Raw genomic sequence first — 72,089 nt, forward strand, 5'->3', positions numbered from 1 at the left:
TGGTTTTGAAGTTGGACTCTGGCTCAGTCCCTCTCCAATTTCAAGCCTGTTAGTAAGAGAAAAACCCAGAGTTTCTGGAGTTTCTGTCTCATGTCAAGGGCCATGATATGGGACAGAAAGAAATATGAGTTTAGAAAACATCTTTGCTTTTCTTCATATCTATCATACTTTTCATTGAATATATCTATCATGTCTTTCATTGAATATATATATATATGTCTATATATGTCTATATATGTCTATATGATTAATGTTTAAGTTTTTCACAATGAACAATGAGTTTTTCCTGAAGTGACATTTGAAGTTTCCAGGAAGAAGACGGGGCCCCATAACAACAACTCCACCTGGTTGATATGACGTCATGATACTGATAGCGCTACTACAAGACCTGCTTCGGGTACCAGCTGCACAAGACAGTTCCAACTTGGTTAGCTGAAATGGTGCACATCTTATACAACATTTTGGCCAGACCTGCACAAAATACTCAGAGACTATTGGCAATTTTAAAAGACATTGATCTTGAAATTTAACCATCATTTTACTTTCACAGGATCCCCCAGAAAGAACGTCGCCCCCATGACAGCTGGAAGTAATTCTAGAGGACGACATCCCCTCTCCCAGTAAAGTTTGCCCTTGGCTTTAGGGACATCATTTAGGGGTTGATTATAATTAGTATACGATTGAGGGTTGGGGGAGGAATTTTATAAGCTCAGGGATCATTTTGAAAAAAAAAAAAGAGGGATGATGGGATAATAGATTTGTAATTGTGAGTTACTGTCTTTAGACAAATACATTGGTATAGATTTTGTATATTGATACAAAGTTAAATTATATTGACTATTGTACGCATGCATGTTTCTACCTCTGTTTAAAACATTTTTTATGTATTGACATATATTGTATTGATATATATATATATATATATTGTATATATTTACCATATTGCAGTGTACATTTCTACCTCTGATTAAGATACTTATATAATGATTGTGTATTGATATATATTTACCTACTGCAATGTATATTTGTACATTGTTTATATTTGGAGGTCATTGTCCTCATTTGTTTCACAGTCGTTTATTGTCTTAGTCTTTAAGTTAGATAGATATTGAGAATTATATAGACTAATAGTCATCTAAGTTTGTCATTTATAATTAGACTAATCAGGTTCTTTAGATATATAGAGATTATACTCAGTATAGATAGATAATCTTCAACTTCTTCAAAGAGCTGTAGAAAATGGCCTTTAATCTAACTCAGAGTTTTGTGGTAGTGAGACACAATTGCTCCTGGCAACACCACTCTATTCCCGAGAGAATGTTGAGCACCAAAGACACTCCACCTGGAGCCTTCTTTTTGGCAGAACTGGCCTTGGGGCAAAGAAATGCCCATACCTCAACGACTGACAAAGATACAGAGCGTGCATCAATGGATAAAACAGGGCTGTCATATCCTGCCAAGACAGGGTAAGATAGTTTTGAAAAGTTGCTTGCCTTTGAAAATGGTATGTCAGTTATGTTCGGCCTTAGCCAAAGTTGGTTGCTTCAACGCTGCTAACGTGATTTTGGGTGATTGCCCAGGTAGCCAGTTGTCTCTGTGATTTGTTGCATGTTTTGGAAGTCGTTTTACTGAACTTCCTAATTACCCAGGTAACATTATTTCCCTTCTCAGATCTTTGATGGGGTTGAAGACTATATAAATGTAGTTACTTTCTCTCATGACTTGGCCAAGTTATTTATTATACAAGACCTAAGCTAGTTAGAATAGGATATTTGTACTTATTGTATATAATTTCATAGTAGGTTTAGAACTCTCTTATTTAAACAAAAGGGGGAGGTGTTGCGGGAGGTCCTTCCACTCCTCCAGCCTATCACCGCTGAGATACCAGCCCATTGGGGCGTGGTCTCTCTCCCTTTAAAAAAGTGGCCACTTCCCTCTCCTCTCTCTCTTCACTTCCTGCTCCGCAGGTGACTAGACTCCTTTCCTGGTTGCGTAGAGGGCTGTTGCCTGGAACAGTGATCTGTAAGTTTTTTCCCCTTTAAATAAATACCACCCTAATAATCATAACTCCGAATTGGTGTGGCATTGTTTGTGACTTACGCCTTCAAGGGGGGAGAGAGAGAAGAGGACCAAGAGAGCAACTGGAAACTGCCATGCCCAGGTCACAGAGTCCCCCCAAACCAACTAGGACACTGAGTCCTGTAAGTAAAAGCAAAGAGCCTTTATTCTTACGCAACTTTGCAAACTCGGATTCTCCCTGTGTCCAGCGTACTGGAGCGATTGGAGAGCCCCCAGGTAGGGTTGGTTTTTATAGTAGCAAAGGTGGGGGTGAGGGACTTCTAAGGGTAAGGACCCAACTGGCTGACATTTGTCTCGGGGTGTCCTGGTGAAAAGCGATGGGTGTGTGCTGGCAGGTGACCCTACCTACAATGGTTGGGACGTTAGGAATTTCTTTTGGATGGTCTGTTCCTGGTGGTGACAGCTTATGGCTTTTCCTGGAACCCAGTGCTGCCTGCTATGGCAGCTGTGTGACCTGAGTCCCATGTGTGGGCAGCCTGCCCTGGACCCCACATGTGTGGCCAGGCTGCCCTGGGTCCTACAGAAACCAAGAGACAAACCAAGAACCAAAGAGCAAGTAACGAAAATTGCTGAGTTATATAGAGACCAGAAGCTGAGGGGAAGAGAATCGAAGCCCAGCCCAGGAAGCTCACAGGGTCACCAAGTTGGACTTGGGTGTAATTGATATTGTTTGTCTCCACCTTCCTGAAAGAAATCTACATCTGACACTCACCCCGATCCTCTGTGTGTGAGTTTTATAACCAAGCTATAGCTTCCCCCGGAAATGCACATAGTATTTCTATAACATTTAGATATTGCTCCACAGTCAGCCTGTGCTCCTAATAACATGAACATTTTATCAAATGAAAATGATTTGTAGCCTGTACAAGGACTAGCTGGAAAAAAAATGGTCAGAGGATGAAATCTCATGTTTCAGAGCCAGGAGAACAGATGGCCAGTGTGGCCAGTGTGCTAAAGAAAGCTTAATCTATAAGAAGCCAGATTTGGGTCATTGCTGGGGTGAAAGGGAAGAGCAGAGGAGACAAAAGAAATATTGAAGAGGTATTTGTTAGGAATGTTTCCTAACATGAGCTCTCTGCCAATGCAAAATCCCAATAAAGCCAAATCAAAACAAGCCAAATTAAAAAATATCCAGTATTAATGGGAATTCTATGCTCTCAGGTGGCCCCGAGGGGGAACTGGGAAGCCACACTAAGGCAACCACCAGGGGAAAGGAAAGAGGCCATGTGTTCCTCTTTTGGGAGTTCATTTAAATACTCTTGGGAGTGGTCCTGACCCCTCCCTGGCCTGCTAGGATTTGAAGTCCAGGTCTGGAGGCTGGGATAAATGCAAGGGGCTGGGATCTATGCCCCCACCGTAACAGTACTGGCATAAGAACAGACAAGGAGGACCAATGGAACCGAATAGAAGACCTGGATATCAATCCACACATCTTTCAACACCTGATCTTTGATAAAGAAGCAAAAAATATCAAATGGAAAAAAGAAAGAATATTCAACAAGTGGTGCTGGCATAATTGGATATCAACATGTAGAAAAATGAAAATAGACCCATATCTATCACCATGCACAAAACTCAAGTACAAATGGATCAAAGACCTCAACATAAAGCCAGCCATACTGAACCTTATAGAAGAGAAAGTGGGAAGTACACTTGAATGCATTGACACAGGGAACCACTTCCTAAATAGAACCCCAGTAGCACAGACACTGAGAGAAACAATTAATAAATGGGACCTCCTGAAATTGAAAAGCTTCTATAAAGCAAAGGACATGGTCAACAAGACAGCCTACAGAATGGGAAAAGATCTTCACTTGTAAGACTTTGAGACAATCCTAAAGCCATTTTTGACAATTCTGAATCCTCTCAGCCTCTGTGCCATAGTACTTCCCTTCCCCTCCTCCCCTGGGAACCAAGGACCTAAGAGCTACACTCACAGGTACTCAGTTCCTAAACAATTATCCACATATGTATGTTTTGGTCCGGTCCCCTGGGAAACAGGGTCAAAATGACCTCTTACCTCATCTGATCTGGCAACAGCTCTCCAGTCAATTATTGGTAATAGCTCTTTCAAATAAGCCAATCAGAATAGTCAAAGAACAACCCCCCTTGCTTCTGTGGCCCCTTTATTTTTATTTTTAAATATTTATTTATTTATTACATATACAATATTCTGTCTGTGTGTATGCCTGCAGGCCAGAAGAGGGCATCAGACCTCATTACAGATGGTTGTGAGCCACCATGTGGTTGCTGGGAATTAAACTCAGGACCTTTGGAAGAGTAGGCAATTCTCTTAACCACTGAGCCATCTCTCCAGCCCTTATTTTTATTTTTTTTAAATATTTATTTTTATATAAATATTTAAAAATATTTTAATATTTATTATATATAATATTTATTTATATAATATTTATATATAATATTATATAATATATTATTATATGTATTATATATTATATTATATATTACATATATAATATAATATTTATATATAATATAATATTTATTTATATATATTTTTAAATATTTATTTTTTCAAATATTTATTTTTATCTTTTGTGGGTTTTTTTAATATTTATTTATTATGTATACAATATTCTGTCTGTGTGTATGCCTGCAGGCCAGAAGACCGCACCAGACCCCATTACAGATGATTGTGAGCCACCATGTGGTTGCTGGGAATTGAACTCAGGACCTTTAGGAAGAGCAGGCAATGCTCTTAACCTCTGAGCCATCTCTCCAGCCCGTCTGTGGCCCCTTTAAAAGTAGACTGTGTTATGGTTTTGGTCCCTTTAAGAGACAAGCCACACCCATTCCCCTCCCCATCCGCTGAGGCAGGCTGATCTTCAGCTTCCAGCCTGAGCTCACTCTCTTTTCCATCTTCCTCTCGGAGAGGCAGCTTTGCTTCTGCCTCTCTCCCCACTTCTCTGCTTCCCCCCTTCTCTGTCTCTTTCTCCTCTTCTCTCTCTCTCTCTCCCTCTCTCTCTGTCCCCCCCTTTACCCTTCCTCCTCCATAACCCCCTGAATAAACATTCAACCTCACCCTGCATGTCATGTCTATCCATGTTTCTGTCTTCTGCCCGCCCGCCATGTGTCCCCCTGCCTGGAACCAGCCATTGCTCGGGGACCAGCAGCCTACTCTGCCTGGGGCCCACTGCCTGCTGCCACATGGCCCGCCACCACTGCTCTGGGACCAGCAGCTGTCTCTGCCTGGGACTGGCTGCTCCCAGGGCCCGCTGCCTGCCACCACATGGCCCGCTACCACCATTTGGGACCTACAGCATTTCTGCTGCCTACTGCCACGGGGATCTTGGAGCATTTTTAAAAAAGAACAACATTTTGGTGCTGTGTGACTCGGATGATTCGCCCGCCCCAGACTTCCACCTGGGGCCGGAATTCCGGCTGTAGGCGCCATCCGGGACTCTGAGCTCCCTCCTGGGGCAGAATCAGGACTTGAGGAACTTCTCTACAATGACCCACGTGTTCCATCTGCCTGGACGCAGCTCCTCCAAACAACAAATCAACTGATCGTGAGTGTCCCCATCTCAGCCAGCTTAACCATCTCTTTTAACCCAAGGGATTGACCGTTGAGCTCCCGGCAACCCTTCACGGTTTTTAGAGATGGAGGGACCTCCAACCACGGGCTTTCAGGGCCTTGGTTGTTCCCTTCGCTGGCATTCAGTTCGGCTTGTCTCCTGTGCTAAGCCTGTGCCTGAGACGGCTGGCCTTAGCCAGCCCCTCAGCTCACCCGCGCCTGGAGGCCTGGGGTCTCCAGTTCTCACTCTTTTTCTTTTTTTCATTCCTTTTCTTCCTTTTTTTCGTTGTAACTGCTGCTACGGTGCAGCACGCCACTATGCCACTATGGTGTGGCCTGACCTTGGCTGAATCCCTCCTGCCTGGGAATCCCTCTCCCGTAGGAGGCTCGAGTCGATTCAGCCAGGTTATAGCCCCCCCCCCCCCCCCCCCCCCCCCCCCCCCCCCCCCCCCCCCCCCCCCCGTGAGCTCGGACACCTGTTCACAGGGCCTGGGTGTTCGTCCGCTACGGTGCGGTGCGGTCTGACCTTGGCTGAATCTCTCCTGCCCGGGAATCCCTCTCCCGTTGGAGGCTCGAGTCGATTCAGCCAGGTTATAGCACCCCCCCTGTGAGCTCGGACGCCTGTTCACAGGGCCTGGGTGTTCGTGCCATCTGCATCTTGCCTTAACGGGGAGCCGTTCTCGTTGTAGGCTTGAGGTGCCACGGTTTTTGCGGGTGTTTTCACGGCCTTGACCATGGGAGCCAAGCCTATCACTCTGGCCTCATGCTTTAAATGCCTCACACTTATCAGTCTCTGTCCAAAATGGCCCCAACTACCTTAAAAAAATTTAAATGGCCAGTTTTTTCGGTTCCAGCCTTTTGCCCCTCCCCTCTGTTATGGCATGGCAGGCTCTCCAACAGAGCAGTCTACATGTGGTGGTCGCCATCTTGGCTGAAGTCCAGATGGGTCAGGTGACTTTTTTCTGCCATCTTGGCTGAGGGCCAGACCACATGACCACACTCTCCTGGTTTTACCCTGCCTCTTCACTCGGTTTTCACTAAACTCCTCATGCTAACTCTGTTAAATGTGTTTTGAGCAATGGCTAAATGCCTTTGATAGGGCCCGTCAGAGGCGTCCACGTTGCCCAATTCTTGTTCACTCTTTCTACGTATAATAATTATTTATTACATCTCATTTCAGACTACAAAACGTGAGTCTTATATTTTAAACTGGTATGTACCTTTAAGTCTCTTAAGCTGTTCTCTACCATTGTCAGTTCTGCCACTAATCTTATATTACAAGCAGTTTTTTCCCTCTCTCTGTCATTTTACAAATGTAAATCTTACCTGTTGAGAGCCAGTGTGGTCAAGCTCAGACCCAACTTTCCAAACAAATTCTACACTATAGTCATACCTCATAAACAGCCCTCAACTGCTCAGAGATCTGGGGAATGTGATATTTAAGTATTTAATTATTAAAAACTTTTCACAACAACAAAAAAGAGACAGGTTGGCTCCTAGCAGCAGCTCTCTGCTCCCTCCAAAGAAGACAGGAGACAGACATGCACAGAACAACGTCCTTCTGCATTTTGCTTCGACTGCAGAGTGCTGACCATTGGGCAAACCTACCTTTCGTCTAAAGTAAAGACCTCTAGACGTGGACAGAATCACTGGAATCAACAGCCTAGCTGCTCAGGTCAAGGTAGGCCTGTCTTCCTACAGATTTCCTAGCCCACAGGATCTTCTGGAGCCTGGCAGGCCCTGCGCTAAACAGCAAAGCTCAAGTGCAACCTTCCGCGACCATGGAGGACCCAAAAAAGAGTAGCTCTGGGTGCCAACCAAGTATGTTCTCTGTCATTTTTTAATCAGTAACTCAAGTAAAATCTTAGACTTCTCAAAGATCTCTGACAGTCTGACAGCTGAGAGGTTTTGCCAGGTTGAGGTTTTGCAAGGTGACCTTACCAAATTTCAAATCAAATTTATCTCTTATGCTACAGTCATTATATGTCTAAAACTTCTGTTTTTACAAACCCAAGGAGTTCTCGTGAGTTCCAGGGAGCCGAATTAAAGAATCCACCTTAAACAGGTCAGATACATCACCCTCAATTCCCTGGTCCTAAAATTTTTTTTCTTTCCTTAATTTAACTTTGTTCTTTGTTCTGCCAATACCTTAAACAGGATAAGAGATACCAGACATTTCCATGCCACAGACATCGGTCAGAAACAAAGAGACCAGCTATGCCAGGATGTTCCCAGCACACAGCCTTCCTCAGGTCCTCCCCCTAAAGACGACGCCCACAAATCAGCTGGAAGCAGTCTTGAGAGTTTGCCGCCCCAGTTCCTTTGGGCTGTGGTGCCTGGTCTCCTGCTTTTTATTATAAGGAAGATCTGGGAATGTTGTGCTTTCCTGTTGCTTTAAGGGACAAGCCGTGCCCACTCCCATTACCTCTGACCTGCCTGCTGCCATCTTGGGCCCTTCCTTTTCTGCTTCCTTGATGTGCGTGCTTTTTATTATAAGGAAGACCTGGGAATGTTATGGTTTTGGTCCCTTTAAGAGACAAACCACACCTATTCCCCTCCCCATCCGCTGAGGCAGGCTGATTTTCAGCTTCCAGCCTGAGCTCACTCTCTTTTCCATCTTCCTCTCGGAGGGGCAACTTTGCTTCTGCCTCTCTCCCCACTTCTCTGCTTCCCCCCTTCTCTGTCTCTTTCTCCTCCCCCCCCCTCTCTCTCTGCCCCGCCTTCACCCTTCCTCCTCCATAACCCCCTGAATAAACATTCAACCTCACCCTGCATGTCGTGTCTATCCATGTTTCTGTCTTCTGCCCGCCCGCCATGTGTCTCCCTGCCTGGAACCAGCCATTGCTCGGGGACCAGCAGCCTACTCTGCCTGGGGCCCACTGCCTGCTGCCACATGGCCCGCCACCACTGCTCTGGGACCAGCAGCTGTCTCTGCCTGGGATTGGCTGCTCCCAGGGCTCGCTGCCTGCCACCACATGGCCCGCCACCACCATTTGGGACCTACAGCATTTCTGCTGCCTACTGCCACGGGGATCTTGTAGCATTTTTTAAAAAAGAATAACAGACTGTACCAGCTATTCGGGGTCCCTCGGCTTCCTGAATGCTGGGGGACCCTGTCATGACAGAATTAATAAAATCCTCATGCTTTTACATCGGCTGTGGTGTGTGAGATGGTCTCTGGGGGTGACTCCTTGATGTTTGGACGCTAGAGTCCAACACACTAACCCCACTTCAGAGAGAGGTCTGATCTCCAAAATATACAAAGAACTCAAGAAATCGGACACCAAAAGATCACATAATCAAAAAAAAAAATGGAGTACCTACCTAAACAGAGAACTCTCAACAGAGGAATCTAAAATGGCTGAAAAGACACTTGAGGAAATGTTTAACATCCTTAGTCATCAGAGAAATGCAAATCAAAACAACTCTGAGATTCTATCTTACACCTATAAGAATGGCCAAGAGCAAAAGCACTGATGAAAACTCAGGATGGAGAAGTTGTGGGAAATAGGGAAGTAGAAAGTAGAAAAAGGCCGGGCGATGGTGGCGCAGGCCTTTAATCCCAGCACTCGGGAGGCAGAGGCAGGTGGATCTCTGTGAGTTCGAGACCAGCCTGGTCTACAAGAGCTAGTTCCAGGACAGGCTCCAAAACCACAGAGAAACCCTGTCTCGAAAAACCAAAAAAAAAAAAAAAAAAAAAAAAAAAAAAAAAGAAAAGAAAGTAGAAAAAGAGGAGTTCTCTTGAATAAATTGGGAGCATGGGGACGTTGGGGGTGAAAGACCTTGATAAATCCAAACCCCTCTAGCAGAAAAAAAGAGCCAAAATCTAAGCAGGGAAAGAAGAATCAAAAATCTAGGTTAGCAGGTTCAGTGACTCACTCAGGAACTAGCTGAAAATAAAGTTAGATTATAATCTTGAGAAAAAGGGAGTTACCCCCTTATGATTATCACTGGTAGTTTCAGAATTTTTCAATGATCACTGGTATTTTTGGAATTTTCCAATGATGCCCTCCCTACCCCCTTTGGATTACTGGGTTGTAGTTTCTTCCCTTAAATACCCCTTCTCCCAGCTACTGGGGCGGAACTCTCTACCCATGCTCGGGAAATGAGTTTCGGCCCCAGGGCACAGGCTCCTGTCCTGTCAATAAACCTCATGTGATTGCAGCAAGGATGGTCTCTCTGTCTCTCGTGAGTTCCAGGGGGGGTCGTGATATCCCAAGACTTGAGTGAGAGTCTCCCTGCTCCTGTGGTCTTTCAGGGGAGGATTGAAGGGGGAGGGAAGAGACAGGGAGAGGAGCAGAGAAAATGCAGAGCTCAATGAATATCAATAAAAAAATAAATATTGAAGAAAAACTTTTAGCGTAAAAGAAAAAAAATTAGGGCTGGAGAGATGAGTCAGAGGTTAAGAGCACTGGCTGTTCTCTGGAGGTCCCGAGTTCAATTCCCAGCAGCCACATGGTGGCTCACAGCCATCTGTAACAGGATCTGATGCCCTCTTCTGACTTGCAGATAGAGTGCTCGTATCTAAAAATAAAATAAAATAAATTAATTAATTAAAAAAAAGACTGGAGAGATGGCTCAGTTGTACAGTGCTTGATACACTAGCCTAAAGGACTGTGATTGAGCAGAATTCACATCAAAGCCTGGTATCATTATATGGACCTATAATTACAGCACTGGTGTAAAAACAAATGGCCTTTTTTAAAAAAAATCTATGATATGGTTCCTCTGTCTTGGAACTCGCTCTTTATACCAGGCTAGCTTTGAACTCACAGAGATCCACTTGCCTCTGCCTTCAGAATGCTCGGATTAAAGGTGTGCACCACCACCACCTGGCTAAAAAAAAAATTTTTTTTTTAAATGTAGCTAGCCTTAGTTGGTATGGTGACACAATCCTTTAATCCCACTACAGAAGGAAGAACAGAAGATTCTCTGAATTCAGGAGTAGCCTAGTCTATAGAGTTCCAGGAAACCCAGCCTCAAACAAACAAACAAACAAACAGATGAATAGATACATACATACAAGGACCAAGCCCATCAAGAGCCAAAATTCCATAAATTTTCCTCACTTTGTAAAAATTTTAGGCAAATCTTATAATTTCCCCCATCTGGGAGATTAAAACATTTATAACATTTTCACATTTGCTTACAGGAAGTGTATCCCTTCTCATTCTGGAATCTGATGGCCTGAAGTGATCCTGTCTCCCTTCTCCTTCCTTTCATTTTCCCCAATTCTTTTAAAAGCAGCCTGTCTCTAAAGACTGTGGTCAGGACTTAGCCATGGGTGGGTGGGGTGGGGGGGAGACACAGTCACCACCTGTGTCAGAATAAAAGCCACGGCCGGAAGTGGAAGCACCTTCATTTGACATCAGCACTCTCTGTGAGTCAGGTGCCCATGTAGTCTACAGAGGCTACCTAGAGACACCTTGCCTGAATAAACAGAATAAAAACAAAGATAACTTCCTGCTTGCTAGCCTGGATGGATTCAGATACACCCTTCCTCTGCAAAGAAAACTACTTTGTCTTTGTGTAGGTGCTCCTTTGTCTGAGATTATTGCTTATCTGTTTCTTATGCTGGGGATGTGAAAACAGGAGGATCTTGGGGTTCAATGGCCAGTAAGTATAACCAAGTCTCACTGAGCCCCCATTTCAGTGAGACCTGGCTCAAAAATACAGTGCAGAATGATTGAGGACATCTGCTGTCTGTCTCTTTCTCTGACGTCAAGTTCTGGCACTAACACACACACACCCCTTCAAACAACTTAATGACCATAAGTAGAGACTGATTTTAAAAATTATATTGCAGTAGATTTTAGTACAATGCTGCAGTTAGTACAGATTAGAATCCTGGTGGCTTGTTCTTGTAATACCCCCTCTCAGGGGTTGTTCTTGTAATACCCCCTCTCAGGGGCTGGGGGAAGGACGGTGCAGCGGGTAAAGCCTTTTTTTTTTTTTGATTTTGTGGAACCCGAGTAACAGTGAAAGGAGAGAATCAGCTCCACAAAGTTGTATCCTGGCTCTGACTCACTTCTCTCTCTCCCTTTCTCTGTCTCTCTGTGCTATCTCCCCCACACACAGACACACAGACACAATAAGAGCACTTGCTACTTTTCCAGAGAACCGAATTTCAGTTCCCAGAACCTGTATGGCAACTGACCTGAGACTCCAGTTTAAGGGGATCTGATGCCCTCTTTTGGCCATTGCAACTGAACCCAGGGATTTGTTCATTCTGAGCAAAGAACTCTGCCAAACTGAGTTACATTCCCAGGTGATTCTGAGACCGTTGCTCCCATAAATAAGTTGCTGCTTTTCCATCCTAGTCATAAATGAAATTGGGAGGACATTGGAAAGACATGTCATTCTGCTAAATCTTCTAAGCCACAACTGGTGGTGCATGCCTATAATCCCAGCACTCAGGAGGCAGAGGCAGGTGGATCTCTGTGAGTTCGAAGTCAGCGTGGTCTACAGAGTAGAGTGAGTTCCAGGACAACCAGGGCTACACAGAACAACTCTGAAGGCCAGCTTGGGTCAGAAAGTGAGATCATGTCTCAAAAAACAAAGAAACGAATTCACCTATATACATACACTCTCTAAAATGTAAAAACTAAAACCAACTAAGCAAGCAAATGCAGAGCAAAAGCATGGTAGTGCAGACTGAAACTCCAGCATTTGGGAGGCAGAAGCACAGGACTGACACACATTTAAGCCCAGGCTGGTCACACGCTGAGCTCCGAGCCAGCCACAACAGCACAAGATTCTGGCTCAAAGAAACCAGCTCAGCATATCTTTTCCACACTTACTGCTTTTGGTTTCAGATTAGTTTGTAGCAATACATGCACGTAGAAAAAAATGGAACTATTTCAAAAAGGGATAATAACAAAAATGTGCATGTTTCTCTCTCCCAAAGTAACTGCTTCCTTGCCACACTCTAGAATTCAGAACGCCTGAGATGCCTTCACATCTAGGTCAACAATAATGTCTACAAATGCAATGATATTACACAGATAGTGCCCTGTGCTTGTTTTTTGTTTTGTTTTTTAGACTGAATTTCTCTGTGTAGCCTTGGTTGTCTTGGAGCTGTAGACAAGGCTGGTCTAGAACTCAGAGATCTGCCTGCCTCTTTCTCCAATGCTGGGATTAAAGGCCTGTGCCATTCCACCGAGCTTTGTGCCTTGCTTTAATACTAATACTAATAATGATAATAACAGATTTAGAGGTGCTGCGATGGCTCACTGGGTAGAGGGGCTTTGTGGCTAAACCTGATAACCTGAGTTTATCTCTCAGGACTCAGGAGTGCAGGTCTCCAAAATAAATAAAGTAAAACAGGAGCCAGGAATGGTGATTCATGCCATTTATCCCAGCATTTGGGAGGCAGAGGCTTTGAGTTCAGGGCCAGCCAGTGCTACACTGGGAAACCTTTGGGTTTGGGTGGGGTGAGGGTGGTGGGTAAAATAGGATCTTTTCCTAACAGCAGCACAAAGAAATCTCCACTTTTTCTGTCTCTTATTTTGTGATACTTGGGTTTGGACCCAGCACCTTGTGCATGTTAGGCAAGCCTTTCATCACTGTGCCCAGAACTACACTAATCTTCTTCATTTCTTTTCTTTTCTTTGTTTTTTCGAGACAGGATTTCTCTGTAGCTTTGGATCCTGTCCTGGACCTCACTCTGTAGATCTGCCTTGCCTCTGCTTCCCGAGTGCTGGGATTAAAGGCGTGCGCCACAACCGACCAGCCAAAAAAAATGTCCTAGATCCGGTGTATGCTCTGTCAGGCACATGGGATGTTCTTACGGGAGCAGGCTAGCTGCTGATCCGGAGAGTTTTTTTTAAAGCAAACAGGACGTTCCCCCGGGAGCATGCTAGCTGCGGGTTTTGAGGAGGGGGTCTGTAGGGTCTTTCAAAAGGCGTGCGCCACAACCGACCAGCCAAAAAAATGTCCTAGATCCGGTGTATCTCTTTAGGGTAACATTTCCCTTCTAAGTGGGCTGTGTACATTTTGGTGTGGTCAGGTTTCTACAGAAAAACCTGAAATTTACTGGCAGGCCTGACTCGAGGGGATGAAGCGGCAGTCAGACTACTGCAGGAAGTGGGAAATTGAGGTGGCCGCCATCGGATTTGCAGACGTGTGATGACTGGGTCCAGGGAACCGGTTTGTAGGACAGCCGTCTAGCTAGGCGGGCTGAGGCCACTTCCTCCGGCAGTTCACCCTCGGGCGCCCCAGCGTGGCCTCCTCCCCGAGCTCAGGCAGACTCGGGCGCGCTCCCTCGGCCGAGCCCGCGGCCAGGGCGGGCCCTCCGCACTGCTCCGGACTCCACCCAGGCGCTCCCACCCCCGCGCCGCGGAAATGCGGTCCGGCCGGACCCTGGCGCGCTTCGACGCGCCGATTGGACGACGCGAGCGTCCGTCAGAAACTCGGGTACCCGGATGAGAAGCTGTGCGCGATACAAAGGCGAACATTCCACCCCGCTTTCCGTCGGGGACAGTGGCCAATGACCACGCTTCAGAGTCTGATTGACAGGAGGCCGCACCAATTACTAACCAGGTTCTGTTACGCATGTGAAAATTCTCCCAACCAGACCGACCCACTCCGGGTTGTGATTGGCTAGTGCTGTGAGGAGCAGTAGAGCCGTCTAATTAGGAGCGGGAGCGAGAAAAGTCCCAGCCAATAGGAACGCCCCCGGGAGCGGGGCGGGGCCCGGACCTTCGCCTCGGCGGCGGAGGAGCTCGGGGGCCATTTTGTGGAGAGACGGAGAGCGAACGGTCGTGCGCTGCCCGCCCGCTGGAGCCTCGGTCTCGGCACGGACCCGCAGCAGGAGCGGCCGTCTCTTCCTCCTCCTTCCTCCCGGTAAGCGCAGGGCGAGCTCAGGGCCGGCGCGGTCCGGGCCCGCGAGGGGTGGCGGAGACAGCGGCCTCGCGGTGGCAACGGAGCCCGCGTTTGGCCGCGGTGTGGGGCTCGGGCCCAAGGCGGGAGTCCAGGCCTCGGCCCTGGCGCAGGCTCAGCCCGGTGACCTCCAGGCCCCGGCGGCGCGGAGGATGCCCCGCTGCGCGCTCGCGTCTAACGGCCGCTTTGGCTTCCGTGGGCCTTGAGGACTCGAAGGTGGGAATGCATGTTAACATGACTGTGGTGTGATGTCTGCGCTGTTCCGTTATTGCCTCCTAAGTTGGACGTCGGGCGGGGGTGGGGAGCGATACCCCGATGTACTGGAAGCTTCTGAATTCCGGGCGGGCCACATGGCCTCAGAACGGCGTTTTAACAATAGGCGGAGTATTCATTTACTTTTGCTTCCATAGAAATAAATGGTCGAAGTCGGAGTGGTTTCTGCTTGTAAAAGGAAGTGCCGCAGATTGACTATAATTGCAGTAATTACAGCTGACTTTTTATCTACAGGTTACAAATCACTCGAAATACATAAGTTAGTGGAACTTTGCTTGAGGTAGGTACTACTGCCTTTCTCAGAAGAGGTAGACAAAAGTGGTTGACAGTATCATGCTAAATTAGGAGAGGAAGATATTTTTAGGGAGGTCATGTATTGTTTACTGAGTACTGGAATGCTGTGTACAAAAAAGACAGTTGAAATTTTAAGGAAGCGGATCCCGAAATTTAAGGTACCAGGAAATTTCCAAGGTTGGCTTGGGAACAATAATTAAAGACAAAATCTTTTCCGGATTCTATCCATCTTTTCTATCCATATTATCTTGTCCATTATTCTATCCATCTCAACTTGGGCAGTAAGCAGATTCCAGCTAGGTGTGGTAGTTCAAGCCTGTAATCGTTGCACTCCAGAGGCCATGAGACAGCCCAGAACTATGAAGTAAAACCGTGTTTTTTTTAAAAAAAAAAAAAAGGAAAAGGAAAAGAACAGAAAGCATTAATCGCTCGGTTGTAGGTGTTGCGTTCTTGTTAATGTAGTCCAGTGGTGCTTAGGATGGATGAACGGTGGTCTGGATTCAGTCAAAACACTAATAGTTTATGGTGTCACATTAATTTATCCAGGAGTTAATTTAACCCCCACAGGGTATCTGCTTTGGAGCCTGTACTTAGGCTGGCCTTGAGCCAGCCTGCCTGCCGTTGAAGGCCTTTGCCACCTACCCAGCCTCGGAGTTAATTTTTTAATTAAGGTTTTTTTTTTTTTTTTGGTTTTTCAAGACGTTTTTCTGTGGCTTTGGAGCCTGTCCTGGAACTAGTTCTTGTAGGCCAGGCTGGCCTCGAACTCACAGAGATCTGCCTGTCTCTGCCTCCCGAGTACTGAGATCAAAGGCATACGCCACCACCGCCAGGCTGAGTAAGTTAATTTTAAGTTGTTTTGTATAATTCATAAAAATTATGGTACTAAGCTTAGTTTAAACTACTGCTATGCAAATTTAACCTTTAAGCATACTTGAGAATGTGTGTGATGGTCTACTCCTGTAATTTAAGCATTTGATAAGGAGCTGGGACCATCTCAAGGCCAGCCTTGGTCTTGGTACACTTAGTTGAAGTCCCAACTTGAGACCCTGTCTCAAGGACAACAAAAGCAGAGGTCGAAAAAAAGTTAACCTCTGTGTGGTGTTTTTTTGGGGGGTGGGGGAGAGGTTTCAAGACAGGGTTTCCCTGTAAACAGCCCTGGCTCAGAACTTGATTTTTATACCAGTTTAACTTTGAACTCCCGCTTCTCCCTCCCAAGCGCTGGGATTAGAGTGTGCCACCACCACCCAGCCTATGGTTTAAGTTGCAAGCATACACGTCCCTAAGAGTAGAGTTTTGCTCTAGAGAAATAGGAAGTAATCCATCAAAAATAGTGTTGCAAAGGTCAGCCTGGTCTACAGAGTGAGTTTCATTCAGGACAGCTAAGGCTGTTAGAGAAACACTGGTTCAACAAACAAAAATTAAGGTCAAGTTACTATGTGAGAAGACTATTGGTAGTAGTTGAGATTAGTTGAAAAATAGCTGCCATTAAATGTTAGACATGCCGGGTGGTGATGGCGCACGCCTTTAATCCCAGTACCCCGGAGGCAGAGGCAGGCAGATCTCTGTGAGTTCGAGGCCAGCCTGGTCTACAAGAGCTAGTTCCAGGACAGGAACCAAAAACTACGGAGAAACCCTGTCTCGAAAAATCCAAAAAAAAAAAATAATAAATAAATAAATAAAAATCAATGTTAGACATGCAGGCCAGGCGTGGTGGTGCAGACTCAGTCCCAGCAGAACAGGCTGATTTATGGTTTTGAGACCAGCCTGAACTCTAAAGTCCCCAGGCCTCTATAACCCTTCAAAAGTGTTAGAAATGAAGATTCCTAAATGTGCAAGGTTTAAATTCCCGAATTAGTAGTATCTGTTAGGAATTGAGCTATAGAATATTTGAAATAGTTGTAGACGATTCTTCAACTAGGTGAGCACTGATAGCATTTCAGATTTGGTCGCATAGGAGGACATACAGATGCTTAAAATCTTCATTTGCCATTTTCAGAAATATTTGGTAGTAGTTAATTCTGTAGAGAAATAAAACATAACTTGTAATTTGAACTCCAGAAGTTTGTGGTCTAGTTATTGACTGTTAGTAACTAGTAAGGATATTTTTCCAAATTGTTGTAATCTTAAATATTGAATGGTGAGTGGATTATTAACGAGAATGAAACAGTTGAATTAATCTTGGCCTGAGTAAAAATTACGTTAAACTTCACAGTATCCAGTAAATTAGTCCCCCCCCCCCCCAAGGTTTTTCACTAGCTCTTGTAGACCACACTGGCCTCGAACTCTAGGACCTGCCTGCCTCTGCCTCCTGAGTGCTGTGATTAAAGGAGTGTGCCACCACCGCCCGGCCCAGTGAATTAGTTTTAAGTTTAATTAGTTTTCAAACTCCTGAACAGGGGAACTTAGACTACCTATTTTCATTTCTATAGAAAACTTTTGCTGCAAAAAGATGATACGCTGAGAGGTTACCACACTTCTCCCTGGTTTCCTAAATTATTAGTGCCTCGAGGTGATGTACACCTTCCTGTACTTGGTAGGTAGAGGCAGGCTGGTCTCTGAGTTGGAAGCCAGACTGGCCTAAAGACCTAAATTCCAGGCCAACTAGTCAATGCTATTAGCTTCCTTAAAAATAGTATGCCTGTACATGGTCCAGCATTATATGCTTATGAGTCATACACTCAACTTTCATTGGAAGGTTTGTGGTTTTGTATGAAGTAGATTTACTGGCTGATGATAACAGCTTTCAGATGTAGCAAAACTGCAGGTGTTTTTAATAAAGATTTAGAAAAACTACAATGGGTAGAGTTTCCTGGTTAAGTTTTCACAGATCCCAAAAGATAGAAGTTGATAGAATCAGTAAAGGACTGAGTTTCTGTTTAAACTATTCCAGCTGACAGATTGCTGTACTCTTTACTACCAGTTTCTAAATGAGTTACGGTTTTCTAGGGTTTTTTTTCTTTTTGGTTTTTGAGACAGGGTTTCTTTGTGTAGCCCTGACTGTCTTTGAACTAGCTTTGTAGACCAGACTGGCCTCAAATTTACAGAGCTCCATCTGCCTCTGCTTCCTGAGTGCTGGAATTAAAGGCATACATTACTAAGACCCAGCTTTTTTTTTTTTTTAAGATTTTTTTTTTTTGTTTCTTTTTGGATAAAGGGTTTCTCTAGCTTTGGAGCCGGTCCTGGCACTTATTCTGTAGGCCACACTGGCCTTGAACTATTAATATCTGCCTTGAGTGCTGGGATTAAAGGCGTGCACCACCACTACTCAGCAGAAAAGCCTTTTTTTTTTTTTTAAATAAGTGGCAGTATATTAGTTTGATAACTTGGGTGAGAAAACTTGATGACATGGAACATGCAATGCTTCTGGTAGTTTTGTTTTTGTTCCTTTTAAAGTAGACTCACTTTGTAACTCTGGCACTCTCACTCTCCTGGGTCTCCATGTATAGACCAGGCTTAGAGAGGTTACCTACCTCTGCCTCCCTAATTCTGGGAGTAAAGGTGTGTCCCATTCCGCCAAGATTACATTGCCGCTTTTTAAGTCTGTCTTTTGTATATGTACTAAGGATTTTATTCATTGACTATTGGCTTGACATCCTGAAGAATTTGGTACTGGGTTCAGGATAGTACCTAATGAAAAATTTTCATTATAATTGCCTTCAAAATACAAATAGCTTTCAATTGTTAATAATGTTCTACCGGGAAACAATACAGTTTTTATATTTGTGTAACCTTGTCTATTTGGAATTTACACTTAGTCTTAAAGAGTTTGTAGACTTTGGTGTATTTAAATATGGATTTATTTTGATGAATAGTTTTTTAAAGGATCAGTTTAAAATTTTAGCAGAAGTAAGATTGTTTATGGGAGAATAAGTCCTGATGTCTAAATCAAATGGGAATGTAACAAATTTTTTTCACAGTGAGTAGCTATTAACTGCATTTCTTTTTGCTGATGAAAGTTTGTCATTACATTATTTCAGTTTTACATAATGTGTCAGATTCTTCATCCCTGGGATTAGGAACACTAGATGATAAAAAATGGAACACAAATCAGTAAGGACACAATTTTTATCACCCCTTTCATAACATAAAGTGTTCATGGACCTTTCCTCCATCTGTATGGTTTTCACTGTAAGTGATGATAAATAAAAAGGGCTGGCTCCTTTTTAAGAACATCTTTCACCCTGGCTGTAGAACCTTATCAGTCTTGTAGTCTTTCACTCTTTGGCTTTGAGAATAGAAGAGGCCCTTTTAGTGTTTGTATTCATGGTAGACCTCTCACCTTCAGTCTGTTTTAATCACAGGAAAAAAGCTACATGATCTTAGGTTTGAAACCCATGAATCTGTTTGACTTTTATTCACGTCATCTCCATTTGTTGACATGGTTTTTCCGTATTTTCTTTATTGCCCAAACTGCTGATTACAAAGCTAACATTCAAATGTATACTCTTATCCGTCCCCTTGAAGGGAATACAGACTGGAATTGAGTTCACTTCAGCCACATACTGATCTGAAGAATTGTATAAACAGTCACTAATAGAAGTGATGAATCTCTAAAGACTCCATCCCAGTGAAATGTTAATGCTTTACCAAAATGTGTTAGATGCAGCAGACAGTTTTCTGTCTTGGGTTTAGGGCACATTTCTGAGAACTATGACTCAATCTGTCCCTTCTCCTTTCACAGGGCAGCAAGGCGAACCCCATCCTTACTCACTGGAGCTCAGCTTTGATTTTTAACTTCCCTTCCCCACCCTTCCAGAACACACACATCCCCATTCCAAAATTGATTTTATAAAGACATTTTAAACATAATGATGCAACTTGGTGTGCACTACAGCAAATATACAGGTGTTTTTTTAAAAATTATTTCCAAAAAAGACACAAAAAAACGGGACCTGGATTTAAGATGTAATTTTTAAAATTTCTATTTCTATTTTTTCTGCAGCAGTTGGGTTAGAGGAGGAGCCTTTTAGCCTCATAAACTGACCTCTCTACTTCCTCGTGTATTTTTAAGATTAACAGATGATGTGGAAAGGGCTTTGCTTGTCTGCTATTGAGAACATTACCCTTGCGGTTTTTGTGGAAACTGCTTTTGGAAAAGAAAAGAAATGAACTTTATTGACTTGATATTTTTACACCTCCCGTTTTTCTAATCTGGGCTATTTTTATTTTTGTTTTTTTACAGTGAGATTTTTTTGATCTTCAGCTACAGTAAGTTATTATAATTTTTTTTTTACATTTTTCCTGACTTTCGCTGGTTTCCTTTTTATTGTTGTTACTTACTAGTTATTTATTATTACTATACTTATTATAATGGTGATGATGATGATGATAATGATGATTTTTAACCGGATTAAAGTGGAGTTTTTCTGAATGTTAAGATTTCTTCAGCCTCCTGATTGACTTTGGAGTTTTCCATCTTGGGAGAGAAAGTGAAAGTGTTAGCATTTTTAAGTAGTTTGATCACATAAACCTTTTCTCTCCCAACCCCACCCTTGCCCCCAACCCCCTTCCCCACACTGGAAATAATTTTACTGGCTGTTAAGTCTTTGACCTTATTTTTCCTGATCTTTAACTTAACTGTTTTAGAGCATCTCTGGACGTCTGTATTTTTAATTTTTTTTCTTTTTATTTTTTTTCTTTTTAATCTTTCATTTGTTAAATTTTTAAACTGTGCTGCAATAAAATGTGTGTGGTACTATTTAACACCTATAGTGGCGATGGCATTTTCCCAAAAAGCCATCTTCCTACTGTTTCCCTTGAAATCCCATCCTGCTTTTCCTGTACACTACCCCTCACAAACCACAAGACGCAGCAACATGGATGCCCAGCCTGGAGCAGCATCAGCCAGGATGACCTGGAGCCAGGGGGGCCTTCGGAACAGATGTACACCCTTCCTGGGTGATGGTAAGAGGTGTGAGGTCCACTTGGTTTCGTTGCAAAAACTAGGAAATAGACTCATTTTAAGTTTAGGTGATGCATAGGTCAGCCCCTGGAAATTCCTACAACTAGTCAGTCTTTCTCAAGTCGTTGAGCTGTTTCAAGTAATCTTTGGGATCTGGGCATATTATGCTTGGTTGACAGTACCTAATGTGCATGAGACCCTGAGTTTGGTTCTTGGTACTCCATAAACTGGGCCTGGTGATAGGCACACCTGTGATCCATATGGTTAAAGGTCTTCCCTTGGGTTGCACAGTTTGAGGAATGCCTGATATATATGAAACATTGCCTCAAAACAAAATAAATGCAATTTCCATTATATTTGGAGAGGTGGCTTATTTATTAAGTTCTTTGGTAGCTCTTCCAGAGGTCCTGAGTTTAAATCACAGCAACCACATGCTATCTCACAGCCATTTATGTCCATGGATCCAATCACAAGAAATAATACTATAGTATTAAAATAATACGACAAAGAAGGGTTTTTGAGATTAAAGGAAAGGATAGGTATTATAAACTATAAAAAAGGGATAGATTACGCCAGGCGGTGGTGACGCACACCTTTAATCCCAGAGGTGGGTGGATCTCTGTGAGTTCGAGACCAGCCTGGTCTACAAGAGCTAGTTCCAGGACAGGCTCCAAAACCACAGAGAAACCCTGTCTCAAAAAAACCAAAAAAAAAAAAAAAAAAAAAAAACCAAAAAAAAAATAGATTAAGGTTCTAGACATCAGTGGATATTGTCTAGTGATGTGTGAAGCCCAGTTAGCCGTTGCTAACTTCTCGTGCATAGGTAGCTGCAGTTAGGAATATTGGAAGTATTTATATATATATATTTTTAAAGACAAGGTCTCTATATAGCCCCGGTTGCCCTGAAACTGTGGAGCAGGCTAGTCTCAGATCTGCCTTCTCTGTTCCCAGTGCTGGGTGGGATTAAGGGAAAGCACCACCACATCCAGCCACTGCTAAACATTTTAGAGTTAATGTAGGTTTTAACATGGAGAAATGAGATCTGTGTCATGGGTAATCATATGCCCTCCTGACTTGGACAGAAAGAAAAATACAGGTCAAATGGCACAAAAGTAGCATCAAAGAAAATAGTGAAACATTAAATGAGAAGCCCCTGAGGTCTGGGAAAGGAGTGGATTCTCTCTACCTTTTATTCAGTATTGTGTTACAGCTGTTCATCATAGGGTCAGTTTATTTCTTTGTTGTGTATTTAAGGTTATGCTTTTCTTGTTTCCAACCAAGGATCTTGTCAGGAGAACCTCAGCCTCACTCATGGTGATAGATGGAGTGAGAAATGATACCATATGATGAGATTTAGGCACAGATCTGTAGAACGCAAAAGTGGGTGTTTAACTGCATCAGGAGGAAGAAAACTGAATCTTAGGTTAAGGCCAGGTGATAGAAATTTGTGCTTTTGTATTCTGTATGGTGTCCCTCTACCTCCACCCCCCAGTGTCTTTCTGTGTAGCTCAGGCTGTCCTGAAACTTACTGTGTTATAGACCATGATCCATCTGCCTCTGACTCCTGAGTGCTGGGATTAAAGGCATGTGCCTGACAAAATTCTCATTTTTCGAAATTAAAAAAGTGTCTAGTTTCTGCCTGTGTGTGTGTCTGTGTTACCATGTGCATGCCTGGTGCCTGTCCTCAGGGACAAGGCAGTGCCACAGCCTAGAACTGCAGTTACAGACAATTTAAGCTGCCATGTGGGTGCAGGTCCTTTAAACTGCTGAACCAACTCTCCGGCCCAAGAATCAAGTACTTTAAAAATTAATTTTACTTGGAGAAAAAGGAAATAACGGATTGAAGTCTGTGTTACTAAATAACAGTGGTTTCTTTTTCAATCTTCATCTCACTATTATCATTTAACCACTTGAGGCCTTGTTACTTTGTTGTTCTTTAACTATTGGAATTGTGTGTGACTAGGTCCTTCTTTATTTTTTTTTAATTTTTTTTTTTTTGGTTTTTCGAGACAGGGTTTCTCTGTAGCTTTGGAGCCTGTCCTGAAACTAGCTCTGTAGACCAGGCTGGTCTTGAACTCACAGAGATCCTCCTGCCTCTGCCTCCTGAGTGCTGGGATTAAAGGCCTGCGCCACCACCTCCCAGAGCTACTTTGTTTTCAAGGTCAAGTCCAGTGACCTACAACGTGAGCCCTTGTCTCAGAAAAAGAAAACAGTTATTTCAAAGACAAATTGTATCTAGACTGTTGTTTCTTCAAATTGATTTGTTTTTGATCTCCTTGATTTATCAAACTGCAGGTCATGTAGGCCAGAGTCTGGTTTCTTTTTCTTTCCTGTCATGCCGTCAGCTTTTTATTTAAAACCATTTACTCCTGCCAGGCGGTGGTGGCGCACGCCTTTAATCCCAGCACTTGGGAGGCAGAGGCAGGCGGATCTCTGAGTTCGAGACCAGCCTGGTCTACAAGAGCTAGTTCCAGGACAGGCTCCAAAACCACAGAGAAACCCTGTCTCGAAAAACCAAAAAAAAAAAAAACAAAAAAAAAACCATTTACTCCTATTTTTTAGGTCCATGTCAGTTCATTGTCTCTAGTGTATTGCAATAGACATCCACTTTTACTTTGCCTTCTGCACTAGTCTCTTCTCAAAAAGTGTCAGCTATGTTGATTCTGCTAAAATGGAATGTTTGAATGAAAGCGGGGCTTGGTGTCAGTGTACTGATAATCCAGCATTTGGGAGGTATAGTCAGGATCAGGAAGGAGTGCAACGTACCAGGATCTTAAGCTGAGTGAGACCTGCCTCAAGAAAAAATTTTAAATTATTTCAGAGCTAAAGTTAGAGTGTAACTGATCTTTCCCCTCTTCCTTACTGTTAACTGTGAGTGATAGGATTAAAGTCTCTGTCCCCACTCCTGGCTCACTGGTCATCTTACTGTGTTTTAAGTTGTTGAAGAGAGCTGTGTGCTGCTTTCTGCCACCCAGCTCCCGGCCGCCTGGCTAGCTTATGCCCGAAATAACAACACACAAACTGCATTCTTTTAAACACTGCCTGGCCCATTATATCTAGCCTTTTCTAGGCTAATTCTCATGTATTAATTTAGCCCATTTCTAATAATCTGTGTAGCACCGCTAGGTGTGCTTACTGGTTAAGATTCAGCATGTCTGCCCGGGGAGAGAGCTGCATGGCCTCTGAGCTCACTTCCTCTTCCTCCCAGCATTCTGTTCTGTTTACTCTGCCTATCTAAATTTTAACCTATCGGGGCCAAGGCAGTTTCTTTATTTAATCAATGACCTTCCTCCATCATTAAGTAACGGGCTTGAGACTGGAGAGATGGCTCAGCAGAATACTTGTTACTCTTGCAGAATATCTGTATACAGCTACCAGCACGGACATGATGGTTCCAAGCATCCAAAACTCCAGTTCCAGGGGATTTGATGCCCTTTTGGCTTCTTAGTAGTAGTAGGCACTCAAATGGTATATATTTTTGCAGAAAAACCCATATAAAATTTAAAAAAACTGGCTAGAAATGTTCTTCTTTAGGGTCTTTTTTTTCTTCTATTCATGTTAGGGTTTTTTTTGTAGGTTTTTATTCAGTAGCAACCGTAATTCTTAATCATTTAAAACTTAAAAATTTACTTTGTGTGCGTGCACTTGATCCTGTGCCCATTTAGTCCAAAAGTGCATTGAATCTGTTGGAGCTAGAGTTATAAATTACAAGGTACTTATAATAATCTACATTATATTGGTGCCAGCATCCGAGATTGGATCTATGAGAAAGTAAGATGTTCACCAGTAATCTCATGGTGGCTAATAACTGTATTTTCAGTTCCCAGAAACTGTTCTACCCTTTTCTGGCCTCTTGGCTTCTGTGGTACTAAACATGCACAGACATGCAGACCAAACACCCAGAGGGTTTTTGGTTTTTTGAGACAGTTCTGGCTGTCTTGGAACTCAGTTGTTGACCAGGCTGGACTGGAACTCACAGCCTCTGCTTCTTAAGTACTAAATTAAAGGTGTACCCCGCCACCACCCAGCCAACTTAGGGTTTTTTTTTTATTATTTATTTTTAAATTTGCCATTTTCAGACAAGGTTTCTCTGTATTTCTAGCTAACTGAAACTCACTTTGTAGACCATATTGGCCTGTTGGCTGCCTACCTAGTGCTGGATTAAAGGTGTGTGTTGCCACTCTTGGCTGGCATTATTGCTTTTACCTGTCTGCATTTGCTTTTTTTCTTAAATTCTTTGAAGTTTCTGTTTTTATTACTTGGAAAAAATCATTGGAAAATATTTTTTTTCTTTCTTTATTTTTTTTTAAATATTTATTTATTTATTTATTATATATACAATATTCTGTCTTGTGTATGTCTGCAGGCCAGAAGAGGGCACCAGACCTCATTACAGATGGTTGTGAGCCATCATGTGGTTGCCGGGAATTGAACTCAGGACCTTTGGAAGAGCAGGCAATGCTCTTAACCACTGAGCCATCTCTCCAGCCCCCTCATTGGAAAATATTATAAAATAAAATGAATACAAATTGCTTAAGGTATACTGCATTTACTTAAGTGCTGGGATAAAAGGCAGTTGTCATTGTGCCCGGCTCTTTAAGTAAAAGTTTTTAAGAGTACAGACTTAAAATCATTTGCGCCATTTCTTTAAGGTACTCAAAACAAGAACAAAGGCACTCCTTCAGAGCTGTCTGCTTTTTAAGAATTTTGTGTGCTCTTGTACCAGGCATGCATACGTACATCGAGCACAACTTGATTCTCCACTTTCACAGTGTGGCCACTGAGCTCAGGTCATTGGATTTGGTGGGAGGTGTCTTTAACTACAGAGCTATTTTGTGGGCCCAGACACTTTGTATTTTGAGGCAGGGACAATTTCACTTTTAGCTTACCAAGTAGGATAGGCTTAATGGCCAATAAGCCCCAAAAGTCAGGAATTACTAGTGTGTGCCACCATTTTTGTCTGTTTTTTTCTTTTAATTTATTAGGGGTGTTTGTGTGTGTCTGTGTGTGCATTTAGAGGTCGGAAGAGGATGTCAGATCTCCTATATATAGGTGTTAGGGACATTGAACACTGCCTTATAAATGTTGCAGGGCATTGAACGTAGGTCCTTCAGAAAAGCACTAAGTGCTCATACTGAGCTGTTTCTAACTCTGTTTTTTTGTGTGTGCACGTGAATTCAAAGACTTCTTTTTAGTTTCGTGTGAATGGGTATTTTCTCTGCATGTGTGCTTTGTGTCTGGAAGCCAAAAGAAGGGAGTCGGATCACCTGAGACTGTGTGGTTGCTGGGAATCAAACCCAGATTTTCGGGAGAGCATTAAGTTCTCTTCAACAGTCACCTTCCCAACTTGGTTGACAGTAACTACGAATATATTTAGGGAATGTAATTTTGCAGATCCCAGTAGTTAGTAGTTGTAAAATTTTCTTCTAACCTTTTTTTGTGTCTTATGTGTGCTAGACAAGTGTTAAACTGAGATACATTTATAGTCCTATAATTATAAAACATTATAGGGTTTTTTTACTAGAATGTTAATTATGTGATTGTATATATAATGTATTTTAATTTTATTTTTTTAACTCATTACCTGTCATCTCTTGCTCTCTCCCACTTTCCTGATTCCCTTTTTAGCTAGTCTCTTCTACTTACATTTCTTTGATTCATTTATTCATAGTAGCATAGGAGTTCCTGTACCTATGAAGAAAAAAGTCTTTCCCTTCCTAGCAAACATTGTCCGTAGAGTCTTGGGAAAGGATGGGTCTTCATTAGTTCTTTGCCCCTCTCTTTTGGGCATGTTAGCTGGCCCATTAGTGTGTAGTGCTTGTGAAGGTAATCTCAAGTGTTTTGACTTTATGCCAGATTAGGTACTGCCTGAAAAAAGCCAGTTCTTTTCTGTACCACCCAAACTTCAATTTTTGGTATTTATGAGCATTCATTCATGAGTTTATTCTCACTTTCCTATAACTTTTGGGCAGGTTTACAGTACAAGATTGGGAATGACTTCACATCCCTCATAACAGTGCCACCATTGCAGCAATCGGCACATCTCCCCTGAATAATCAGTAGAGCACTGCACACTTTTCACAGGTTACTACAACTTCTATCCCTCAGCAGAGTCAGACAGATCTGACAAGGCCAGCCTGGGCTACAGAGAGAGTTTCACATAGCGAAACCCTGTCTTAAAAACAAATGTGTTACTATCTTCCCATTGGTTTAACTCAGGATTCTCAGGAATCCAAAAAAACTCAGTGGAGTAGAGACTGTGGTTAGCATGCTCAAAGTTACAGCTTTTTTTTTTTTAACATATTTATTTATTATGTATACAATATTCTGTCTGTGTGTATGTCTGCAGGCCAGAAGAGGGCACCAGACCTCTTTACAGATGGTTGTGAGCCACCATGTGGTTGCCGGGAATTGAACTCAGGACCTTTGGAAGAGCAGGCAATACTCTTAACCACTGAGCCATCTCTCCAGCCCCTCAAAGTTACAGCTTTAAGGTGCCTCTTAAATCTTCCACCTGGGTGTCTCTGTAGCTTTGGAGCATGACCCAAAACACTCTCTCTGTAGACCAGGCTGGCCTCAAAACTCAGATTCGCTTGTCTCTGACTCCTCAGTGCTGGGGTTAAAGGTGTGCACGAACACACCTTTAGATATTAAACCTAAAAATTAAGGGTAGCACTCTTTTGTTTTTCGAGACAGGGTTTCTCTATAGCTTTGGAGCCTATCCTGGAACTAGCTCTTGTAGACCAGGCTGGTCACGAACTCAACAGAGATCCGCCTGCCTTCTGAGTGCCTGCTGAGTGCCTTCTGAGTGCTGGGATTAAAGGTGTGCACCACCACTGCCCGGCTAATTAATATTTTTAAGCCAATCTATAGGAATTGGTGTTGTTGGTGAGCCTAGTAGTGGATTTTCCTCAGTTTATTGTGTTACCTTGCCTCATTCAGTCTTTCTGCCTCGGCTACTCTAGCATAGTTACAGATGTAAGGCATTGAATTTGTTTCATTCATTTAGAATAAGCTCTACATACCCCTGGCCATAACCCCTTTTATATAACCTAGCCACACTGTACCTCACTGTAGACCAGGCAGGCCTGAGACTCTCAGATTTTGTTACCAAGGCTTTAAGCCTTGTGCCACCACGCCCCACCCAGGCTTTTGTTTTGAAGTTAGTTGACTATTAAACTATATAATACTTTCCCTGTTGTAGCCTCTCTGTTGGTTTACAGTGCTAGGTTGTTGTTGTTTTCTTCCTCCATTCTGTCTTGTCTGCTGAGAATAAATTGAATACTAATACTAGAACTACTAAAGGACTGGCCAGACAATGAAAAGTTGGCATTAATTCCAATCCCATAATACTGTCTTATAATTTTTCTCCTCCGCCACCTGTTTTCCTGAGTTGTTTTTCCACAAAGACTCTGGACCTGGCTGGACTCACACTCAAATCTGGTTGTCTTCCTTTGGTATGGTGACTAAAGCCTACATTTCATATTCAAAATTGAGTAGTTACAGAAATTTTAAGTCACCAGTTAAAGTTCACACTTAACTTTCCTGGGTGGTTGAAAAAATAAACATAAAAAAGGACATGACTCCTAAGTATGGTGCTAGTATTGTAGATAAAAGGGATATCAAGAGGCAGGGACTTCTGAGAGAGTCCTGAGAATATGACCCTGAGCCTGGCCATGTGAGGAGGGGGAGGAAGAGAGAGCAAAAATAGTAAAGGGTAGCCGGGCGGTGGTGGCGCACGCCTTTAATCCCAGCACTCGGGAGGCAGAGGCAGGCGGATCTCTGTGAGTTCGAGACCAGCCTGGTCTACAAGAGCTAGTTCCAGGACAGGCTTCAAAACCACAGAGAAACCCTGTCTCGAAAAACCAAAAAAAAAAAATAGTAAAGGGTAGACAAAAAGGACCTGGTAACCAAAAGCTGGATTATATAGGAAAGGACAACTGGGAGAAGAGTAGCCTGCCTACCGAGCTAGAGAAGTTTAGGGTAGTGGGTATGATGCCAGCCAAAACCTATAACAAGAACTGAGAGATATTGGGAGAAACTGTTGCCCAGGTCAGCATTGATATGCTGGGCCACCACTGCCTGGCATCTGACTTAACAGCTACAAAATACTTATTTTTTGTGTCCTTTTTTAAGATTTAATTTGTATGCAGTTTCCTGTGAAGACCAGAAGAGGGCACCAGATCTTATAGATGGTTTTGAGCAGCCTTGTTGCTGGGAATTGAACTCAGGACTTCTGGAAGAGATGTGGTTAAGGTTAAGATTACTCTTAACTACTGGCCATCTCTCCACCCCATGTTTGGTATTTTGAAAACCAGTATTTCTAAGATTTTTGATAATTATGTGATGTGAGTATACGTACATGTGAATGTAGGTTCCTGCTTAGACCTAAAAATTGCTGACTCCTGGAGCAGCACTTACAGGCTAAGAACTGAGGTCATCTGGGAAAGCAGTGTGCTCCTAAACTGGTATTTTCTGTGGACTGTTGTAGTTTTGTCAGTTACACAGCTAAGGAAAACCTTGAATCTGATGGTTCAGCCTTTTTGTCTTTGGAATGCTGAAATGATAGGCCTGTGCTAACATGCTCAGTTTACGTCCATGTATCCAGCCCAAGAAAATGCGCTTTATGTATTTATCATGTGAGTGCATGCCCATATGTATAGAGGAAGGTAGACATAGTTTGCCTTAGTTGCTTTAAAGTTTTACTTCATGAATCAGGGTAAAGATCTTGTAGCTAGACTGTCTAACTAGCCACATTCCCTGAGCAACTTGTGTTCTAAATACTGTTTTTGCTATACTGTTGCAACTATGGCGGGAGTGGGGATCTGTTTTAGAGACAGGATTTCTTTGAGTAGCCCTGGATGTTCTGGGAACTCTACCGTTGTCCCTCCTGAGTGTTAACATTAAAGGTGTGCACTACCACCACCCATCTTTTTTTTTTTTTAAGATGACTATATTTTTCTCTTTCTCCCTCTTTAAAATGTGGGCCTGAGAATTGACTTCACTTGTGACATTAAAGGTGTATGTTAAGACATAGGCCAATAAAAAACAAGACTTGTAATTAAATTAAACTGGATCGTTTTAAGATGGGTTGTGGTTACTCACACCTTTTAATCTCAGCACTGAGGAGGCAGAGCAGAGAGGTGGTTGTGGCATTCTTGGCCTTGACCAGTCAGTCAAAAGCCCAGTAACCATATTGTGAATTATAGCCTCCCAACATCTACCTTGTTCTTGTCAGTCATGGCCTCTTTTATACTGACAGTGAATCTTGAAGATAGGAACCAGGAAAGACAGTGCCTGGCACCTGCCAGATACTTTCTAAAAATTCCATAAGAACTGTGTCGTCTGGCCAGGTGGTGGCGACACATGCCTTTAATCCCACCAGGGAGATAGGCAAGTGGATGTCTGACTTCAAGACCAGATTGGTATAAAGAGAGTTCCAGGACAACCAGGCCTACACAGCCAGTTCCTCTCTCAAAACAAAATTTGGCTATTTTGGTCAGCGTCCAGGCAGATCATTGTTAACCTCTGAAAAAATAAGAGGTAGACAGTAATAATAGAAAAAAGATGGGGGCTGGAGAGATGGCTCAGCCGTTAAAGGCTAGGCTCACAACCAAAAATATGAGAGAAAAAAGATGGATAAGAGAAGCCAAAATACAAAGAAAATAGCCAGGGAGAAAAATGTAAGTTAAATGGGAAGGTTCATCAAAGGAAATAAACGATATAGGAGCAAAATAGGTGAAATATACAAATGATGCTGCCGGTATACAGATGTGTTTTTATTCAAAAGTGTTAAACAAAGATGTAAAATATTAAAAGCTTGCATAAAAAATTCTTTATAAAATTTGGTTCATTGTTGCCATCTAGTGTCACTCATGTGCTGGAGAAATGGTGGGTGGGGGAAATGGGAGGTGTTTGTAAAAGATTACAGGTTTGGTTCTTAGTACCCATCTATGTAATCCCAATTCCAGTCAAATTACATGTAGACTGACTTCAGGCACCGGGCACAAATGTGAACATATAGAGGCAAGCATACATGCCAATAAAAACACATAGTAAAAATATTGTCCAAAGAAAAAGGGGAGAATTAACCTGTATATGTAGACCTGTGATTTTCTTATTTTTGAGGATGCCCTGTTAACATTACATGGCAACCAATATTACATAGTAAGTAATTTAAAAAAAAAACCTGAATTGCTTTAATCTGAGTTATGTAGTTTCTTTTACTTAACAATATTGTTATACTATTTTTGATCTACTCGTGTGTATGGTTATCATGTGATCAAGGCAGAGAACTGTATGAAATGCCCAATAAAAAATGCTTTTTATATTTTTCAGTTTATTTATATTGCTACATATATAAATTGAAACAATTTTTGGAGTGGAGGTAGTACCAGCTGGGGACTTCTGATTGTTCTTCTAGAGTATTTGGGTCATTCCCAGCACCTACATGGCAGCTCACACCTGTCTGCAACTCTACTTTCAGGTCTTCTGACATGAGACATACCCTCAGTTCTGAGTGTTTTTTTGTTTTTTTTTTTGTTTTTTTGTTATGATTTGAAGATGTGGAATGAGGTTTCTGGGTATCCTTTTCAGTTGCTTGCCATCATAGTTTCCCCCTACCCCAATCTTTTGACAGGATTTCTCTGTGTAGCCCTTACTGCTCTGGAACTTGGTCTGTAAACCAGGGCGACCCCAAACTCAGATCCGCTTTCCTCTGCTTCCCAAGTGCTGGAATTAAAGGCGTGTGCCAGCACTGTGCCCATAAGTTTGATTATGGGGTTTTTTTGGTTTGTTTTTAAATAACCAAGGATGAACAGGTAAAATGACCTAGGTCCTTGAGCGGTTATCTAGGAGAGGAGTTGACAAAGGCGGTGGCAATCCTGTAGGCTTAGCTTATTACTTAGGGAGACAGAATCATGACTATGATGCATACAGATCTTGTAAAAGAAGGGATTGAGGAGCTGGGCGGTGGTGGCGCACGCCTTTAATCCCAGCAGAGGCAGGAGGATCTCTGTGAGTTCGAGACCAGCCTGGTCTACAAGAGCTAGTTCCAGGATAGGCTCAAAAACAGCAGAGAAAGCCTGTCTCGAAAAACCAAAAAAAAAAAAGAGAGAAGGGATTGAGGGATGTATAAGAGAACCTTATACAATACATACCAAGTATTTTACTAGACATGTATTGCCTAAGGACAGTTAACTTTAACTTTTTAAGAATATTTAATTGTCCTTTTATATTTTATAGTCCAATTGGCCCTACATACCATCCTGGTTTTTGATGTTGGTTATGACTGACTGAGACATTTGTATTTTGTGCATCATAGGGTGTCAATTTATTCTTTATCCAACAAATGTGACCTGTCGTTTACTAATAATAAAGTAAAGTGTGGGGAAAGCCGGATGGCTTAGTGAATAAGGTGCTCTTTGCCAAGACTGGCAACTTCAGTTTGATTGCTCATCTATGGTGGAGAGAGAACTGATTTTGATAGCTGTCCATTGATTTCTACATGTCAACAACTTTGCAGTACACATGGGCACAAGTTGTAATGTGGCTTGAGAGCTTTTGACTGCTTCTAAAACTATTGAACTCCTAAGTAAAAAATCATTTAACAGACGATCTGTTATGTTTTGTATTACTTGAAACAAAAGAAAAACATACTGAGAATTAGTTTTTCATTATTCCAATAGACTCAGCTTAAATATTTCTCAGTTATTTTCAAAATCAGGAGAGTATAAATATGAATTTGAATTCTGATATTAGGATTTATATTAATAGGCAAACTAAGGATTGTAAAATACAATTTTTAAAAAGATGTCAGTGGGTATTTTGTAAGATCGACTATTACCATTTCAGGTTTTTGATTGAAAAGAGTCAGCTGCCTGGTGACTCAACATAAAATTCCAGGATTCTGAAGTATTTAGAATTACAGTATTCAGGCCAGCTTTGCCAGAGTAGATGTCTGGGGAAGAAAACTGAAGGAAGTTGCTTTTTCTTATTTGCTTTGTTAATGGCTAGTTTATCATCATCACCATCCAGTATTAATATTCCATGTGTAAATGGTTTTATAGTGATTATACCCTATGAAAAAAAGACTTTGTATTATATGCTAAATCAAATCCAAGTGAGTATTTGACTAGTTGGAAATATTTGCCTTTCTATAAGTATACCTTAAAGTTAAAAATTAATTATCTTATACTTGAAAGATGCAGATTTGAAGTAGGTCTGTTATGAGAAAGGCGAGACTATGTTAGAACTAATTGTATGATTCTTATAATAAGGAAGGCAAAAAAGTTTGAAAACTGATTTAGGAAATTATAATGTGCTTAAGGACTTCAACTTGGAATTAAGATAAAACAGAATTGTGTTGCAAGTAAGTGAGAGGACTAAAAGAAGTATTATAATTAATACATTTGACATTGTGAGAGATACAGTAGGCAGTCACAGTGGTTCAGATGAAACACCATTAACAATATCTCTTAACCTGAATGCTTCTTTTTTGTTCCAGTTTCAGCTTTGTGAGAAACCTTATCAACAAAGAAGATGGCTAGCAACGTTACCAATAAGACAGATCCCCGATCCATGAATTCCCGTGTATTCATTGGGAATCTCAATACTCTTGTGGTCAAGAAGTCTGATGTGGAGGCAATCTTTTCAAAGTATGGCAAAATTGTGGGTTGCTCTGTGCATAAGGGCTTTGCCTTTGTCCAATATGTTAATGAAAGGAATGCCCGGGCAGCTGTAGCTGGAGAGGATGGCAGAATGATTGCTGGCCAGGTTTTAGGTAAGTTGATAAAATTCAAACTTAAAGTAAGCTTGTAAAGTTTTGGATTTCATTATGACATATTTGTACATACGTATTACACTTTGCTATTCTTTTATATATAATCTAGCAGCGTCTTTTTTTTTTTTTTTTTTTTCGAGACAGGGTTTCTCTGGTTTTTGTAGCCTGTCCTGGAACTAGCTCTTGTAGACCAGGTCTCAAACTCACAGAGATCCGCCTGCCTCTGCCTCCCGAGTGCTGGGATTAAAGGCATGCGCCATCACCGCCCGGAAAGCAGCGTCTTCTTGATCACCTTATTTGTTTCCCTAAGTCTGTAAGGTAGTCTTTAGATATTTGATGTTGTGACTAAAATGTAAGAATACAATTTTATATTATGTGATAATGCAAAGCAGAAACTGGAGAACTTGTGATAGTCTTAAGATAAAACAGATGGTAATAATATTGTATAATGAGGAGCTGTCACAGACAGTGTGTGAATATATAGTTTAGGCTTTGTCCTTTGGATTTTTGTCTAAAAGATTTATTCATTATATTTAGTGTTCTTGTATGTATGCCCGCGTAACAGAAGATGGCAACAGATCTTATATAGATGGTTATGAGTCATACGTAGTTTATGGGAATTGAACTCAGGATCTCTGCAAGAGCATTACAGCCAGTGCTCTTAACCTCTAAGCTATTATCTCAACTTTATAAAAATTATTTATTATAATTTATTTATTTATATGCAGTGTTCTGTCTGTATGTTTGCCTTCAAGCCAGAAGAGAGCAGGTGAATCTCTGGTTTACGAGAGCTAGTTCCAGGGCAGGCTCCAAAGCTACAGAGAAAGCATATCTTCATTAATTTTCCCACGCTTATCTTTGCACATGTTCTTTTATGGTGCGTGTGTGTGAAATTTAAATAGAAACATTACTGGGAGAGGGACCTGTTGTTAGTAGTAACCCCTGATGTGACATTCCTGAACTGTGTAAGTGCATGAGTAAACATCTATGAAAGATGAAGTTTGCAAATGGGAGCTGAGCGTGGGGATAGATAGCAAAGAAAAAATTATAATGTTATGTCAGGACAGTTTTGGTATAAAACAGTACAGAAATGGAACGCTAGCTCTGTAAAAACCTTTTAAGTGAAAAGGAGAGGTAACGTTATACGTCAGATAAATACAGTCTGAAATATGGGTTTTATTTGCTTTGCTAGAGGATATAATCCAGTCTTTTTGCCTTGAAGTTTTTGTGTTTAATTTCCCCCCCTTTCCCCTTTGTTTCCTTTTTTTCCAGATATTAATCTGGCTGCAGAGCCAAAAGTGAACCGAGGGAAAGCAGGTGTGAAGCGATCTGCAGCGGAGATGTACGGGTCAGTACCAGAACACCCTTCTCCGTCCCCTCTACTCAGGTCCGGAACTTTATTATTTATAACTGCATTGTGTCCATCAGTGGGCATCTTCTCTGTTTTCTGGATGTGGGGAGGGTTAGTGCAATGTGTTTTCTATGTGTAAAAGTATAATGCTTATTAACTTGTGTTAACATACTTTCCCTTTTGCCCCTGTTTCCTAGCTCTCAGATTTGTGCTATTTAAGAATAATTTTATTAGTTTAGCATGAATTCAAGAGAAAATTGTTAGGTTCTAGGAAACTGGGGAATAAGGAAGAAAGAGGGGATTATGGTTTAACAACTATTATTCTTTCATGGTTTTCAGTGTTCATGGTTTTCCTCATAAGTTATTTTGTTAATTCTCACCAGGGTAACTAATTTGATCACTGCTTCTCTAGTGGTCTTAAGACAATATGGAGGGCAATTGTTTTGTTTGAATGAATGGGGATTATTTGTTGCTAATCGATTGTTGTGGTGGTTTGGCCTGTTTTCACCCCGTCTGCCTTTTGAATTAACAACAGCAACTCCAAAACAATCTTTTGGTATTTATTTTTCAGTTCCTCATTTGATTTGGACTATGACTTTCAACGGGATTATTATGACAGGTATGTATAAGGATTTTTTCTTTTTGGATATTCCTTAAAAGCCTGTCATGCTCACATTCTCTTTAAGTAATGAATGACAGGTTTCAAATGATGCCTTTTTTTTTTTTTTTTTTTTTTTTTGAGACAGGGTTTCTCTGGCTTTGGAGCCTGTCCTGGAACTAGCTCTTGTAGACCAGGCTGGCCCTCGAATTCACAGAGATCTGCTTGACTCTGCCTCCCGAGTGCTGGGATTAAAGGCATGTGCCAGCACTGCCTTGCTCAAATGCTGCTTTCTACTCAAAATTATAACCTAATAAGATATTAAGATGTTAACAAACCCTACTCAAAATCTTTCTGTGATTGGTTTGTGTGAATGTCTGTTTCATGTGTTGGAGGTCTAGTTGCTGAAGAGGCTTGTCAGATCAGCTTTTTTGCAGGCACGTGTGAGGTGACAAGCATTGGTACTGTGGTTGGAATGTGGGTCATCAGGCAGTGGTCTCATTCCTGAGCCAGCTTGTACCCATATCACAGCATGGCGTTTTCGTTGATTTGAAAGGATCTGTATTAGAATAGAAAGGATCCCTAATGTTTAAACTCGCATAGTTACCTTTGAATATACCTTTTAATGATCTAGGAAACATTAAGTCATGTATAATAGCAAATTGCTTTAAAAGCAACATTGCTAAGATTTCTAAGTGTGGAGTATAGTTTACTTTTTTTTTTCTTTTATTTTTTTCGAGACAAGGTTTCTTTGATGCCTGTCCTGGAACTACCTCTTATAAACCAGGCTGGCCTTGAACAGAGAGATCTGCCTGCCTCCTGAGTGCTGTGCTTAAAGGCATGCACCACCACCACCCGGCCTATAGTGTAGTTCTAAGAAACAGGGAGATGCAAACATTTCTAACTTGGACCTTAAATGGCTTTAGTGTTTGTAGGACAACCATGAGGGTTTTGTCTGGTAAAGTTAGGTGAGAGCAGACAGAAGTTATCATGGTACTAGATGTGGTGGTATGTGCACACCTTTGATCATGGCATGTAGTAGCAGCACATAGACCTACACAATGCAGTGTAGCTGTATTATCAGGTCTACTTGTCTTCAGGAGTTAAGCATTACCAAAACATCTAAATAACCGGGCTTAGATCATCCCTTTTAGAGGGAAAGGATGGGGGAGGGTCATAAGACCCTCTGCATTGCATCCACCTATCCCCAACCAGTTCTATATCATGTGGCTTGGGATCTTAGGTCAGGGTTAATGGAAGGGCACATTCCATAAAGCCTTGAGGGTGTCTTCTGTGTTGGTAAAATTCCTTCCAGTGTGGCTTCTTTATGGACTTCTGTGCTGTAATACGTACCTTCGTTTGTCATTGGGTCCTTATAATGAGTGATAAACTTGTACACACGCCCCAGGAAAGGAGGACTTTTTCTTTTTAAATTTGCAGTTACTGCATGTATGTCTGTGTGAGGGTGTTAGACTTTTGGAGTTACAGATAGTTTAGTCATATGTAAGTAAGTTGGGAATTAAACCTGGGTCCTCTGGAAGAAGAGTCAGTCTCCTAACTGATGAGCCATCTCGCAGCACCTATTGAACTATGTGTATACATGTTCACACACAGGAATATGGAGGCCAGAAGTAAAAACCACGTTTTCAGTTAGGCATAGTAGGAAGGTGGGACTTGAAATGCATTTTAATGGGTGAACAGTACATATGAATGTTTGGAGGATATAGCCAATGCCGTTTATTTATTTAAAATACTTGAATTAGATGCTTGCTTTTATTGGGCATCTCCCTTTTCATTTAACCTTTTTAGGCTAGCCTCACGTATATAACACGTATCACAAGCTCTATTTGTGATTATTTTTCTTTGAGCTTTCTTTGAATTTATGTCTCCCCCAACTGCTGGTCTTAGAGGTTTATCAAGTTAGAAAATAGGTATTTTTTTTAAGATTTTAACTATTTTAATAGTATTCAAAGAATTGTAAGTCTTTAAACCTTCTGTTTTATTTTCCAGACTGAATTTCTCTAACTGCATTTCTGAAACTCACTTTGAGTTGTATGCGGAAATATTGGTAGTTTGGAGCAGCAGTAAGACACAGAGAATTATCTGGCCAAGGGAATTTCCAATAAGTTTTGAAAAGTTAGGCGTGCTGTGGAAGAAAGGATTAAAAAGTTCCTTTTTAATTTTGGTTTTTTGAGACAGGGTTTCCCTGTGTATCATCAGCTCTGGCTGTCCTGGAACTTATAGTTGGACCTGTAGGCCTAGAACTTGGCAGCAATCATCCTGCCTCTTCTGCTGGGATTAAAAGGTTTGAACCAATTCACTGGCAGGATACAAAAGTTGTTAACAGTGTTTTTAAACAATGCCTTTGAATTTTTTAAAGGATAAGCTGGAGGGAGGGGGGTGATCACAGTGTCATCCACTTGGAGCCGTACTAAGTGCAGACTGTAAAGGCACACACTGCCCCAACTTTAAAGACTGGCATCATGAGAAACAAGGAGCTGATAAGAAACCCTTGAAGTGTCCTGGCAGCTTTGTTATATAAATAACAAACACAGGAGTGCATGGTTGTTCTGTAGTGGTAGAGGAAGTGTTTACTCAAGACAAATTGATTGGTCAGCAAAGAACTTTGTAACTTAGAGTTAACTCCGCTTTGGAGCTAGATGCCACCTGGCATTCATTTTGTGTGGGTGGTCTTGTACAGAATACATCATTGTTGGAATCACTAGAGTAACCAGATTCCTTTGTAGCTCATCTCTAATAAGATTTAATGGTTCCTTTGTTTTTAAGAGACTTGTTGACCATGAACTCAGAGCTGTTTGCCTCAGGGATTAGTGATAGGAATTGCCTTGCCCTTGCCCAGTAAATCAGCTGCTTTGCAAGCCAATATTTAGCGGGTGAGGAAGAGCATCTGAATTTGGATTTTTAGGAAGATTCTGGCCTCTTCCCCACCCCTAAATTGGACCTGACACACGAAAGCAGTGTGACATGGTAATGCTAAATTCCCATGAAGTTAATGTTCAACACATATGTCATAACCTAGATTACTTTTGTTCTGAAGCCTTTCAAAGAGATTACTACTAAAATAGTATATAAACTGATCAGCTTTTCATAGTTAATCTTTGAAAATTAAGAAAAGTAGATTCAAATGAAGGATTTCAGAGTCAGTTGGCACTCTTACCTTGCATATATTCACGTGTCATGTTGACTCTTTGTGGTGCAGATTTTTGAATCATTATTCTGTTCTGCAAGTATTCTAAAATCCACAAGGTGATGAGCTGGTTGTGTGTATTTAGTTTTGACTTTGATGTTAGTTTTTGCAGCCTCATGTAGCCCAGGTCTGCTTAAAGATCCTTTTTGCCTCAGCACTCCTGAGTGCTGTGATTACAGTGTACCACCTCACCTGGCTTGTTTTCTTTTTTTTTTTTTTTTAAACTTTTTATTTATTTAACTTTATTATGTTCGTTGGTGTGAAGGTGTCAGATCTCATGGAACTGCATTTTCAGACAGTTGTGAGCTGCCATGTGGGTGGTGGGAATCGAACCCGGGTCCTCTGGAAGAGCAGTCAGTGCTCTTAACCGCTGAGCCATCTCTCCAGCCCCCCTGGCTTGTTTTCTTACAAGCTGTGTGCCCTAGTATGTTTAGTTGTCCAAAGCATTCTTAGTGTTGAAATGTTTTCATTTAGAGGTGTAGTAACTTGGTATGATAGTTTCAAAACTCCCTGTGGCTTCCTCTTGTATAAGAGATGCGGTTCCCTTATGTAAGAGGTAGATGGTTTATATACTTGTACCCTCTCTACATCCTACTTAGGACCCCAGCTGTATTTTGCATGCTTTTCTCTAGATTACTGTGATACCTGTGAGAAATGCCGTGTGTAATGATTAAACTGTATTGCTTAGCAAATGACTCAAACTTGTGTAAATCTTTCAAATTGTTGAAATGACTGGAATTGGATGTAATAACAGAAATGATAATGGGTGATTGGCATGTAATTCCAGCACTCAGAAGGTTGTCAAATTGAGGCTAGCCTGTCAAATACAAGAATGAAAGAAACAAATGCAAATCACACAGTATAATGGGGGGAAAAAAGGATTCCTTTAGTCCCCCACCCCCAAGACAAGGATTTCTTTGTAGTGCTGGAATTAAAGTTGTGAGCCACCATCACTTGCCTAGCAAATAAATCTACAGAGTATGCTAACTCTAAAACATCAATCTGCTTAAAAGGACCTAAATATTTTTTAATCCTTGTTCTGTGTCCACTTAAAGAGTTTATGTGACAAGAGATTAATAAGATGTTCTGTAGTTTTTTCTCATTTTCGCACTGATCTTTATTAAAAGTATATTTGTTGTTGCAAATTTAGAGGATGAAAACACAATTTTGAGATAATTAAGCAGTTTCTGTTTCAGAAAAACGCAGATAAGAGTAGCAGGTGCATTCCTTCTGTCTGCTGTACCTGCTTTTGTTTGGCTTTTGTTTTTTGAAGTAGGACCTCACTTTGTAGTGCTCTTCTTGGGACTCACTGTACAGACCATGCTGGTCTCGAACAATCAAGAGATCCACCTGCCTCTGCAGTACTAATGGCATGTGCTTTATTAAATGTTTATTAACTTATTGTTAATTCAGAAAGTGTTAAGGCCTAAGATTCAGGGATTCTTAGGCAACCTTGAACAATAAGAAATAGCTGTAGTAAACTTTGTCTCACAGAAATGAAGGTAAATGGGAGAACTGTTGGTTAAAATGGTAGAGCTGGACAAACCAGTGTAACATGCATTTCAAATCAACAAATATAATTGGTCTTTGTTCCATTAAGCTGATTTAAGTAAAGTTACCTTTTACTTGTGATAGGTCATGTTCTCCTATGGAATGGAAGTCCTCCAGGTGGTCCTGGCTGGCTTTAAGTATGGTGTGCCAGCCATACCTCTGCACACTAAAATAAGTAATTGTAGTAAGATGTTTCCACATTGATGGTGGGGAGTCATGTGGCCAGAGGCTTCTTCTTCCTTTCATCCAAATTCCAGAGATCAAATCCAGCTCATTAGGTTTGGCAGCAAATGCTTTAATGTGCTGCTATCTTACCTGTCCTCTGATTAGCTGTGGGTTATTTTTTTTCCTATTTAAGGTGAAAAATTTAGGTGGCTGAACTTTGTAATTATAGTAGCAGCATTTTTGTTTATGTGATCAGACTTCGTTAAAAATGAGTACCTTGGTAAATTTTAGTCATTTTATGAGCATTACACTTGACTTTATGTTGATTGCTTAAAAAGCAATTCATTATAAGTAATATTCTGTCGAAAGTGTCAGAGAGGAAATAAACATTGTACTTAACCAGCCAAGCCTATCTATCATTCAATGAATGATTTTTCCTCTCTGGAGTTTCTGCGGTGGTATTTCAACAGAGTAGAGTTTTGAATCGCATCAAACAGAATTCTATTGTAAGACATTCTCCCCCCCCCCCCCCATAGGATGTATAGTTACCCAGCACGTGTTCCTCCTCCTCCTCCTATTGCTCGAGCGGTGGTGCCTTCTAAACGCCAACGTGTTTCTGGAAACACCTCTCGGAGAGGCAAAAGTGGATTCAATTCAAAGAGTGGACAACGGGGCTCTTCTTCCAAATCCGGAAAATGTAAGTGTTAATTTGCTTTTATCATGGTGTGGTGTTTGTTCAATGCCTTCTACCTCCAAATTTTATTTACATATATGTATGTAGGGCAGGGCAATTGGGCTCAGAGTGGGTGTTGATTCCTGGAGTTACAGATGTGAGATACCCGACATAGGTGCTGAGAACTTCTGCAAGAATAACAAACTTAGCCACTTCTCTAGCCTGTATTTATTTTAAATTAAGGGCATTGCTACAGTTGATATAACTGGTATATGTGTATGAACTTGAAACAGTGAGATGAGGTGTGAGTCTGGGAGATGCTCAGTTGGTAAAGTTGCTGTACTGCAAGGGATGCAGATCTGAGTTTGGGTTTTGAGCATACATAGAAAACAGAAGTACCTTACTTTAACTACCTTGGCAGGGTGGGGGTGGTTGAGAGCAACTTGCAACCTGGACTTGCAAAGTCAGTGAATTCCTGTTTCATTGAGAGATCCTTTAGTAGTCATGGGTTTAGCCCCCACATTAGGGAGGCAGGAGCAGGCACATAGCGAAAGCCTGTTTTCTCTTAATGTGTGGTGGCGGTACACAACTTTTTAAGTCCTAGCTCTTAGGAGATGGGGCAGGAGGATCTCTTGATTTCAAGGTCAGCCTGGTCAACAAACGAACAAGTTACAGAACAGTAATTGCTTCAAAGTTACAAAGAGAAACCCTCTTGAAAAACCCACAAAAGAAAAACTTTCCCTCCTCCTTAATAAAGAACAATATTGTATGACACTTGACATTGCTTCTGACTTATTCATGAACACAAGCCAAGGAAAAAGTAGTGATTAAGAATTTCAGGTTAAGAAGGCTGATATGTGGCAGTGCACAACTTTAATCCTAGCAGAAGCAGAAAGATCTGTGAGTTCTGTAACATACAAGTTCTATAATACAACATTAACATAAGTCATTTACCAACTGAAGATAAAGGTTTCTGTTACTTAGCTGGTGGTGATGACATGCAACTTTAATCCCAGCACAGCTTGCAGGACAGCCAGGGGTACTCAGAAGTCCTGTCCTGTCCCCCCCCCCCCCAAAGTCTCCATTACTTATTGTTGTGGTTGTTACCTCATCCAAATTGTTACTTTTTTTTTTTTTTTGGAAATACATAGCTGTTAAAACAATTTCCCCCTATGGTGCTCAAAAAACCCAGCACTTAGGAAGAGACTTTTTTTATTATTATTATTATTATTTTGGTTTTTCGAGACAGGGTTTCTCTGCAGCTTTGAAGCCTGTCCTGGAACTAGTTCTTGTAGACCAGGCTGGCCTCCAACTCACAGAGATCTGCCTGCCTCTGTCTCCCAAGTGCTGGGATTAAAGGCGTGCATCACCACCGCCCCAAGAGACCATTTTCAACAACTGGTAAATTATGTTTTATTCTAATCTAATAATGTATTTGTTACAGTGAAAGGTGATGACCTTCAGGCCATTAAGAAGGAGCTGACTCAGATAAAACAAAAAGTGGATTCTCTGCTGGAAAGCCTGGAAAAAATTGAAAAAGAACAAAGCAAACAAGCAGGTAGTTTAATGTATTTGCAAATTGGGATGTTTCGGAAGGGCATTTATTTGTTTGTAAGACTATCCTTGTTCTTTGATTAATGAGAGTTCTCTATATCCTGTGGGCAACCCTTGCCCCTGGACAGACTTGTCCTTCTCCTCCCCAGTAGAGATGAAGAACGAGAAGTCGGAGGAGGAGCAGAGCAGTGCCTCTGTGAAGAAAGACGAGACGAATGTCAAGATGGAGTCTGAGGCGGGCGCAGATGACTCTGCCGAGGAAGGCGACCTGCTGGATGACGATGACAATGAGGATCGAGGGGATGATCAGGTGATCACCTGGTGACAGGAGGGGAAGTTGGTGACTGTGGTACAGGGAGACAGGGAACACCTCTAACGCCACTTTATTGGTTTCCATTTCTCACAGCTGGAGCTGATCAAGGACGATGAAAAAGAAGCTGAGGAAGGAGAGGATGACAGAGACAGCGCCAATGGGGAGGATGATTCCTAAGCACATAGCGGAGTTTAGAGATCTTATCCTGTTAATCATTTACCTAGGCGCTTGTGAGAGATGGAAGTAACACCAGATCCTCTCCCCTAGTTGTCTTCAGCAGTCTCACTGTTCGCCCTCTCCCTCTCCTGTGTTCATTGATTCATAATTGCCTTGCGCCTAGTTCCATTCTCACATCCTTTGATGCTCCTTAGTAGTTTCGTTAAGTCTTACCCTGTAAGTTTTGCTTTTAATTTTGATACCTCTTTGACTTAACAATAAAAAGATGTATGGTTTTTATCAACTGTCTCCAAATAATCTCTGGTTATGCAGGGAGTACAGTTCTTCCCATTCATATAATTTCAGTAGTTGCTTCCCTAACCGCAGAGGCATCTCATTTACTTGTGATCCCTGAGAACAGCTTTGCATTAGAGGTGTGTGTTTTCCCTCACTTGAGTGGGGCTGTTCAACACGAATGTAACCATGTATTTTTGTGAATGAGAGTTGGCATGTCGAATGCATCTTACAGGAAAATAGTGTAATAGTCTTAATATTTGTTTTCTAAAGTTAATACCATGGGTTATTTTTGTGAACAGCCTGATGTTTGGGATCTTTTTCTCAAAATAAACAATTCCTTATTAAACCAGGAATTTGAAGGAAAAAACTGATTTTTATTATAATTACTTTTTTTTTTTGGTTTTTCGAGACAGGGTTTCTCTGTGCTTTGGTGCCTGTCCTGGAACTAGCTCTTGTAGACCAGGCTGGCCTCGAACTCCCAGAGATCCGCCTGCCTCTGCCTCCCGAGTGCTGGGATTAAAGGCGTGCGCCACCACTGCCCGGCTATAATTACTTTTTTTAATTGACTTCTGCAAATCTTACCAGATTATATTAAAGAGTTTTTTTGAGTCATAATCATGTGTGCCAATATAAATTAAAATAATTTCAAGATGAATGTTAATTTTAAATTTTATTGACATGGAGTGGTTTATTGTTTCAGTTACTGTTTAGAAGCCTAGTTCATTTTTATTTGGATTCCCATCCTGGCCTCACAGGATATAGGAAAGTATTTGTCTTTCAGAAAACTGAGAGTACAATGAGGGAGGGCTAATTTCTGTATGAGCTTACCCTTGCTAGATTAGTTTCAGTCATTGCGAACAATGTGCCACATAAGACCCAACTTTTTTTTTTTTCAAGACAGTTCCTGTATAGCTTTGAGCCTTAGAAACTGCTCTGTAAACCCAGCTGGCCTTGAACTCAGAGGTCCACCTGTCTCTGCCTCCAAAGTGCTGGCATTAGAGGTGTGTGCCACTACCATGGCCCAGCTTAAGAACCAACATTCTAAGGCTAAAAATGTGAAAGGGCTTTGAAGCTTGCTTGTTACTTGGCTTGGTCCTGACAGCCAGTTTATTTTTGATTTACCCCTATTTTTCTGTATAATGGGCTATAAAACCTGGTCATTTATGAACATAGACTTCCTATTTTTCAAAATATATCATTCTGTTTAGCAGACAGTGCTAGCTTGTGTTTTCATCCTGTGCACAGTAGACAAACATTTCCTTTTATGTAACAAATGGTAAAAACTGAGTTACAAGTAGAATGACTATCTGAGAGCTATACCCTTGGGTCCCACCCCCCACCCATATGATCCTGGATTTTCCTGTGAACACTCACACATTTAACTATACTGAGTTAAAAGTAGAATGACTATTTGGGGGCTACCCTTGGGCCCATGCCCCCATCTATATGATCTTGGTGTATAGTCCTGGGTTTTCATGTGAACACTCACATTTAACTGTACTGAGTTTTTAGCTAGTTTAGATTCTGTGTTCCATGTTACAACCTGCTGAACCACCCTTGGGCCATTTAGAAGCAGGTAGTCAAGGGAAGGATCTAGATCTTGGATGGATATTTTATTCTGTCATAGGCATGTTAGATTTTTAGAGTAGCGGGGATGTAATCTAGTGTCCATCAGATGCCCAAGATAGGAATAAATAAAACCTATTTGATGCATTGGTGTTTTCAAGATGTTGGGGGCAGATTCAGTTCAGAATAGAGCATCTTCTTTAGCTCATATTCCTGGTCCTTACTGTCTTTTCAGGTGAATTTATACTTTCTCCAAGAATGCAGATAGAAAATCTGAGAAGAGTGAAATTACACTTTTCATTCATCACCAAAACTATCAGTACCCTTAATCCTAATAAGAACATTGTATGTTGTAGGCCTCAGCGTCCTGTGTGATTTTCTTTGCCTAGAAAAGAAAACAATTGCAAGGTAGTGTTGGCACATGCCTTTAATTCCAGGTTTTGGGAGGCAGAGGCAGGCAGATCTCTTTGAGTTTGAGGCCATCTGGTCTACAAGAGCTAGTTCCAGGACAGGCTCCAGAGAAACCCTGCCTAGATATATGTACTTGCTTTGACATTCAGGGTCCTAGGCCAACAAAGCATGGTGTTTTATCTGGTTACAGAAGTTGACTGGGTGTCTGTAGTTGTGGGCTAACTCATTTGTTTTGAAGAAGGTTAGTGGCATTAACATTTGGATCAGATGGTAGGTGTTTTAGGTCCATTTAGGTGCATTGTTGTGAACATGTTAGATCCCCTGCAATGGGAGTTACAGTTGTGAGCCGTGTGGGTGCTGGAAATTGAGCCTGGATATTCTGGAAGAGCAACCACTGAGCCACCTCTAGATCCTCTAGGTATATTTTTCAAACTCGTGGGGGGGGTGGTGGATTTTAGTCAAGAAGTAACTATTTAAAGGGAATTTGGGATACTTTTGATATCAAAATAAAGGTGGTCTCATGTATTCGAAGCCAGGCTTTGCATCACCAATTTGAGGATGATTTCAAACTTACAATCTTTTACGTACCAAGTATTGGACTTATAAATGTACTGCCATGCTAATAGATGAAAAATAGAGAATGAAAATTTCTAGTACAGTTTCTTACCTTTTGCTAAGGGTTTATAACCAAGAGCATGCCACCTGGATGTTGCCTCTAGGCTACTATCCCAGTCTGTCAAGTTGCAGATGCTGATAGTTTTACATTTTGAAGACTATTCTTTGGGATCTTGGTATCAGTGGAATCAGGAGACTGACAGTTGTTAGGTTACTCAAATACTACATATCCATTTGAAGAACATCTTAAGGCTCAATTTTTTTATTTATTTATTTATTTTTTTTTTTGGTTTTTTGATACATGCTTTCTCTGTGGTTTTGGAGCCTGTCCTGGAACTAGCTCTTGTAGACCAGGCTGGTCTTGAACTCACAGAGATCCGCCTGCCTCTGCCTCCCAAGTGCTGGGATTAAAGGCGTGCGCCACCACCACCCGGCAAGGCTCAATGTTCTAAGACTTTAGAATAACAATTTCTGTCTCATTTTCTAGTTTTTACGGTGAACAGGGTAAATTAGAAAAGGATAGCTGGGCGGTGCTGGTACACGTCTTTAGTACCAGAACTCAGGAGGCAGAGGCAGGTGTATTTCTGAGTTTGAGGGCAGCCTGGTCTACAGAGGGTGTTGGAGGCGGTAGCCATTTTTTGGTCCTGGCAGCCCGTCTAGCTTAGACCAGAATTAATTAAAATACAGAAACTGTATTAATTAAATCACTGCTTGGCTCATTAGCTCTAGCAGTGGCGTAGGCAAAGTTTTGCCACACCTGGCTCCATGGTGTCACACCACTTTCCTCCTACCATGCTATAGGCTCAAAGCAGTTCTTTATTCATTAACCAATAAAAGCAACACAGAAGGACCTCCCACACTGTTTCCCCTTTTCCGTTTAAACAAAAAGGAAGGTTTTAACAGTAAAATTATCAAGAATAACAGTTACAATGTCTGCTTTATCTTTTATCATAGGTAATATATTCTACTGGGGTCCTTGATGGAGTTGAATTTATAGTTAATCTTAGTTATATTACCTAAGTAAACAGGAAGCACATTGTTAGCAACTTCCAAAACTAGACAGAGACATCTTGCTCCTGGACAGTCACCCAAAGTTCTGTTCCATTGGGGCACCCATCTTCAGCCCACAGGCCCATAGTATTCAGCAAACTTCCATGAAGCAGAAAATTTCAAAGACATTTCTGTCTATATTGACAGTTTGTCATATTTCTCTGTGGCCTGCAGAATGTTTAGCAGACTTTTTCATAAAGCAGGAACCCCGAAGGATCTCTCACCTTTGGGCAAGTTTAGCAGTCATCACTCTGCGGGTCATGCATGTTTAGCTCATCAAACAGTCCAGGCAATAGTAATCTCTTGCCCAAATGGCTTGTAAACTCCATGAAGAGTCTGTTTGATGCCCATCTTTCTTTTGAAGTAGATTGGTGCTACCAAGAGCAGATGTGTCTCATTGTCATGAAAAGTCTTAAGCTCTCAAAACATTTTAAATGCCATAGTTTGAAGGTCTGGAATATTTGAATACCTGAAATGTACTCTATACATCTAGAAAATCAAGTATGACTATAAGCTTGACTATTATGAGTATTATATTTCTTGTAGCATTTTTAAGTGAACTACACAAATGTACCTTAAGATCAGAAATACATATACACATAACAAAATTGATCTTAAATTTGTATCAATAAACCAAGTTCTGAGCCGGGCAGTGGTGGCACATGCCTATAATCCCAGCACTCGGTAGGCCCTGTCTCGAAAAATCAAAAAACAGAAACAAAAACCAAGATCGATACCAATGCAAATTATACAAATCTTTATCATATCCCTCTTTAAAATGTAAACAAACACAATATTTGGAAATACAAGCATAGTTTTCTCCACACTGCTGCTGTATGGGGCTGCTATTAATCAGGCCTTTCATGGTACATCCTGTGTGCTAAGTTCATCTCAGTCAGCAGTTGGGTGAAGTAATTTTTTGAGGGTGTTCAAGGTGGCCTTTCATGTGGTTGTGCTCTATCAAACCACTCCAGTCCTGAAGCAATCCACAGGTTCTCAATCCTCTGTGGAAACGAGAAGAATCGCTTTTCCAAAGCAACATATCCTTAGACCCAAATTTGTTAATCATGATACCTTTATAATATGCATTCTGGTTTAGCTTAGCAGCCTATGCAAAGAAATGTCTCTCTACTTAGCTCATTCACAGTCAAAAACATTCAAAGAACACATACATAATCCAGATTCTCTGAATTTCCCATTTTTATGTGGCTCATTTTTCTTTACTCTGTCCCTTTAAAGACTAGTTTTATTTATTTTTTTAAGTATTTATTTATTTATTATGTATACAATATTCTGTCTGTGTGTATGTCTGCAGGCCAGAAGAGGGCACCAGACCTTATTACAGATGGTTGTGAGCGACCATGTGGTTGCTGGGAATTGAACTCAGGACCTTTGGAAGAGCAGGCAATGCTCTTAACCACTGAGCCATTTCTCCAGCCCTGTAGTTTTATTTTTTAAGAAAAACATTTTTATAGCTCTCTGTACTTTTTTCTTCTCTCTCCTAAGCCTACGTTCATCTATCCAACATTGACCCATTTAGAGTTCTTTTATATCTGAATCTGTCCTTATTGAGTTATCTGTAATTCTTTACTATCTATCTTGAAGAGCTTTTAAAATGGTAAGCAGCTTGTTTGAAGTTGCCCTAGATGCTGGCTCTGCCTCTCCACTTTTAAAATGGTGGAGGTACCATTACTGCCAGCTCCAGGGCTGCCAGGTAGGAGCCATGCTCAGCACTTTAATTCTGAGAATGAGTGTGCACACACAAACCCCCTTTATCTGAGTAATAGCTAAATATGCCCTGCAGCGCACTGCGTGGCCTGGAAATATCTCTGTATGGCGGCAGGAATCCACCATGCTCTCCTGCTTGTGCATGCCTAGCAGTCCTGATCCGCCACCCACACAGGCAGGGGTTGCTGAGCTGGTCTCAGCTACTTTCCTATTGATCCCTGTCAATCAGAAACCTCCCTTAAGGGAGCTGCAGCACACCACCAGCCGGGGGGAAAAATGAGGTTTAACTTTTTCTGTGTCTAGAGTTCCTTTTCAATCTTTTTTTTGGTTTTACATGGATTTAGTCCACCATGTTGGTGTGCCAGTTTGTTGGAGGAAGCTGCTCGTTAGTTCCCAGCTGCTCAGTTCCAGTACCTCCAGGGCTCCAGAGAAAAAACAAAATTGTCCACTGAGAAGGATGTAGTGGAAAGGGAATTAGGAATTGTTAGTTGAGTCTTACATAGTATAAAACACTTGATAACAGGCTATGCTTGCAGTACTAGCATTGTGTTTTGAATTGCTTACTGGTGTGGGGATGAAATCTACAAGTCACACTTAACATACTACAGGCCAATTAAAGCAATGATATTTGCAAATTTTTTGTTTTTTTTCATGACAGTTTTTCAGAAACAGTCCTGGGTGCCCTGGAACTCAGTCTTGTAGACCAGGCTGGCCTTGATCACAGAGATCTGCCTGCCTCTGCCTCCCGAGTGCTGGGATTAAAGTTGTGCGCCACCACCACTTATCTGATATTTAATTTAATTTTTTTTTTTTTAGTTTTTCGAGACAGGGTTTCTCTGTAGCTTTGGAGCCTGTCCTGGCCCTAGCTCTTGTAGACCAGGCTGGCCTCGAACTCCTAGAGATCCGCCTGCCTCTGCCTCCCGAGTGCTGGGATTAAAGGCATGCGCCACCACCGCCCGGCTCTGATATTTAATTTTAATTCCAACTTGATCCCAGTTGTGGGAGATACATCTCCAACTGGGCAAAGTCAACTTTGAAGGAAGACAGGTGGGTTATGGTCATGGGTCTTTCAGAGTTGATCAGTTAGGTAGGAGGTTAATATCTTGTCATAGTTTGAAGAACAGCAACCACCAGAGTGTAGAAGCACCTGCATTTTGGTTATTCTGCTCACCACTCCTAAGACTTTAAGTCTTGAGGAAATCTTGTGACAATGGAACAAATGGATTTTGAAATATGTCAGTGTGAATGAATCAGATTTTAAGTTGTTTTTCAATAGCTGTGTATAGTTATTCATGGTATCAATGACTACTGTGAAGTTCCTAGACAAGTGTTGGGTATTTTTTAAATTTTTTTTAAAGATTGAATGTATGCATAGTGTTTTGTCTGTCTGTATGCATGCAAGCCAGTAGAGGGTGCCTTACCTCAGTCCAGATGGCTGTGAGTCACCAGGTGGTTGCTGGTTGAACTCACGACCTCTGGAAGAACAGCTATCTCTCCAGCCCAACAAGTGTTGGTTTACTCCAGACAGTACAAGCAGGTGGTACATCCCAAGATAACTGCATGCTTCTAGTTTGTGATAGTGTCCCAGGCCCTAGACCCTGGAAGAGTGCATCTGAGGCCATGTGCGTCTGCAGTGTATGAGACAGCCCATGTTGCTCACACCTTCAAAAGAATAGGCCTGTACTACTTAGTTTTCTTCTTGGAGTATTTCTTCTTGTCACTTACTATAGACTTTAGGTAGGATTCTATTCCTGAAGCAACTCGTTTCAAAGTTGTAGATAAATTAGGCTCAAAGTCGCATAGTTGACCAACCTGTAGTCAGAATTTTAATCTATGGTTTGACTTGCCCATGGGTTTTCTTTTCTCTCTTTAGTATTTTGAGACAGTTTCTCTGTGTTAACCTGGATGTCCTAGAACTTGGATACACCAGTGCTGGCATTTAGAAGGCAAGCTCCATCATGCCTGACTGTCCATGGATTTTTCAGCCTTAAAAGAAGAGATGGTATCTTGAACTCAATGATCATTTTCCTTTTTTTTTTTTTTTGGTTCCTACACCGGAGTCGAACCCAGGCCGCTCAATGATCATTTTCCAACAGTAGATGAAAACTCTAGGGAATAAATTCCATATTTTTCTCTCCAAGACAGGATTGTGATATTTTATAGACCCAAAATGTTGCTGGGAAATGCCTTTTTAAGAGCTAAATTTGCTGGGTGGTAGTTAATTCCAGCATTCAGGAGGCAGAGTCAGGAAGATCTCTGAGTTTGAGGCCAGCCTGGTCTCCACAGTGAGTTACAGGCCAGGACTGTCTTGAAAAACCAAACCAAACCACAAAACAAAAACCCTAAATTCTGGTTTTGTTTCAGAGATAAAAGAACAGTATCTTCTACCCTCCATCACCTTTTTTCATGATTTCTGCTGGCTCTTGATGAATTTCCTTCATGTCCTTGGTGTAATCTCAAAAACACTTGCTCAGTCAAGCACTTGCCCTTCATCCCTGATGGCTTGAGTTTGGTCCCTGGCACCTATCTAAGGTGTGAGGAGAGAGCTAACTCTGGAGTTGTCTTTGTCTCCTTATGTGCACCATACCACGGCACACACACTCATCCACACACATCACACAAAGTGATGTGCCTTCGAAGGCACTTACAAATGTCACCTGAAACCTACACAAGCCACAAATGAGCCACGCCAGCTCTGCAATTCCCTGTCTTCTCAGGACGGCAGATCTATGAATCTACTCGGATTCAATGACTCAATTCCATCCATTTCCATGTTACTGCTTGGCTAAAAGCTTTAAATGTTCCCAGCTTGGGAATCTATGTACTATGAAGTCTGACTTGTCTGTTCATGCAGTAAAGGCATAAGAATCAGTGTACCAAAGCTTTCTTGACTGTCTTAAACTGTCTCAACCAGAGAACTTCTTGGCGTCAGTAGCATAACTAGCCAGTCAGACCCAATTGCCAGTCTCTCTTACCCAGGCCCTCAGCATTAGCTTTAGAGTCTGTGACTTACTTTTGTCCCCAGCTGAGCCTTTTCTATGAGGTACATAGGCAGGAAATGCATCAGTTGTATGCTTACCCAGGATTGGATGTAGATAGTGGGTAGGCAAACAGGAAATACATCAGGATATATGCTTGCCCCTGATTAGACCTGATGGCAGATACAGTGGCCTTGTGGTTTTTTAAGTCTCTGCAAGGCCATTTCTTAGGAATCCAGAGATGGACCTGGCTAGGTCTCATCCTCCTGGCCAGTATTTAATTAAAGCTTGCTTCAAATTCGGCTTTAAACTGTGGTGGAGGGATTAACAGAATATGTGCGTTAGTGTGTCAGAGGCCTACACTGGGAATTGATTCTTTTCTTCTTGCATGTGGTGCGGGATATCACATGACCTGATATCCTGTCTGGCCGGAATGAATATATTCTAAAGAGAGGCTTGTACTCTCTCTTTGGCTTTCAGACTATTAAGAGAATGGACCTCAGGAAGTTAGAATTATCTGGAGTCTCTTTCTACGAGAGGATATCAGTAAAAAGGATGGTAATGTCAGTCAGGGGTGGAACTTGTCTCCTAGGGAAAGATTTAGAATTTGCAGATGAAGAACCCTGGAGCTGAGGCCATGATGGGAGGGCCCACAGCTTGCTGGACTGCTTGGTCATGCATCTCTCTTGTTATTTAAACCCTACCCATGTGTCAGGACCCTGGCAATGGATCCTGGGGGTGGGTCACTGGACTTCTTTGTTCCTCTTCTCAATGTTGTCATGTTGAATAAATCTCTCTCTCTCTCTCTCTCTCTCTCTCTCTCTCTCTCTCTCTCTCTCTCTCATTTTTTAATATTAATTTGGCTTTTGTAATTACTAAGGACATGTGACTAAACATGGTTTGTTGGGGCACAGTCTGTGACCTTGATGCCCAGTAAAAATCAAAGCCAGGTTGTCAGGCTTGGTGGCAAGTGCCTTTACTGGATTAGTTATCTTGCTGGCCGTTTTCCTTTTTGATATGAAATCTCTTACTGAATCTGGACCTCAGCCTTGTGAGTAGAATTTCACGTTGTTGAACCCAAGCATAGCCCTCACCCTTGCCTCTGGGTGTGGAGGTTGACTCCTATCCACAGAGAAGACTACCCTGTCTGCTCTGCTGACATTGCCTGCGGGTGAGCATTTAATGGAGCACGCCATCTTCTTTACAGCCTCTGTCCATCTGGAGAGATGTATTCCCAATTGTCTTTCTCACCAATTTTCCAGTCATGGTCCTTCCAAGTCGCCAAATCCAGCCCAAACACTGGCTACAGACTATGATGTTGGTAAACTGAGTCACTCAGCATGATTGAGAGAGACATTGGGGGCACAATGAAGCCTTGAAGGAGCAGGGGGCTTGAACCCCAAGCAACCTCTCACACGCGTATTTATTAGACAAAAGCAATCTTTGGAGTACGCTAAATTCCTCATACCAGAGTCCCGGGTCTAACCTGTTTCCTGAAGGAACATGTCACCTCTGCAGTCTCAGCCTTCATTTGGCACTGTTTGAAGTGTTCAATAATGCAAGACTTCCTGGTTTGCCAGTGCCATCTCGTGACTGAGAGCACACAAAGCCTATAAAACTACTTCAGAAAACAACTTTATAAATCACAGGCAACAACTGCTGTTTTCCTCAATGATTTCTTCAAAGCCCAAGTACATGTAAAAACAATTACTTCATTCTGATGTTTATACCAGACACAACGACCCTACTAGATTTCCCACTACACCATCAGCCAGTGTATAATTAGTGTGGGAGGTCCTTCTGTTTGTATGTTGCTTTCATTGGTTCATCAATAAAGAAACTGCTTGGCCTGATAGGGCAAAACTTAGGTAGGCAGAGAAGACAGAACTAAATTCTGAGAGGAAGGAAGAAAACAGAGTCAGAGAGACACTATGGAACTGCCAGAGACAGATGTGCTGACTCTTTCCCAGTAGGCCACTGCCATGTGGTGATACAGATGAATAGAAATGGGTTAAATCAAGATGTGAGAGTTAGCCAATAAGAGGCTAGAGACAATGGGCCAAGCAGTAATTTAATTAATACAGTTTCTATGTAGTTATTTCAGGTGTATGTTAGCTGGGCTGCCCAGACCAAAAGCAGGCCCTCTCTCCTTCAACATATAATCACACATTTGGCCATTTTTTCCTTCTAAGCAAAACTGTGCTTTGCCCAAAGTTCTTTCTACTACAGGGATTTCCCTACATCATTGTTGTTCGGGGTTGACCCAGAAAAAGGCTGTAATGATACATCTGTCCCATATCTAATGCATCTGCAATCAGGCCCACTCTTCCTTTCATAGCCAACCAGTCATAGGGCACACCCCAGGAAGCCACAGGCACATGTTAAGAGATGGTGGTGGTTTCACTATAAATCACCCCCATAATCTCATAGGGAGTGGCACTATTAGGAGGTGTGGCTTTGGAGTAGATGCAGTCTTGTTGGAGGAAGTATCACTTTGAATGTAGGCTTTGAGGTCTCCTATATGCTTAGACCACAGCCAGCATCTCAGACCACTTTGAGTCTCCAGCACCACGTCTGCCTGCATGTCATCATGCTCCCCGCCAGGATGGTAATGGACTGAACTTCTGAAACTGTAAGCTGCCACCTCAATTAAATGTTTATTTCTTTATAAGAGTTGCCATGGTCATGGTGTCTCTTCATAACAATAGAGGCTCTAACTAAGACAATGATAATGGGTTGAACCTCCGAACTATAAGCGAGCCATGATAATTAGATATTTTCCTTTATAAGAGTTGCTGTAGTCATTGTGTCTCTCCACAGCAATAGAAACCCTAAGACAGGGGCAGAAGGCTTTGAGCAGGAATGAAAATCCGAGGCATTTGGCTTACCTTTTCCTGTGTTTGTGCTTCAGACCTACTTGAGCCTAGCTGTGTATACACACACACACACACACACACACACACACACAATATGTGTATATATATATATATATATATATGTGTGTGTGTGTGTGTGTGTGTTTCCATAGCAAGTCTTGATGATTGAGTGTCAAGCACTTTACCAAGTGAGCCATCTCCCCAAATTCTGTTATTTACCTTTCTTTAATATGCCATCACCTTGTTAAAAGGCCATACGTTCCTTGAGGAAAGAACAGAAGAAAGATCAACAGTAAAACCTTTGGTAGGGATCATAAACCAGCTCAAGTCATACACAGGTTGAGGGGACAATCTCTGTTGTCAGTAAGATATTCTCCCCTTTGCATGCTTGTATGGCATGAAGAAGAATGTTGTAGTAGGGGCTGGCATGGCCTAAGACAACCCCAAACAAGCCAATCTCTCATGGCCAACTTACAACCTCTCATTATTTTGTCTCTGGAACACGGGTTTTCCCCATGGGACACTCAACAGTAAGAAGAACTTTTGGGAAAAGGAGAGGTCCATTAAATTACCCTTTCTGACTGTGCTCCCATCTTTCCTAGAAAACAGGACTCTCAGGAATCTGTGTAACTGTAACAGAGTCCCAGACCTTAGTAGGCCCCGAGACTCCGTGACGCAGAACTGACAGCATGGAGAGAGTACCACCTGCCAAAACTAAGACAGAGGCCTAGTCATCGCAGTCCACAGTTCGGGGAGTCTCTACACATGCCAACCTTCCTTTTCAATTTCCTTAGCTGATGTATGTCAAGCTAGGATGTGGCTTTTATGTTAAAAGCTCACCCGGAGAAAGGCTGGGGACTGCGCTGAGATTCCAACTATCCGTGTAGTCAGGGTCAACTCATGAAGACTTTCTGTTGACTTAAGCCTGTGTCTGAGGACAGACTATCCCACAACAGAAGGCTGACAGAAGGCCAACTGGAAGGCTGCCTGTGCTGTTGCCTTCATATGTCTCCCTCACCCCCATGAAACCCTAGGCCCTGTCTCTATGACTACCTAATAGGAGCTAAACAAGCTGTCCTACCTGTCTCTAGTCTGAGGCTCTGGGCATCCTCTTGGGACTTGGAATAAAAATAGCTGGGCTGGGGAATTCTTTACATCAATTGACCTTTCTGCCAGATCTCAGAAAGCATTAAAGAAAGAACAGATCAATTTGATACCTTTCATGATAAACTCAATTCTTTTTGTTTTGTTTATGTTTTGGGACAGGGTTTCTCTGTGTAGCCTTGGCTGTCTTGGAACTTGCTCTGTAGACCAGGTTGGCCTTGAACAATTAAAGGCCTCTGCTACCCAGACCAACTCAATCCTCCCTCCCTCCTTCCCTCCCTCCCTCCTTCCCTCCCTCCCTTTCTTTCTTCCTTCCTTCTTGTCTTCCTTTCTTTCTGCCTTTCTTTCTGCCTTTCTTTCTTTCTTTCTTTCTTTCTTTCTTCCCCCCTTTCTGTCTGAGACAGTATCTCATATAGCCTATGCTATCTTTTGTTTTTATTTATTTATTAAATTAATTTAATTTTACAACCTATACAGATCTTGAACTTACTACATATATAGTTTTTTTTTTTTTGTGCTCCAATCCAGAGTTCTGCACATGCCAGGCAAACACTCTGTCAGTGAGGTATATCCCTAACCACTCTGTATGCTCTTAATAGTCAGGAAAGATCATTCCTTAAATTTATTGCTATTTTATCTCTACATTTCTTATATAAGAGACAAGAGAAACAAGAAAAAAATGGACTTATGGCCTGTCCTAAGACCTGGTCAAATGCAGGGTGGTGGTGGTACACGCCTTTAATCCAAGCACATGGGAGGCGGAGGCAGGTGGATCTCTGTGAGTTTGAAGTCAGTCTGCCTACAAAAGAAATCCCAGGACAGCCAGGGATATTACACAGAGAAACCCTGTCTCAACCACCGCCCCCCCCCCCCCGCCCCGAAAAAGTCCCATGGGCTGAAGAGTTTCCACTCTTGTAGGAATCCAGAATACTCTGGCCCCTGCCGGCTTCCATGACATTTGATCCCCCACTGCCACCTCTTGTGTGGTGTCCTTCCTTCTCTGTTCATCACCCCACCTCAAGAGGCCAGGCCCAACATCTGCTCTGGTCCACCCAGGGACAAAGCTGGACCTGGCGGCTGTGCCAGGTGGGATGGGCCAGGCTCACTGTGGTCACTCGGCCAGGCGCTGTCTTAATCACTCCATTACAAGCAGTGCTAACTCCATCTCAAGGGTGGAGGATGATTGCGTTCCTGAGTGGGCAAGCAGTGACAAGCGACTTATTCCTGGCCGTAGGAAGCATGCTACTCTCTAAATTTAGCAAGGCAAATTGAAACTATGGGCACATGGACATATAAAAATCCTATCAGGGCATTCTGGGGTGACTGCTCAGTAGTTAGAAACACTTTCTGTGACCTGGTTTGATTCCCACTGTAACTCCAACTCCAGGGGACCTAACCCCCTCTTCTGACTTTCATGGGCACCAGCATGTACATGGTGGAGAGACATATGCATAAGCAAAACATACATACACGGGGGCTGGAGAGATGGCTCAGTGGTTAAGAGCATTGCCTGCTCTTCCAAAAGTCCTGAGTTCAATTCCCAGCAACCACATGGTGGCTCACAACCATCTGTAATGAGATCTGGCGCTCTCTTCTGGCCTGTAGGCATACAGACAGAACATTGTATACATAATAAAAAATAAACATTAAAAAAGATACATACACATAAAATAAATAAATTTTTTTAAAATATTTATTTATTAGGTATACATTATTCTGTTTGCTTGTATGCCTGCAGGCCAGAAGAGGGCACCAGACCTCATTACAAATGGTTGTGAGCCACCATGTGGTTGCTGGGAATTGAACTCAGGACTTTTGGAAGAGCAGGCAATGCTCTTAACCACTGAGCCATCTCTCCAGCCCAATAAATAAATTTTTAAATGAAAAATATAAATAAATAAAATTGTATCAGGGAAACTAGCCCCCAAAAGTTAAAGGCATGCCAGGTCAAGAAAAGGGTGTGACTCCCCACCCTGGATCCAGAAAGTGATGGACACCTGACACCTGATGACAACACTCCACACTTAGCTTCTCATCAAGAACCAACAGGCAGAAAATTCCTGATTGTCCCTGGAGCTCAGCTAAGCTTGCTCCCTTAGTCTTGACGTGGTGTACTTAGCCACCATCTGTCCCTCCATCTGCTCACCCATGTTCCTGAGCTATTGTTCTCCTTTCTGTGTCAGACTTGGGCCATGTAAGGAAAAATTGACAGCTTCAGGAAATCATGATCATCTCCAGAACGAAAAATAAGACCAAATTTATCCTATTGCTTCCTTAGAAAGATGTAGTGATATTCTTGACTTGTTGCTGTTTACCTACTAGAGAAGGAACTGGAACTGTCAGATACAAAGACCCCAGATGAGAAAGACCACGGCTGTGAGGTTCGTGGGAAACAAGCAGAACATTCTCTTACCTGCATAATAGAGGGTATTCTCAGTGTGCTCTCTGAATGTAATTATTCCTTTGTTGTTCTTCCTTGTTAATTGGGTGAGGTAATGACTGATTGGATGGAATTGGTCATGACTCATTCTGTTTGTCTGATAGCCTGTGCCTATGGTGACTGCTGGTTTTGTGTGTGCTTATGTGCACGTATGTGTGCATGTATATGTGTGTATGTTTTATATGCATGTTCATGTGTACAAGTGCACACACATTGTGCAGTTTGTGTGTACATGTGTGTGCATGCATGTGTGTACATGTGTATGTGAGTGTACATGTGTGTATTTGTGTATGTACATGTGTTTGCATGTTTGTGTGTATGTACACGTATGTGTGTGCACGTGTGTGTACATTTGTATGTGAGTGTACATGTGTGTATTTGTGTATGTACATGTGTACATGTGTTTGCATGTTTGTGTGTATGTGCATGTATGCATGTACATGTATGTGTGTGCATGTGTATGTGTGTATGTTTATATGTGTATAAGCCTCACTAAGATTATAACACAGAGGATTTTTCTTCTCTGCATTCTTCTTTTTTTATGTTCTACTTCTCTCTCTCCTTTTTAATAGTTTATTTCTATTTTATGTTCATTGGTGTGTTGCCTGCATATATATCTGTGTGAGGGTGCCAGATCCCCTGGAACTGGAGTTATAGACAGTTGTGAGCTGCCATGTGGATGCTGGGAATGGAACCCAGGTCTTCTGGAAGAGCAACCTAAAAAACATGCTAGTTAAGATTATTTCAAGTCATACTTAACTGAAATACAAATGATTAGCCAATAATGCTAATTATAAAACTGGCTTGGGACTAGGAACAAGGTGTTCAGAAGATTATTATTATCGTTATTGTTATTATGTGCATGCATGTGGATTTATGGCCAGAGAGTTATCATGAAACATCTTACAGTCAGTCAATTCTCAGAACATACCTTGAATTGATGGAAACAATTTATAACATGTATATTACATGGTTACAGAGTTGATTAGAGAATAACATACATTAACTAGAAAAAGGAAGAAAAATGTAGTCAGCTGTCCCTTCACAAGTGTTGGCTTCCTTTGGTAGCTAGCTAGTGCAGAGTCACATGGTTGGGGGAACTCTTAACTCCCTGCAATCCAGGTAACTATATCATGCAAGACAATGTGTCAACTCAGGAGGGAGAGGCAGGCGGATCTCTGGGAGTTCAAGGCCAGCCTGGTCTACAAGAGCTAGTTCCAGGACAGGCTCCAAAGCCACAGAGAAACCCTGTCTCGAAAAACCAAAAAAAAAAAAAAAAAAAAAGACAATGTGTCAAAATTAAAACAAAACAAAAAGGAACCATGATGGAGGTCTGGTATCACCTCCTTAGTCTGCCATTAGAAAGCATTGACCTTGGGCTGGAGAGATGGCTCAGTGGTTTAGAGCATTGCTTGTTCTTCCAAAGGTCCTGAGTTCAATTCCCGGCAACCACATGGTGGCTCACAACCATCTGTAATGAGGTCTGGTGCCTGCAGACATACACACAGACAGAATATTGTATACATAATAATAAATAAATAAATAAATAAATAAATAATTTTTTTTAAAAAAGAAAGCATTGACCTTATCACTTGGTAATATATAGTCCATGTTGGAGTTTCCTCTTGATGGATACAAGTGGTGCTATACAGGATTAACTAATAGATTGGCTTCAGGGACATTAATTCACATAAGTAGAATTCAGCTAAAGGAGCACCCTGTCCCCTGCTCCATATCCCAAAGATAAGTAGCATCCTAACTAGGTCAGTTAGAGACAAGGGAAATTTAGGATGCCAGGCTGTAAATGTTCATCCCCTAGGATTTACCAGTCATTACGCTCATCCCCAAAGACCTGTCTCTATAGGCAGCTCGGAGGGGCAGTGTAGGGTCACAACTATCATTAAGTCCTGGTCTGCCGTTAAGTACCCTGTGCTTTTATCAAAAAATAGTTCTGCCAGGTTTGCAAGACGACTAATAACTATTGGCTAATAACTATTTGACAAACAAAACCCAACACTATTGTTCTTAAAATAATTCTGGCCATATATCTTTGTTGTGTAAATCTCCAGTCTGCCTGAGAGGTCAGACTTGCCATCTCCTGTCTCTGTTTGTTTGACCATTAGTCAGATTTGGCCACCACGTGGTTGTTACCATCCAGATGACATCACTTATCAATGGTGGCCAAGTCATGTGGTTGTTTCCGTCTTGATGAAATCATTACCTAAGATGACAGCAAAGCAAGGTAACCAGTTTTTGCTTGTGGTGAACTCAAGTGTTGTTTATTTGTTTTTATTTTGAGATAGGGTTTCTCTGTGTAGCCCTGGTTATCCTAGAACTCACTCTGTAGACCAGGCCTCAGAGATTCACCTGCCTCTGCCTCTTCAGTGCTGGGATCAAAGGTATGTGGTATCCATATACCAGTAAGCATAGAGGCAGTATTTAATGCTCTTAGAAACCAACAAATTAAAAGTAATTAACTATGATAGCTGTGGTTGAACACACATTTTTGTCCCAGCACTCAGGAAGAAGAGGCAGGCAGATTTTTGTGAGATCCAGGCCAGCCTCATCTACATAATGAGATCCACTGTAGCGGGTCTTCCTCTGTCATACCAGCCAATCCCAAATAACCATGTGGAGACTTATTAATTGTGAAAGCTTTGCCAATAGCTTAGGTTTTTTTCTAACTATCTTTATAACTTAAATTAATCCATTTCTTTAATCTATGTGTTGTCATGTGACTTGTGGCTTCTATCTCTCCTTTTGCATGTCTATCTCCTCTGCTTCTGGCTGTGGATGCCACTTTCTTCTTCCCAGCATTCCCTCTGCCCCCAAAATCTTATCCAGCTACTGGCTGTTTAACTTTTTATTAAACCAATCAGTGACATATCTTCACACTGTGTAAAGGAATATTCCACAACATTTCCCCTTTTTGTCTAAATAAAAAGGAAAGATTTTAACTCTAGTATAATAGAATTATAAACAATAAGAACAATTCTCAGACAAGAGCTAAATTTACAGTGCCCAGTCCATTTGCATTTGGCATATTTGGGGAAAATACTCCATTATTCTGTTTGAATGAGTCCATAGCTCTGTACCTAATTTACCATCAATCATAACTAAGGAAAATTATAACTATAACAACTCATCTTTAACTCCATCAAAGACCCCAGGACATGATATTAGCTGAGTAAACAGGAAGTGCAGAGCAAACAACTTCCAACACTATAGGAATGACAGAAACATCTGGCTGCCTGGACAGTCATCCAAGTTTCCTCTGCAATACTGGGGCATCCATCTTCAGCCTACAGGTCTAGAATACCTGACAGATTCTTCTGTGAAGCAGAAATTTTTGAAAGACTGTCTTACCCTGTTGTAGGAGAATGTGAATAAATTAATCCCACACTAACTCAGAATTGAGTATAATAAGGGCTTCTTTATTTAGGGGGGAATTACAGATCACAGTCCTCAGCACAAACAGGGAAGAGGAATCGAAATCAGCATCCAGGTGAGAGAGGAGAGAGAAAGCAGGCATGTGAGCACACACCTTTTTGGTACCCAAGGTCACGTTCAACCTAGTCCATCCTCTCAAAGGCCATTGACTGAAGGAGGTTCCCCAGCACCTCTCCCTTCTATCTAAATAAGAAAGTTCCAAACCTAATACAAAACTATCTACAATAAGAACAGACATCAAGTATCAAATTTAGAATTACAACCAGCATAAACAACACTAAGCAAGAAACATTATACTAAATGTTTCAATAACTATTCTACCCTAAAGAGTCTAAGTCACATCAGAAATGGTTTGGCTAAATCATAAGAGGAAAGTAACTATGACTAACCTTGTCTCCAATCCCAATGAAGACCTGAGAGGGAGATAATATTACTTGAGTAGGCAGGAAGTGCAATCAAACAGCTTCCAAAATGTGCAGTAGATAACAGAGACAACTGGCTACCTGGGCAATCACCCAAAGTCTTATTTGCAACATCGGAGCAAGAAACTTTGGCTAAGGTCTAGAATAACTAACAGATCATTTTTTATAGGCAGGAAAAATTTCAAAACCATCTTACCACATCTTGGCAGGATTTAACAGTCTTTTTTCTTGTATCCTGCTTGTCCAGTTCAGACACCGCACGTTTTTCAGTTGCCAGGGCATGGGCAGTTCCTTGCCCAAAGGCCAGTTTTGTAATGAAGAAAACAAGTGGAGTGTCTTCGGTGTTCAGCATCATCTCAGGAATAGATTGGTGCTGCCAGGAGCAATCCTGTCTCATGTCAACAGAACCCTAAGTTATTTAAAGGACATATTCTACAGGTCTTTGAAGTTCAGAATACAATTTCTATGTATCTAAAGAACCTGATTAGTCTAAGTATGACAAACATGGATGACTATTGACCTATAATACTTAATACCCATAGACAATATTAGAATATTAAACAATCTTTAAACAACTGTGAAGCAAATGAGGATAATAACCTCAAAATGTAAAAACAATCAAAATATCTTGACCAGAGGTAAAAATGTATAGTACAATATGATAAATATATTCTAAAATTGTATCAATATACAAAATGTCTTAAACAGAGGTAGAGGCATGCATGCATACAATATGACAAAACAACTCTGCATAGGTGTGAAAATATTGTAAACAGAAATAGGAGCATATTCAATATAACAAATATAATTTGAATTTGTATCAATATACAAGGGACTATACAAATGTAAATCATCTATAAATTTACTCACAAGTATTCACTCCATTACTATTATTATCAGTGTGAGCAAGCTCACACTAATCTACTTATTATCCCACCTAATTTCCTTTTTTAGTGAGACCCTTGAGTCTACAAAATTTCCACCTCAAACCTAACCCTATACCAATTATAATCAACCCCTAATTGATGTTTCTAATTCTGAAGACAAACTTTGTTGGGAGAAGGGCCATCGTATTCTAGAATTACTTCAAGCTGTCATGGGGGTGATGTTCTTTTTATGAGATCCTATAAAGCCAAAATGATGTTTAAGTTTCAAGATTACTGTTTGGTATAATTGCAAATAATCTCTGAGTAGTTGATAGGGCTTTTCTGAAGTTCTTCTTTGGAGTTCTGGCCAGAATGTTGTAAGAAGGTGCACCATTTCAGCTAACCAAGTTGGAACCATCTTGAGCAGCTAGTAAAAAAACAGGTCTTATAGCAGTGCTAACAACATCATGATGCCATATCAACCAGGTGGAGTTGTTGTTGTGGGGCCCCATCTTCTTCCTGGAAACTTCAAAGATTACTGCATTGTTCATTGTGGAAAACTTAAACATCGTTTATATAGACATATATTCAACAAAAGGTACCATAGAGACAAAGATAGGTATGGAGAAAAGTAAAATTTTTCTAAGTTCTTTCTTTCTGTCCCATATCAGATAGCTCCTGAAATGAGACTGAAATTCTGAATTTTTCTTGTAACAGCATGCTTGGATTTAGAGGATAGCCATTATGCAACTCCAAAGCCAGCTTTGATTTTTAAGTGAGTCTGTTATTCTGCTGGGATATATATCACCTATATCTATATCTATCTATATCTATATCATGTATATCTATATCTATATCATGTATATTTGTATCTATATCATGTATATATATATCATGTATATATCTATATCATGTATATCTATATCTATATCATGTATATATATCTATATCATGTATATGTATCTATATCATGTATATCTATATCTATATCATGTACATGTATATCATCTATATCTATATCATCTATATCTATATGTATATCTATATCATCTATGTGTGTGTGTTTTTGTATATATACAAAAAATGAGATTTTACCCTGCAGATGAGTTGTCCTCATAAGTCATATTTTTCTTTGCTTGATGATCCTTTCTGGAGCGTTACCTTTTCTTCTTTTGGCATCCAAATGACCAGGGTCTCTTGACTTTTTGAAGATGAGTACTTTCCTGCAAAGACAAGAACAGAACACTGCCCCAACCCTTAAGAAATTTTCTTACCACCTGTATAATTGTTACCTCTGTGAATGAACTGTTTTTTTCTCTTTCTCAAGAGGTTTCTCATTTTCAAATTGAGTCTTTGTAACATGAATGGGGTCGGCTGCTTGTTGAGGGTATCTGTCCCACCCAGTACCCCACAACTGGCAAGCCCCAAAGAAAAATCACACAGAGTCTGCATTAATTATAAACTGATTGGCCCATTAGCTCAGTCTTCTTAAGCTCTTGTAGCTTATCTATGTTAGCCATATGGTTTGGTACCTTTCTCAGCCAGGTAGATTACACCTTGCTTCTCAGTGGTCTGGGCAGGAATGGGAGGAATGGGCTTCCTCCTTCCTAGAATTCTGTTCTCATTGCCCCACCTCTACTTCCTGCCTGGCCAATCAGCATTTATTCAAAATATAATTGATAGAATACAGACAATTCTCCTGCACCACTTTCCCCTCTTTTTTTTTTTTTTAACAAAGGAAAATATCCACAGTCCATTTTTGGGGAATGTGGGCATAGTATTCCAGGCTACTTCCGGCTGGTTGGGGATACTAATAATCTTATTGGGACCTAAAGAAAATTTAGAATTTGATGATTCAAGTCCTGACTGGAGTATCCTGTGAGTCTTGATCACCTCAGGCAGCAGTCCTGAATCTGTTTTGGATGTAGAACTCTGATACCTGGGCCATCTGTTCCAACCGGAGATTTCTCAGGTGGTATTCCTTGATCAAACTGGATTTTTCTTATCTCAGAATGAATCCACAGCCTCTCATTTTCTGTGGAAACAAAAGCAAATCCTCTTCTCCAAAGTAACATACCTTTTGACTTCAATTTTGAAGCCAAGGTATTTTCAAAAAATACCTATCTTGGATTAATTCAGCAGCATTTATAAGCAAATATCTTTTAGCAGCTGTTGCTCCTTCCTCAGCATTCAAACAATTCAAAAAGAGCATAATAGCATACAGTATTAAGATTCTGTGTGTATTTTCCATTTTAATGTGTTGGACTCTGGCGTCCAAACACCGAGAAGGAGTCGCCCCCAGAGACCATCTCATACACACAGCCGATGCAAAAGCATGAGATTTTATTAATTCTGCCATGACAGGGTCCCCCAGCATTCAGGAAGCCGAGGGACCTTGAATAGCTGGTACAGTCTACTTTTAAAGGGGCCACAGAAGCAAGGGGGGTTGTACTTTGACTATTCTGATTGGCTTATTTGAAAGGGCTATTACCAATAATTGACTGGAGAGTTGTTGCCAGATCAGATGAGGTAAGAGGTCATTTTGACCCCATTTCCCAGGGACCGAACTAAAGCATACGTATATGGGTAATTGTTCAGGAACTGAGTACCTGCGAGTGTAGCTGTTAGGTCCTTGGTTCCCAGGGGAGGAGGGGAAGCACTGTGGCACAGAGGCTGAGAGGATTCAGAATTGTCAAAAATGGCTTCAGGATTGTCTTAAAGTCTTACGAATGTGGCTTTATTTTAACCTCTCTTTTATTTTTACTTTTACTTTTTGAGACAGGTTCTCTGTATATCTTTGGCTGGCCTAGAATTTCCTCAGTAGACCAGGCTGTCCTTGAACACACAGAGATCCCTCTGTCTCTACCTCCCCAGTGCTGGGATTAAAGGTGTGTCCTGCCACCACACCTTGAATTTACAGAGGTCTGTCTGCCTCTGCCTCCCAAACTTTGGGATTAAAGGCATGTGCTACCATACCTTGAAGTCACAGAGGTCAGTCTACCTCTGCCTCCCAAGTGTTGGGATTAAAGGTGTGTACCACCACACCCAACTACTCTCTTTCTTTCTTTTTTTACAACTTTAACCCTTTTTTTCTTTTAAGACTGCATATATTTTTAACACTTATAAACCATTTAGAGGTTTTCTTCGTCTTTGAATCTCTTTTTACTGTATATCTATTTTTCTGACCACATGAGTCTTTATGGAGAGGATTAAAGCCGTGGCTTTGACAGCTGGATCCAGCCCATTCCTTAGCTTTCCAGCCTCATGGTGGAGGTACTGGCTGTAGCCATTTTTATTGCCACAACTCTATGATGTTTCAAGGTTCTTGCCAGCAAGCAAGCTGCAACAGTGTTAAATAATACTCAAAAGCTCTGTAGTCAGGACTGCCTGCTTGAAAGAGTCAGAGTTTGCCCTGACAGGATGGCCTAGAAAACTGGCATTTTAAAAGGGTGCAGCTTTTTTCCTGTTATGGCTGAAAACCGAAAAGCTACGTTATCAGCTCAGATTGGGCCTATGGCTTTTATGCCTGGCTGCTACACCATACAAAAATATGGGCCTACACTATTTAAAATATGATTCTGATTGACCTTGAAAATATACCTAATATTACTATAAGTTTTATTGTTATAGATGACTAACTACTAACCTATATTTCTTTACTATCCTAAATAGCTTTCAAGGACTAGAACTTTACAACACATTTAAAAATAAGCTGCAAAGGTAGAGTATCTTAAACAAGAATAGAAACCTATACAGAGTATAATAAAAATAACCTTAAATTTTATCAATATACAAAAATCTATACCAATGTAAAATAGTTGAGACTAGTGGTTGTTTAAAAGTAGATTAAAAAATCTGTCCTTTTGTTCCATCATTTTTGTACTGTATCCCCCATTTTTCTTCTCAGAAAGAGATCCTTAAATCTAATCTCCTTTGTTCAGTTTTTTTTCTCATCATTATCAATAAGAATTGGTAACTAACCCCCATAAGAAAATGAAAAACATTCATAACCCACCAGATGTCAAAACCCACCCTCTCCTACCTCTTGGAAAGGTGAGCACTGTATTTCTTAGACTGCTTCCTTTTGTCTGGGGATGCTGAAATCTTTGAAGGACCCTGAGAAAGTTAGGATAATAGTTAAGTCCTGGAGACCTAGCTGTTGTCTAGTCTCAGTGTGATGAAAAAAATGTAGGGATTATTGTAACATGTGGGCCTGTTTGTTGGGGTTTCTGTCCTGCCTGGTTCCCACACCTGGCAAGTCCCAAAGAAAATCACACAGAGGTCTACATAAGTTATAAACTGATTGGCCCATAAGCTCAGGCTTCGTATTAGCTCTTATAAGTAATATTAATCCATTATTCTTATCTATGTTAGTCACATGGCTCAGTACCCTTTTCAGCAGGGTAGGTCACATCCTGATTCTTTGGTGTCTGGACAGGACTGCAGAGGAATGGGCTTCCTCCTTCCCATAATTCTCCTGTTCTCATTGACCTGCCTCTACTTCCTGTCTGGTTGTCCCACCTATACTTCCTGTCTGGCTACTGGCCAATCAGTGTTTATTTAAAACATAATTGACAGAATACAGAAGTGTCCCACACCAGCTTATCTGAAGTCCTGGCTGGAGGAGGCTGTGAGACTGAACCATCTCAGCAAGCAGTCCTGAAGCTATTTTAGATGCAGAATGCTGAGGAAACTGCAACAGAGACACTTTGAGAGGCTGGATCATCTGAACCACTTATTTTCATTGGTTTTCAGTTCCCTTGCTCTGAAAACACACAAAAATTTTAAGATAACATACACATCTGCATTAACACAAGTATGGAAAGTGTGATGTGAACAAGTCAATTAAAGATGATTTTTTTTGTTCTATGTTTGAGCAGGCAAAAGGCATCTGTCAACTTATAAGTTCATTTGGACTGCATAGTCAAACTGTAATCTCTATCCATGCCATATGAAAGGATTATGCGGGGGCTGGAGAGATGGCTCAGAGGTTAAGAGCATTGCCTGCTCTTCCAAAGGTCCTGAGTTCAATTCCCAGCAACCACATGGTGGCTCACAACCATCTGTAATGGGGTCTGGTGCCCTCTGCTGGCCTGCAGGCATACACACAGACAGAATATTGTATACATAATAAATAAAGAAATAAATATAAAAAAGAAAGGATTATACATAATAATAAGTCATGAGGACTCTGTAGCCAGAAAGATTGATCATGTCTCATCTCATCTATGAACTGTTCCCACGTTGAGGGACCAGCTGACATGTCACCTGTCCTGGCTTCCTCCCCTGTGTCTGTAGCCAAGATACTCAGGAGGTCCTTTGGATATATACCCAAAAGTGGTATTGCTGGGTCTTGAGGAAGGTTGTTTGCTAATTTTCTGAGAAATCTCCATACTGACATCCAAAGGGGTTGTACCAGCTTGCACTCCCACCAGCAATGCAGAAGTGTTCCCTTTTCCCCACAACCTCTCCAGCATAAGTTGTCATCAGTGTTTTTGATCTTGGCCATTCTTACAGGTGTAAGATGGAATTTCAGAGTTGTTTGGATTTGCATTTCGCTGATGGCTAAGAATGTTGAACATTTACTTAAGCGTCTTCAGCCATTTCATATCCCTCTGTTGAGAGTTCTCTGTTTAGATCTGTACTCCATTTTTTAATTGGATTATATGATCTTTTGGTGTCCAGTTTCTTTAGTTCTTTGTATATTTTGGAGATCAGACCTCTGTCTGATGTGGGGTTAGTGAAGATCTTTTCCCATTCTGTAGGCTATTGTTTTGTCTTGTTGACTGTGTCCTTTGCTTTATAGAAGCTTTTCAGTTTCAGGAGGTCCCATTTATTAATTGTTTCTGTCAGCGTCTGTGCTGCTGGGGTTATATTTAGGAAGTGGTCTCCTGTACCAATGTGTTCAAGTGTACTTGCCACTTTCTCTCCTGTAAGGTTCAGTGTAGCTGGCTTTATGTTGAGGTCTTTGATCCATTTGTACTTGAGTTTTGTGCATGGTGATAGATATGGATCTATTTTCATTCTTCTACATGTTGATATCCAGTTATGCCATCACCATTTTTTAAATATCCTTTCTTTTTTCCATTTGATATTTTTTGCTTCTTTATCAAAAATCAGGTGTTTGAAGATTTGTGGATTGATATTTGGGCCTTCTATTCAGTTCCATCGGCCTTCTGTCTGTTCTTATGCCAATATCAGGCTGTTTTTAGTACCTCATAATATCCTTCCCAGAAACATGAGTTTTGGGGACTACCTGGGTATTCCATTGCTGCAATGGGTCCTAGTCCTATAAATTTACTGCAATTTTGGCTACATATTGCCTCAGTCTTCCTTTCTGTCCTTCAGACCCTATGCATTCAACCCATCTCTTTGCTTTGTTTTATTTGAGATAGGGTTCTAATTCCTATGAATTTAATATCTGTCTTTTGAAGAGGCCAGTCTGGATGTCAAGATTCTGGAGTAATGATATTCACATCCACACCTGTGTCTAGTAATCCCTCAATTACAGTGTTATGCACTCTTAGCTTTGTTCTTTGATCATATATAGAATTCTGCCAAAATATACATTTCCTATTTTCTACTAGAGTTTTTGACTCATTCTCCAGGTCTATTCCGTCATCCAGAACAGTTTGTTTTTTTACAGTAGGCACTGGAATGTTTAATTTTCCTCGTGAAACATGTTCTCCTCAGTGACTGGGAATGACTTGGCCTTGTTTAACATTGGGACCTGTGAGAGGCCCCCCAAGGAGTTTCCTGGTGTTATCAGTTGATTGTCTGTCTCTTGTCGACCTATATTCATTAGTCCAATGTTGGCCTTTGCCACATCTCCTACATATATTGGAAAGTTGAATCCTCCTATTCTTGCCATTCCTAGAGGAGACATTATTTATAGGATTTTTTTTGTCTACAGTCCCTTCTTAGATGTCCTATTCTTCCACAATTAAAACATTTGTCAGCCGGGCGATGGTGGCGCACACCTTTAATCCCAGCACTCGGGAGGCAGGTGGATCTGTGTGAGTTCGAGACCAGCCTGGTCTACTGAGCTAGTTCCAGGACAGGCTCCAAAGCCACAGATAAACCCTGTCTCGAAAAAAAAAAAAACAAAAAAACAAAATAAAACATTTGTCATTTTGGTGTCTCTTCATACAGTTGGAAATCGCTCTTCCTACCCAAGCTTCAGTACTATAGTCAAATATTTTAACATTCATTGTATGCAAGATCCATTCATCTGTGTGTGCTGGTCCAACCTTTAGAGGCCCAAGGATCTTCTTACATTCTATGTTGGCATCTTCAAAAGCCAAAGATTCGATAAATACACGTCTGGCTTCAGGGTCTGTCACTCCTTATTATACAGCCTAAGTTAATCTTTGTAAGAAGTCAGTAAAGGGTTCTCTCTGGCCCTGGTTAACCCTAATATATGACTCAGTCCTCTTTCCTGGTTCCTGAATTCTGTCCCCTGCATTTAAAGCTGCTGTGGTGCATAGGAACAAGATGTGTTTGTCTTAGTGAGCCTGAGGTTCAGAGTAATGACCCTCACCAAGAATTTGATCTTGGGAAGTCTCAAATCATTTTGCTTTCCTCTGTTGCTCTAAAATTTTTGCCTCTTCTCTCCAATAACACTTTCAAAGCAGCTAAGGTTCATTTTTCTAGGACCGCTGAGATTAATTGACGTGTGGGGTAGCCTTAGTGCTTGAAGCCCACATTTTAACCATTTCCCTGACAAATGGTGAACATAGTCCATAAGAAACTATTGCTTGTTTTCATTTCTTTTAGATTGCTCATACATATTGGTTCCCATGTATATTCTTTGACTATCTTAGGGTACTTTGTGCCAGATGATCTTTCCGAGGAAATTACCGGATATGTAGTTGAAACTCTGTGTAAGTCATCCCAGGGGCCTGGCACATACTGATGAGGCTAAATCCTGTCCTTGTACCTTCTGTCCCTGCTCATCAATTTCAATAAATTCTTCCATCTTTTAAAATCTTTTTTACTACTGCGTTTTTAAAAGTCTGAATCTCCTGTAATTTCTCATCCTTGAACATATCATAATTTTTTTAAAACAGATTTTGATATTAGATTCAATAGCACAAATTCTTTCAGATAATTTTGTCAAATTGATGCTATCCTCCTTAGTATTGAACTATTTTTAATGAGATAATATTGAAAACAAAGCTAATTCCTAGAATCAAATTAAGGGAAGGAAAATGGCATAAGTCTTGCATAATACCTTCCATAATATAAGCAAAATAATTATCAAACTCCTGGATGTTATCAGTCATCTTTTGTAGTTTTTCAGATGTTACAAGTAATTACAATGAATTGGAGTAGGTGTAATAATCGTTATCGGCCAGCAGTTGTCACAGTTGCAGCCACGTGGCAGAGAGATGCCAGCAGCAGTGAACAGTCTTGCTTATTTAGGTACTGAAAAATATGCTTTGTTTAACAAATTAAGAACAGTTATTAAGGCGATCAAAGTATTTTGAGAGTTGGAGCCCAGGATAAAGAGAAAACCCAAAGATTTCTGTCAGTGTGAGTTGCAGACTGTGTGCACCGTGGGGATCACAGGTAGCAGTTTGTGGGCTGGCATGTAATTCACTGGAGAGAGTTAGTATGTGGGTTGCAAGCTGGGGAGAGCTGAGCAGCAGCCTGCTGCATCTGAAGGCCAGCTAAAGCTGTAGGCAGGAGAATCAGCACAAAATGCGCCACGGGGCTGGTGGACTGATCCCAAAAAGTGTGGAATGGTCCCCATGTTCAGGCACCAGATGATGGTGGAAGATACCAAATAATCCCATACTAATTCAGAGTTACATATAATAAAGGGTTATTTATTTAGGGGAGACTCTAAGATCACTGTCCTAGATCACAGTCCTCTGCACAAATGGGGAACAGGAACAGTGTCTAGTAGCTGGAAGTGAGAGCCAGAAGCAAGAGAGTAAGTGCAGGCTTTACAACTGCATTTACAGTATA

At 41.4% G+C, this 72,089-nt stretch overlaps 1 protein-coding gene across 10 annotated transcripts; it reads left to right on the forward strand.

Annotated features, from left to right (window-relative positions):
* Positions 1-14,323: 14,323 nt before the first annotated feature.
* Hnrnpc (heterogeneous nuclear ribonucleoprotein C) lies at positions 14,324-43,959 on the forward strand. Of its 10 annotated transcripts, none has more exons than XM_041638774.1 (10): positions 14,347-14,458; positions 20,244-20,269; positions 20,868-20,965; positions 33,469-33,744; positions 35,017-35,131; positions 35,667-35,714; positions 41,154-41,314; positions 42,735-42,848; positions 42,973-43,154; positions 43,251-43,959. In XM_041638774.1, the coding sequence occupies exons 4-10, from the start codon at positions 33,504-33,506 to the stop codon at positions 43,332-43,334; spliced, it is 945 nt and encodes a 314-aa protein (XP_041494708.1). In that variant the 5' UTR covers positions 14,347-14,458; positions 20,244-20,269; positions 20,868-20,965; positions 33,469-33,503; the 3' UTR covers positions 43,335-43,959. The 10 variants fall into 10 exon arrangements, with proteins under 10 accessions (XP_041494712.1, XP_041494706.1, XP_041494711.1 ...); XM_041638773.1 differs by lacking the exon at positions 20,868-20,965 and adding an exon at positions 15,002-15,047 and having other exon boundaries at positions 14,363-14,458; XM_041638778.1 differs by lacking the exon at positions 20,868-20,965 and having other exon boundaries at positions 14,324-14,458; positions 42,997-43,154.
* Positions 43,960-72,089: the final 28,130 nt, after the last annotated feature.

The sequence above is a fragment of the Microtus oregoni genome, unplaced genomic scaffold, assembly GCF_018167655.1.
Source record: "Microtus oregoni isolate MIOR12 unplaced genomic scaffold, Mior012 000056F_ref0000123, whole genome shotgun sequence".
Lineage (NCBI taxonomy): Eukaryota > Metazoa > Chordata > Mammalia > Rodentia > Cricetidae > Microtus > Microtus oregoni.

What these genes read in the sequence shown, in the direction of transcription:
- Hnrnpc (XM_041638772.1), top strand. Translation starts at nt 33,504, where the DNA reads ATGGCTAGCAACGTTACCAATAAGACAGATCCCCGATCCATGAATTCC. An exon ending in TCTCCGTCCCCTCTACTCAG is followed by an intron (nt 35,132 to 35,666) that starts GTCCGGAACTTT and finishes TTTATTTTTCAG; the next exon opens with TTCCTCATTTGATTTGGACT. An exon ending in CAACGGGATTATTATGACAG is followed by an intron (nt 35,715 to 41,153) that starts GTATGTATAAGG and finishes CCCCCCCCATAG; the next exon opens with GATGTATAGTTACCCAGCAC.